Source organism: Euphorbia lathyris, chromosome 1 (genome assembly GCF_963576675.1).
Source record: "Euphorbia lathyris chromosome 1, ddEupLath1.1, whole genome shotgun sequence".
NCBI classification, from domain to species: Eukaryota; Viridiplantae; Streptophyta; class Magnoliopsida; order Malpighiales; family Euphorbiaceae; genus Euphorbia; species Euphorbia lathyris.
In genome coordinates this window covers 575,283-647,371 of record NC_088910.1, presented here as the reverse complement: position 1 = coordinate 647,371, position 72,089 = coordinate 575,283, and the positions used below count along the sequence as shown (strand labels likewise).

Sequence of the window (72,089 nt, the reverse complement as noted above, 5' to 3'; positions counted from 1 at the left end):
AACCGAAAAGGAGACATTCTAATCGGTGTTTTATAAGCGGTACGATATGCCCAAAGAGCATCATCAAGCTTGTTTGCCCAATCCTTTCGAGAGTTGCCAACGGTTTTCTCTAAGATTCGTTTTATCTCCCTATTGGAGATCTCCACCTGTCCACTGGTTTGTGGATGGTAAGGTGTGGCAACCCTGTGTGAGACTCCAAGTTTTCCCATTAATTTTTCAAATTTCGCATTACAGAAGTGGGTCCCTTGATCACTAATGATCGCTCGCGGGACCCCGAATCTAGCGAACAGTCTTTTCAGAAATTTGACTACCACGCGGGCGTCATTGGTGGGACTTGCTAGTGCTTCGACCCATTTGCTCACATAATCTACCGCCACTAGGATGTATTTATTCCTTTAGGAAGTTGGGAATGGTCCTATAAAATCTATGCCCCATATGTCAAAAATTTCGCACACAACTATGTTGTTTAGAGGCATTGCATTTCGAGCGGAAATGTTTCCCGTTCGTTGGCACTCATTACAAGTTCCAACGAATGTATTAGCATCCTTAAAAAGAGTGGGCCAAAAAAAACCTGATTGGAGAACCTTTGCCGCGGTACGGCTTGCACTATGGTGTCCTCCTGCTTCGCGGTTATGACAGTGGCTGAGAACATCCTGTCCCTCTTCTTGCGATATGCATCTTCGAATGATTTGGTCCGCGCACAACCTGAAAAGGTAAGGGTCATCCCAAAAATAATACTTGATTTCAGAGAAAAACTTCCTTTTCTGATTTGTGGATAGGTTGTGTGGTTTGAGCGAATTTGCAAGGTAATTGGCTATATCGGCGAACCATGGCGCAGACTGCGCCGCATACAGATGCTCGTCAGGAAACCTTTCCACGATTTCTATTTGTTCAACTCTGCCCTTGTGATCAATCCTTGACAAATGATCTGCAGCAACATTCTCCGTTCCCTTTTGATCCTTAATTTCCAAATCGAACTCCTGAAGTAATAGCAACCATCGGATCAACCTTGGCTTAGCATCTTGTTTCGCGAACAAGGAACGCAACGCTGCGTGATCTGTGTGAACAATCACCCTGGATAAAACCAAGTAGGGCCTGAACTTGTCGAAAGCATACACAACCGCCAGAAGTTCCTTCTCGGTAGTAGTATAGTTTTGCTGGGCCACGTTCAATGTTTTGCTGGCATAGTAGATAGGTCGAAACCTCTTCTTAATCCTCTGTCCAAGAACAGCTCCCACACAAGTATCGCTTGCGTCGCACATTATTTCAAAAGGTTGCTCCCAATCTGGTCCTGCTAGTATAGGTGAGTTGATCAGCTTAGTCTTTAAGAGCTCAAAGGCCTTCAAACAGTCTGCATTGAAAGAGAACTCGGCCTCCTTATGGAGTAGGGCGGACAATGGGAGTGCTATCTTTGAAAAATCTTTTATAAACCGGCGATAAAACCCTGCGTGCCCCAAAAAACTTCTCACATCTTTGACGTTTGTAGGCACAGCCAGCTTCTCGATTACTTCCACTTTTGCCTTGTCCACTTCCATCCCCTTTTCAGAAATTTTATGTCCTAGGACAATTCCGCCATTCACCATGAAGTGGCACTTTTCCCAGTTTAAGACTAAATTAGTCTCCTTGCACCGCGCGAGCACCGCTTCAAGATTGCTTAGACAGCTATCGAATGAACTTCCATAGACCGAGAAGTCATCCATAAAAATTTCCACAGTCCGCTCCACCATGTCATGAAAAATTGACATCATACATCTCTGAAAAGTGGCAGGAGCGTTGCACAGTCCGAACGGCATCCTTCTGTAAGCATAAGTCCCATATGGACATGTGAACGTGGTTTTCTCTTGGTCATCGCAATGAATTGCGATTTGGTTGTATCCTGAATACCCATCAAGAAAACAATAGAATGCATACCCCGTTAGTCGTTCTAACATCTGGTCAATGAAGGGTAAGGGGAAATGGTCCTTCCTTGTGGCTTCATTAAGCTTCCTGTAGTCGACGCAAACTCTCCACCCTGTTATTGTTCTTGTGGGAACTAGCTCGTCCTTTTCATTTAGGACTACGGTTGTTCCGCCTTTCTTAGGCACAATGTGGACAGGGCTTGTCCACACACTATCAGATATTGGGTAGATAATGCCAGCATCGAGAAGTTTGATCACCTCCTTTCTCACAACCTCCTTCATGTGGGGATTTAGCCTACGTTGCGACTGAACAGTTGGTCGGTGGTCTTTTTCCATCAAGATTTTATGAACACAGACTGCCGGGCTAATTCCTTTTATGTCATCAATTTTCCATGCTATTGCCGCCTTGTTTCTTCACAAGACCGCCATCAGTTGCGCCTTCTGATCAGGAGTTAATTTTGATGATATTATGACAGGACTTCCGCTTGGTGGTTCCAGGAAAGCATACTCGAGATGTTCAGGCAACGGCTTCAATTCTGGCTTAGACACAGGCACAGTGGGTACCTCTGGCGGTTCTTGATGAGTTGGAATAGCAGGGTCTAACGGAGGTGTCGGAAAGTTACTTTCAATGGAACACCCTGTTCCTTCGCATATGTTTATCTCACTCCCCAATAAGGTTTCTAATGTGTCTTGTTCCTGCTTCGTAGTAAGACTCTGAAAATCATCTAAGAAACAGCAAGTGTCATCATTATTATTCGCGCGCCTCATTGCTTCATTCATTTTAAATATCACTTCCTCACCATTTATCCTTAAGAATAACTTTCCCTCTCCTTCATCTATCAATGCTTTTCCTGTTGCTAGAAATGGTCTTCCTAGGATAATAGGGACATGCAAATCTTCGTCAATGTCCATTATAATGAAATCAATAGGCAAAATGAATTTTCCTACTAGGACTAACACGTCTTCTACTATTCCCCTAGGATAGCATACAAAACGATCAGCTAATTGAATAGACATATGAGTGGGTTGTGGTTCTCCTAACCCGAGTTGTGCATACACAGAATAAGGCATTAGGTTTATGCTAGCTCCTAGGTCACAAAGTGCATTTTCAATAGTCAGCTTCCCAATTGAACAAGGAATCGAAAAACTCCCTGGATCTTTTAGCTTCTTTGGAAGCTGCTGCTTGTTTTAGAGTATGGACGAACAGTCTCTGTTGAGTTGTATCATGGAAATGTTCTCCAGTTTCTTCTTGTTCGATAAGATATCTTTGAGGAATTTTGCGTATGTCGGCATCTGTGCTAGTGCTTCCACAAAAGGTATGTTGATGTGCAATTTCCTCAAAGTGTCCAACACTTTAGAATTCTGCTCCTCCAACTTCTTGTTGATCAGCCGTGTTGGATATGGCACTGGTGGGACATACGGCTGTGGTGGTTTATAAACCCTTTCCTCCTCTTGATCACCAGGAACAGCTTGTTCTAGTTCCCCTTCAGCCTCTTTGGATGTTTCTGCACGCTCAGCGTCTTTGTTAGATAAAACAACTGGTTGAGTTTCCTTACCAGACCTCAAGGTGATTGCCATGACGTCGCCTTTAGGATTTGGCTCAGTATTGCTCGGCATTATTCCTTTTCCTTTTGATGTTGACGCGGCGATCTGGTGGACTTGTGTTTCCAGATTCTTGATCGATGCCTGCGTCTGTTTCATGAACTACATCATCATTGTTTTCATATCTGGTTCGACTTCTTCCTTTTGTGGCACAGGTTGCTTATAATGCTGCTGAGGTTGTCTTTGGTAATGTCCTCCTTGCTGTTGTTGGCTGCTCCTGATACTGTCCTTGCTGGTCCGGTTGGCCTGTCCATCCAAAATTTGGATGGTTCCTCGTTTCCGAGTTGTAAGTGTTGGAGTAACGGTTTGGTTGATTCCTCTGATTGTATCCTGCGTAGTCGCATTCAGCCCGTGTGCCTTTTCCTTGCTTTACTCCAGGACAGTTGATATTGAAATGAGCTCCTCCGCAAAAACCACAACTTTCGGTGAATGGTGGTTCACTAAATGGCGGTTCATTGTGAATAGATGAGACATTTATCTTTCCCATCTGTCGGGTAAGCTGTTCTACTTAGCTTGTTAGTTTTGAAACGACATCCTCGTTTCCTGTCCTTTTTCCTTCACTTCGTGACGAATGCCAGTTGTAACTCGTGCTGACCACTTTCTCTATTAGGTCATATAAAGCTTGTGGCTCTAGATCTTTCGGGTTACCATTTGCGATAGATTCGATCTGGATTTTGTAAACGTTGGTCGCTCCATTGTAAAAATTTTGCATTTGCATCCACATGGGGATACCATGATTTGGCACCCTTCTGAGCAGCTCCTTGTATCTTTCCCATGCTTCTGCCAACGACTCATCTTCATCTTGTATAAAGCGTGACACTTCATTTCGTAGCTTAATGGCTTGTCGAGGTGGAAAATACTTCATCAGAAAAGCTCGTGCCATTTCTTCCCAACTCGTGATCGTTCCAGGCTGTAAATTCCGCAGCCATGTTTTTGCTTTATCCCTTAGTGAAAAAGGGAACAGCTTTAATCTGATCACATCATCAGAGACACCTCTGTTCGACCTGAATGTGTTGCATAAGGTAATGAATTCTTGAAGATGCCCATTAGGATCTTCAGATTGAAACCCATTAAATTGCACCGAGGCTTGAATCATTTGTATCATGGACCCTTTTACTTCGAACATGTTGTTTCCCTCGTTGGGCAATACGATACACGATGAGTGTCCCTCGGTAGTTGGCCGAGAGTAGTCTCTGATTCTCATCACAGGAGGGTTATTATTTTCTCCCTCCTCTTCTTGGTTTGGTGGAACTTGTTGTTCTGGTCCTTCCCTTACAGCCATTCTTCTCTCTCTTTGCCTTTCTCTTTGTCTAGCACGTCGAGCTCTCGCTCTGTTTCGTCTACACGTTCTCTCTAATTCGAGATCGATAGGAAAAACAGGAGGTGCAGCTCTACGCATAAACGAAAAATGACCCTTTTTGTTCCTGCACGCCTTAACACACAGATTAAAAACACCCTGTTTTACAGAAATTTCAGCTATAAACTTATTGCTCTCAATCCCCGGCAACGGCGCCAAAAACTTGTTGTCCTATAAACAGACTCTAGCAAGTGTTAGATACAAGTAATAAAGTGATAAGTGAGTATCGTCTCCACAGGGATTGTGATACAAATAAATAAGAGAAATTGTTGCTAAACAGTGTGTGTTATAAAAAAATGCCTTCCTTTATGGTTGTTTCTTTGATATTGGTTGATTAGTGACTAGCAAATTACTCAATCAGGGAAATAGGGTTACTTTTCAACGATTAAAGGAAGAGAACAGGCTTTACATGACCGAACACGGTGTGCTATATCCTACAACATTCGATGAATAAAAGATAATGCCAACGAAGCCAAAGTATCAGTTTTCAAGTGAGTTTGAGTCAACTGTCGTGTGTTCTCAAACTCCTAGGATTTACTAACATCTTTAGCGTCCTAAAGATACGTTCTTTCTAGCATTAAGAACAAAACTGCATTTCTAGATGAGAAAACCCTCGACACAACCTTCTAACTTGTCAGCTTCGAAGATGGGAGATCAATAGAGATATCGGTGAAGATGAAAGCAGTGTCCTAACATTCGTCTAACACATACATACATGCTTACGCAAGAAAGTTAAATCCTCATTGATCACAACATTGGCAAAATACTAGATATTCTTAGAAGCGTTGTAAAACTTACATCACCGGGTCGGCCATGCCGAGCCCGTTTAAAAGGTCTACTCACTCATATCGAGCAGTGAGCAGAGGAATATTGTTGTTACCGCTTGAGACTCCATGAGAGCTCTCTTCTCCTTCTATTCTATTTGATACACAGAACTAAAGCTAAAAAAGAAAATAAAATCTGATCCCTAAACCTTCTCTGCTTTTCCTATTTAAAGGGGAAAAGACCGAGACTGTCCAAAATCTGGTACAACTTCGTACCCTTCTTACACACAAAGTCAACTACTTACTACAATTAACAAACTAACGAAATGATTAACTTTTAGATTAACCCTTGAACACTCAAGGGGGTGAGACTTCAAATCATCATACTACTTTGGGCAATCCCGTCGCCACACACTTTCACCTGCTCCTCCTGCCGCTTTCCTTTCACTGCCACCAACGATCTGTCGCTGTCTGTCATTGGATAATCCGGTGTTTAACCGCTGGACACAAGTAAGGCTCCACTCCTTATTGGCATTTAGCGAAACAAGCTGTTTCCAGCGAGTTTAGCATTTTTCTTTGCTTATCTGCACAAGGACATTAATCAGCCCTTATTCCTTGCAAAATGATATAAAAATACCCGAACTTTTAATGCAAACATTTTACAATGGACTCTTTTAACCGCAAGAGTCATTAAAGAGTTAACATCTTTTTCTCAAAATGATAATGAAACTCTTTATGAGGCTTGGGAACGTTTTAAAGAACTTCAACGTTTATGCCCACACCACCAATTGCCCGCCGAACTTTTAATGCAAACATTTTACAATGGACTAAATCCTACAACTAGAGGTTCATTGGATGCTATGTCTGGAGGGTTATTCATGAAGAAAACATCTGCCCAAGCAAGAGAACTTTTGGAGGAAATGGCAATCAACAGCTGTATGTGGCCCGCGGAACATGGACACGTACCATTAGCGAAACCATCATCCTCAACAACATCATCAGTTAAAGGTATAGTGAATCTTGATCCAGTAGCGATGTTGCAAGCCCAATTTTCTGCCTTATCGCACAAAATTGATAGGTTTATGGCACCGTGTGATTCTAATGGTAAGCCAATCCAAACAGATGTGGATTACGAAGGTATGAGTGAAATTGATCAGGTAAATTTTGTCCAAGGGCAAAACCAAACTAATAACCCTTATTCCAATACATATAATCCTGGATGGAGAAATCATCCTAACTTTAACTGGAGAGATAATAATAATGCTAATGCTAATCAAAATCATACTACTAATTATCAAAATCAATCAAGAGATACAATTAGCACTTTATCTTCTAAAATCGACAAATTTATTGATGCTATGAGCGGAAAAATAAGTAATCACGACGATGGTTTTAAACGGATCGAGAATAAATTCGATCAGCTTATTAAAAACCAATCATCTAGCATCCATAATTTGGAGATTCAAATTGGACAACTCGCTAAATCAATTCCATCCCGCAAAGAGGGAAGTCTTCCAAGCCATACGGAAGAAAATCCGAAAGAGCATGTTAAGGCTATCACTCTTCGTTAAGGGAAAAATTACTCAGGCCCGGAAATTCAACTTTACCTGGAACTGATTTATCGAAGCCTAAAGAAGATACATTAAAACAAAAAGATGCACCAATTGACTCTAGTACAAAAACTTTTGTACCCAAACCACCTTTTTCACACAAAGTCCGCAATAAGAACTATGATAAACAACTTTTAACATTTTTAGGCAAACTTAAGAATTTGATTATATTAATTTAACGTTTATGGATGCGATTACGCAAATTCCCAATTATGGTAAATTCCTCAAAGATTTAATTTCAAAGAAAATCAGTTGGGAAGGAATTTCATCCATTTCACTAACTGAAGATTGTAGTTCAATTGTGTCAAGTAATTTGCCCACAAAACTCAAGGATCCCGGATGTTTTACTATTCCGTGTAAATTGGGAGATATTGAATTTCCCAGTTGTCTCTGTGATTTAGGAGCAAGCATTAACTTAATGCCATTATCTATTTTTAATAAGTTAGACTTAGAAGAAGACATCAAACGTACCAATATGGTTTTGCAATTAGCGGATCAAACCACTAAAAGACCATACGGTATAATTGAGGATGTTTTAGTTAAAGTTGACAAATTTATTTTTCCTACCGATTTCGTTATTTTAGATTTTGCTTATGACGTAAATTGTCCGCTAATCTTTGGTAGACCGTTCATGAACACGGGACGTGCTCTAGTTGATGTGTCGGAAGGAAAAGTAGTTTTAAGAATAGGCGATGATAAGATTGAGTTTGATATGAATCAAGCGATGAAATATCCTATGGAGGATTTCGCTTGTATGAAACTTGATTTAATTGAAGAATGTGTAAATGACATTGTTCAAAAAGAAGAAATAATAGAACCTATAATGAGTGAGGAACTAGAAGATAAGGACCCAGAACCTTTGATTCGAGAAGATGGACCAGTTTCGCCTTCAATTATAGTTCCACCTAAATTAGAACTTAAAGAATTACCAAGTCATTTGAGGTACGCTTTCTTAGGCGAAGGCGATTCTCTACCTATTATTATCTCTAACAAATTAACACAAGTCCAAGAAGAGAAATTGAAAGAAGTTGTTAGAAATAGGATAGGAAGTATGGGTTGGCAAATTTCAGACTTAAAAGGTATTAATCCGAGCATTGTAATGCACATAATTCACTTAGAAGAAGATAAGCCACCTAAAGCGGATAGGCAAAGACGCCTAAATCCGAATATGAAAGAAGTAGTAAAAAATGAGATTACTAAACTTCTGGACAATGGAATCATCTACCCTATCTCGGATAGTGAATGGGTTAGTCCAATCCATTGTGTACCTAAAAAGGGAGGCATAACTGTTGTAAGGAATGAAGAAGGTGAATTAATACCTACACGAACCACCACTGGTTGGAGGGTTTGTATAGATTATAGAAATTTAAATAAAGCAACTAGGAAAGATCATTTTCCTCTTCCTTTCATTGATCAAATGATCGAAAGGATAGCTGGTCACGCTTTCTACTGTTTTCTAGATGGTTACTCCGGATTCTTTCAAATATACATTTACCCGGATGACCAAGATAAAACAACCTTCACATGTCCTTACGGAACATTTGTATATAGGAGAATGCCCTTTGGTCTATGTAACGCACCTGCAACATTTCAACGTTGTATGACTGCAATTTTTAATGATTTCATTGAAGATATCATGGAAGTTTTTATGGACGATTTTTCAGTTTATGGAGATTCTTTTGATTCGTGCCTAGAAAACTTGGATAAAGTTTTGTCTAGGTGTGAAGAAACAAATTTGGTATTAAACTGGGAAAAATGTCATTTCATGGTTGACGAAGGAATTGTTTTAGGTCACAAAATATCTGAAAAAGGATTAGAAGTAGATAGAGCAAAAACCTCAGTAATAGAGAAACTACCCCCTCCAACTACTGTTAAGGGAGTAAGATCATTTTTAGGACATGCCGGTTTTTACAGAAGATTTATTAAGAATTTTTCTGTGATTTCCAAACCACTCACTAATCTACTCATGAAAGATTCCACATTCGATTTTAATGAAGATTGCGTTAAAGCTTTCGAAACATTAAAAACAGCTTTAGTCAGTGCACCTATTATTGCTAAACCCGATTGGGATTTACCATTTGAAATTATGTGTGATGCAAGTGACTTAGCTGTCGGATGTGTTTTAGGACAAAGGAAGGATAAGAAACTTCATGTCATTTATTATGCAAGTCACACACTTTCCGGTGCACAATTAAACTACACCACCACTGAGAAAGAAATGTTAGCTGTAGTTTTTGCATGTGATAAGTTTAGGTCATACTTGTTAGGTTCGAAAGTTATTATTTATACTGATCATGCAGCATTAAGATATTTATTTGCTAAAAAGGATGCAAAACCACGTCTAATTAGATGGGTTTTATTGTTACAAGAATTTGATATAGAAATAAAAGACAAAAAGGGAGTAGAAAACCTTATCGCCGATCATCTCTCAAGACTTGAAGATGAGAACGGTCCTATAGGTGAAACTAACGGTATACGAGATGATTTCCCTGATGAACATCTCTATCAAATGAAAACCGTCATGTCACCATGGTATGCAGATATTGCTAATTATCTTGCAGCCAATATTGTTCCGGAAGGATTAAATTTCCACCAAAAGAAGAAATTTTTCTTTGACATTAATCAGTACTTTTGGGAAGATCCTTTTTTGTTCAAGATCTGTGGTGACGGGATAATTAGGAGATGCGTTGGTGAAAATGAATATGAATCCATAATGTCGGAATGCCATTCTAGCTCTTATGGAGGACATAATGGAGCTACCAAAACAGCAGCTAGAATATTTGAATGTGGTTTCTTTTGGCCTACGATGTTTAAAGACGTCCGTTCATTTATTACTCGTTGTGATAAGTGCCAAAGAACAGGAAATCTAGGAATGAAAGATGAGATGCCCCTCACAACCATATTAGAAGTTGAAGTTTTCGATATGTGGGGAATAGATTTCATGGGACCTTTTCCCCCTTCTTTTGGTAAAACTTACATATTAGTTGCCGTTGATTATGTTTCAAAGTGGGTTGAAGCAATTGCAACCCCGACGAGCGATTCTAAAGTTGTCGTTAATTTTCTTGACGATATATTTTGTAGATTTGGTTGTCCAAGAGTCATCGTTAGTGATGGTGGTGCTCATTTTATAAACCGAAGTTTTAAAACGCTTATGAAAAAATATGGAGTACGCCACCGCGTATCAACGCCATACCATCCTCAGTCAAATGGTCAGGCGGAGATATCAAATAGAGAACTCAAATGGATTCTAGAGAAAACAGTTTCATCCTCAAGAAAAGATTGGTCTTGTAAACTAAATAATGCGTTATGGGCATACCGTACTGCATTTAAAACACTAATAGGAATGACTTCATACCGCTTAGTGTATGGAAAGGCATGTCATTTACCTGTCGAATTAGAACATAAAGCCTATTGGGCTATTAGGGAACTTAACTTTGATTTACGACAAGCAGGTAAGAAACGGTTGCTCGACTTAAATGAGTTAGATGAGTTACGCCATCTATCTTACGAAAATGCAAAGATTTATAAAGAAAAAGTGAAAAAATGGCACGATGCCAAAATTAAAGTCAAACACTTTAATATTGGGGATAAAGTGCTGTTATTTAATTCATGACTTCGTTTATTTCCAGGAAAACTTAAGTCCAGATGGATAGGACCATATTTAGTCGTCAAAACATTCGATTATGGTTCTTTAGAACTGGAAGGTCCTAACGGAATTCATTTCAAAGTTAATGGTAATCGATGTAAAATCTATTACGAAAATATTTCACAAATAGAAATTCCGTTCGTAACAAGATTTTCTGACGTATAAATCACTCAGTTTTTCGATCACAGTTTATTTTGTTTTCTTTTTATATTTTTGTTTATTTTATTTTATTTTTAATTTATTTTATTTTATTTTATTCTTCCACATGCCATTTTTGTGATTAGATGCCTTTATGTTATGATTTATATACATAAATATGTTTATTTCATGATTTTAGAATTAATTTTAGGAAATTAGAATGAAATTGAAGTTTCAGGCAATTCTCTGCCGAGAATTCTATTTTTCAGATTTGTCCAAACAGGTTAGATTTTCTCTGAACTTACCGAGAATAATAAATTCTCTACCGTGAATCAGGACATGGCTTACGACGCCTGATTTCCGCAAAATTAGCGTGTCGCGACCGTGAATTCGGAATTCTCGGTCGCGACACGCGTAATTCCTGCACATTCAGGTCTGAACCAACCTAAACCTTTCGACAAACCTTTTGATAAACGAAACCTTAAGTTTTTTCATTTCTAAAAGGTGTAATTTTATACCTTTTTATGATTAAAACAACACCTCCTTTCATCTAAAACTCTTATAAATTAATCCTAGAGGATTCAAGTTCTGTTACAATTCTTTTCATCTTTATCAGAACTCTGATTTCTTCAAAACACCATTTTTTTTAGTACAAGAAACTTTGTTTCCTTCAAACCAACACCATGCCTACCAAATACAAAACTTCAAGGCACAAGGCTGCCTCAAGCAATAAACGCCCAGACGTATCCAAGCGATATGGGGCTCCTTTTCCTATCTTCAATCACGATGAAGGTAGGCGTTATTGGAATCACCGTTACAAATTCTTCACCGGAATGTTGTATATGGATGAATTTCTTAACAGCCAATTAGGCATTACTGATGATATGAGCCGCTATATGGAACGCTTAGGGTGGACAAAATTCGCCCAAATGTGATTTCCAATAATAGGCGACTGGATACTCGAATTCTTCTGTACCGTGCGTTTCACTAATAAACGGCGAGTACGTCTCAGTTTTCGTCGGGAAGGCGAAATCTTTACTTTCGGTTATCCTGAGTTGCATGCTTGGTTTGGTTTTCCCCCGAGGGATACAATCAAACGTCATCCTGGACGAGACATGACATCCTCGGACATTTGGAGAATGCTCACTGGATTCTGGCGATTCAATTCCAAACTCGCCTATAATCACTCTTTTCGCTCCAACTCCATGTTGTATCTGCACAAATTCCTGTGTCACAGTTTATTTGGTCGCACATTCAGTAGTGTGGTCCGTGACACGGATCTTTATGTCCTTGGAGATATATTCCAGGGAAATGCAGTAGATTCTCCAAAGATTCTGATGGAGGGTCTTGTCGCCGCTTCTCGATCCAAGGATAAGAAGATTGGGTTCGGCAATATAATCTGTGGAATAATTCTTGGTATAAAGGGTACCATTGATGTTCCCTAGAGTGATGATGAATTCTTCCCGACAATTGATTATGAATTTCTCGAGCACGAAGGACTTGTAAAACGTGTCTTTCGAGCAGGGCCTCACTTTCTGTCTACACCGGAACGTAAAACTTTCGTGCAGTTTCAAATTGATCATATTAAGGCCAGAAATATCCCACTTGATAGGGATGAGTATATAGAATAGTTTAGGTTTATAATTTTTCTTTTTGTAAATATTTGTGTGTTTTTGTATTATTTAGTTTCATTCTTTGTTTTTATAATTTTTGTTTTATTCAATAAAGTTCTATTTCATTTTAGTTCATTTATTAATTTTACAAAAGTTAGATATATGTTTAATTACATTTAGGAGGAGGAATACCTGATCTCCGCGCCGCACGCTCCTGCCTTGTCTTCGATTTTTGCTTTGTCTGTCCCGTCCTTGCCTTTGAATCGGGGGTCAGCGGACGCTTCTCCTGGGGACCCTAGTCTAAGTCGACCGCAGGTAAATGGCTCTTTCTAGCAACCCTAGTCGTTGACCACGGGTAAAATGGCTCTCTCTAGCAATCTCGGACATCGACCGTAGGTAAAATGGCTCTCTCTAACAACCTCGGTCATCGACCGTAGGTAAAACAGCTCTCAATAGCAACCCTGGTCACCGACTGCGGGTAAAATGGCTCTCTATAGCAACCTCGGTCATCGACCGTAGGTAAAATGGCTCTCAATAGCAACCTCGATCATCGACCGTGGTAAAATGGCTCTCAATAGCAACCTCGGTCATCGACCGTGGTAAAATGGCTCTCAATAGCAACCTCGGTCATCGACCGTGGTAAAAATGGCTCTCAATAGCAACCTCGGTCATCGACCGTAGGTAAAATGGCTCTCTATAGCAACCTCGGTCATCGACCGTGGTAAAATGGCTCTCAATAGCAACCTCGGTCATCGACCATGGTAAAAATGGCTCTCAATAGCAACCTCGGTCATCGACCGTAGGTAAAATGGCTCTCTATAGCAACCTCGGTCATTGACCGTAGGTAAAATGGCTCTCAATAGCAACCTCGGTCATCGAACGTAGGTCAAATGGCTCTCTATAGCAACCCCGGTCATCGACCCCGGGTAAAATGGCTCTCAATAGCAACCTCGGTCATCGATCGTGGTAAAATGGCTCTCAATAGCAACATTGGTCATCGACCGTGGTAAAATGGCTCTCTATAGCAACCTCGGTCATCGATCGTGGTAAAATGGCTCTCTATAGCAACCTCGGTCATTGACCGTAGGTCAAATGGCTCTCAATAGCAACCTCGGTCATCGACCGTAGGTAAAATGGATCTCTATAGCAACCTCGGTCATCGACCGTAGGTAAAATGGCTCTCTCTAGCAATTCTGAATTTCAAGACATTGACGTCTGCATTTTTGACTGGAGCTACTGTCTCGTGTATTTGAGTTGTTAGTAGGAAGGTCCTTATCCTTTCGTCTGGAACTTTTTAGATTAAAAATTATTTTTCTGTTGACTGTTGTCTGTATTTTGACTGGCGCCACTGTCTTATAAATTTTGGCTGTCGTTTGGAGTCACTTCCTTGGGGTATTGGCCACCGACTCCGTGGGATTATCCGATTATTTTCAAGAGCGGCTCAACCTGCGTTGCGCCAGCCACCTGGTAAGTATTCTTATTTTGTTATAGTGTAGTGAAATGTATGCATGTGATGCGCCTATGTATGTATAACTTCTGTTGTTGTCTATTTTGGTGTTTTTTTTCTTTTTTTTTATTTGCAGAGCGATCTTCATGCTAATGATCAGCGGTTCAGCAAGTCGCAGCGGGATGCCGATGCTAGGGTCGAACGCGTCTACCGAGAGAGAGATGCTTATTGGGCGGAGATGATGCGAGTGGAGACCGAGGGGCGTCTTGCCGCTGAGAAGGGTCGTCGGGTTGCCGAGGAGGCCTTAGCCGCGGAGCGGGCTTCGCATCTGAGGGACTTCGAGGACTTCTGGGATTTTCCTCCTTGATAGGCCCATTATTCGTAGTTTTCTCATTAATATTACCCTGATGTATAGCTTGTATATAGGGAGAGGGGTGGATAGGATGTAGGCTTTTTATGTGAAAGAGGTAGGAAATGTATAACTCATGATTCATAATACAATGCATTCAGTAGATTATAATGATTCCAATCATCCTCTTCAAATATATTCATGCCTTTATTTATTTACAAACAACAGAAATACTTAGCCGCTTATACATTCTTTTTATAATTGCTCAAGATATAACTACTGTTACCAGGACCCACCTTTTTTCGGTTTTCAGATCCCATCGATTTTTCAATTCTCCTTTTATTATCCCGGAATTTTCAAATGATTGCCCTTTCGGGTTTTCATCCATTGGGATGTCCCTTATTGTTGCATAGGTCGCCCTTTGCGGGTTTTCAACCTATCGGGAATTTTTATTTCTTTCTTTTTTTTCTTATTTACGAAAAGTATTTCTTAAGCCTATCCAGATTGGTAGGTTCGGAGAACTCCATGCCATCCATAGTAGTTAGCTTCACCGCCCCTTTGCTTAGGATCTTCTTCACGAAAAATGGTCCTTCCCAGTTTGGCCTAAACTTGCCCCTAGGGTCGGTGTGCATCATTCGGATCTGTTTCAGCACCATATCCCCTTCTTTGATAGGATTAACCTTAACCTTTTTATTGAAGGCTCGGGCCATCCTGCTCTGATACAGCTGCACATGGTAAAGGGCCTCCATTCTTTTCTCGTCGACCAATGCCAACTGTTCATACCGCTTCTTCACCCATTCCGCTTCGGGAATTTCTGCTTCTACCGCGATTCTCAACGATCGCTTTTCAATCTCAATCGGCAGGACTGCTTCTTCCCCCATACACTAAGGAGAACGGCGTTGCCCCAGTAGATGTTCTAACGGTCGTGCGATAGGCCCACAAAGCAAGCGGAAGCTGTTCGTGCCAATTCCGGTGTAACTCCACTGTCTTAACGAGAATCCTCTTAAGGTTCTTATTAGCCGCCTCCACTGCACCATTAGCTTGCGGGCGATATGGAGAGGATCTATGATGCTCAATACCGTATTCCTGGAAGAAACTTTTCACTTCTCCTTGAAACTGAACCCCGTTGTCCATGATCATATGGTGAGGCACCCCAAACCTGGTGATTAGGTGTTTTTCGATAAACTTCCTCATTTGCTTAGATCCCAACTTGCCAAACGATTCTGCCTCTACCCACTTGGTGAAGTAATCAATGGCGACTGCAATGAATTTGTGTCCATTTGACGCATTAGGCCTCACCTCACCGATGATATCAATGCCCCAAGCTACAAACGGCCAAATGGGTGCCAACACGTGCAGTTCCATAGCTGGCAAGTGAATATAATCTCCGTGGATTTGACAATCATGGCATTTCTTCGCATATTCACTGCAATCTCTTTCCATGGTGAGCCAATAGAAGCCTTGCCTTATAATTTTCTTTGCCAACACTGTTCCTCCCATATGGGCTCCACAAATTCCCGAGTGTACTGACTCCATCGCTTCACGAGCTTCTCCCTCGTCTAAACATCTCAATTGTAACCCATCGGTGTGCCTTTTATAAAGCAGATCGTTGTGGATGACAAATTGCTGAGCTAACCTTCTGATCACAACCTGATCCCTAAGTTCTGATTCTGCCGGGTACATCCCACTTTTCATGAAGTTCATGATATCGAAATACCAAGGCTTTTCATCCGCTCCCAACAACATTACGTCTTCATAGCACGGTTTGTGGGACCTCCTCAACACCAAAGGCTTCGAGGCAAGGTTTCGAGGATTATCCCATACTGACACTAATGTGGCCAAAGCATCCGCCGCTTGGTTCTGTGCTCGAGGAATATGATAAAAGCGACACTCACTGAACCTCTGTGCTAACGCCCCTAGCTGATCTAGGTACGGGCGCAATCTCTCTTCTCTTACTTCCTAATTTCCTTGGGCTTGCTCGATAATTAACTTTGAGTCACCCCAGACTTCAACATATGACGCTCCTAGTGCCGCTAGTGACTCTAACCCATAGATGCATGCTTCGTACTCGGCCATATTATTAGTTAGAGGGAACGACAACTTCTTCGCCATTGGAATCCTTTCCCCTTCTGGTGAGATAAGTAGCACTCCTACCCCGGCCCCATTCGAGTTAACCACTCCGTCAAAGAACATTTTCCATGGTATAACTTCTATTGCGTTCAAGTGCTCATCGGGGAAATCATAGTTTATCTCCTCCTTTTCCGCATTTAGAGGCTGATTGGCCAGAAATTCTGCTACGGCTCTCCCTTTGATAACCTTTTTCGTCACATATTCGATGTCGAATTCTGATAATAACAACAACCATCGGGCTAGCTTCCCTATCAGGGACGGAGTTCGGTACAGATACTTCACGGGATCCATCCTGGAAATAATGATCACTTTGTAAGACTGAAAATAGTGCCGCAGCTTCTTTGTTAACCACACTACGGCCACGCATGTTTTTTCGATCATATTATACTTGAGCTCGTATTCTAGGAACTTCTTACTCAGATAATACACCGCATGCTCCACACCGGTGTCCCCTTCTTGGGCCAGCATTGCTCCAATTGATCGCTCCTCGATCGCTACGTATAGGAGAAGCGGTTTTCCAAGTTTAGGCGGTCTCAAAACTGGTGGATTAGTCAAATAGTTCCGGACACTCTCCAATGCTTGCTGGCACTTATCATTCCAAACTGTGGGTTGATCTTTCCATAGCAGCTTAAAGATCGGCTCGCAGATCGTGGTGAGTCGTGCTATGAACCGACTGATATACTGAACCTGCCCCAAGAATCCTCTTACTTCTTTCTCATTCTTTGGTGTTGGCATTTCCTGTATTGCCTTCACTTTATCGGGATCCACCTCAATCCCCTTGTTACTGATTATGTAGCCTAAGATTTTTCCCGATGAAACACCAAAGAAGCACTTCTTCGGGTTCAATCTCAACTTGAATTCTGCAATTCGGGCCAAAAACTTCTCAAGTGCGGCGAAATGCCCCCCTCTCGTCTCTGATTTGACCATCATGTCGTCCACATAGACTTCCACCTCTTTGTGTATCATGTCGTGGAACAGTGTCGTAGCCATCCGTTGATAAGTTGCCCCAACATTTTTCAAACCAAATGGCATTACTCTATAGCAGTACGTCCCCCACTCAGTTGTGAACGAGGTCTTTGCTTTGTGCTTCTCGGCCATCTGAACTTGCATGTAGCCCATAAAACCATCCACGTTTGTGTGTAAGACACTGGATGCTGCACTATCAATCAATACATCGATGTGAGGCAACGCAAACTCATCTTTGGGGCAAGCCTTGTTGAGATCTCTATAATCGACGCACATTCTCACTTTACCGTCTTTCTTCGCGATTGGCACGACATTGGCGACCCACGGAGGGTAGTCGATTACTTCGATAAAACCTGCCTCTAACTGTTTCTTTACTTCTTCTCTGATCTTATCTGCCCATTCCGACCTCATGCGTTGGAGTTTCTGTTTCACGGGTCTAGCATCGGGGTATGTTGGAATACGGTGAGTCACGATTGATTGATCGATTCCTGGCATATCTTCGTATGTCCAAGCAAACACTATTTCGTATTTTTTAATTATTCTCTCAAATTCTTTCCTCTCTTCAGTAGTTAATTCTTGAGCAATTTGTATAAGTTTAGGATTTTCATCCATGCCAAGATTGAAAGTTGACATTTCTATTGTATTGTTTTCAAATGTAGGCATGTTATATGAATGAGAATGCATGGAATGATCAGAATCAACATCAAGCAAGTAAGCAAAAATCAAAATTCATTTCATTGATAGTATTGGCGAGTACATCATCAGATTCAAATAAAGCAGTAATACAATTGTCATCAACAGGGTTCTCGAGTTCCTCATAGGCCTTGGAGGTACCGGGCTCGTCCACCGCTCCCATAGTTGTCTCCATAGTGACGACCTGCTCCTAGGCATTCAGATCCAACATCATGATTTCCTCGACGAAGTAGCTTGCCTCTCCTTTGCCCCAGCTGGTGACATCGTTGAAGATCTCAAAGCCTGGCAGAATCTTTCCTTCGGTGCTAGTCCACGACTCGGGAGTTCCAGAATAAACCTTCCCGTGGCCCTCATTCACAAAATACTTCTTTAGGCCCACTTTTCCCTCACTGCCTGTGTTGGACGGACCTCCCAGCTCATATCCCAAACCCCTCCGGGTTTTCTGACTCTTGAAGTCCGGAGATTCTGGCAACCCTTGATGGTGTGCTCCCAAGCCCATACCGGGGATGAAACCCCCTTTCATCATCTTTATCACGTCGGTGGTCATGATGGACTCGTAGAAAAGCTGAGGCTCAATTCCCAATGCAGCCACCGAACTCAGTTTCTCGGCTCGGATAGTCACTATCTCCTCCCCGTAGGGGAACTTGATCATTTGATGGAGCATGGAGGGTACACCTCCCAAATTGTGGAACCATGGACGTCCCAACAATACAGCAAAAGTTACCGGTATATCCAACATGGTGAATTCAGTTTCCTCCTCATGCGATCCCACTTTCAGCTTAGCCTTGAAAACTCCCTCGATGTGGCGACGACTATCATCGTAAGCTCGAATTATAGTCTCCTAGGCCATCAAATCTCCCTTCTCTATCCCCAACTTGGATAGCAGCTTCAACGGACACACGTTAATGGCCGATCCATCATCAACCATCACACAGCTCGTCCTCTTCCCATTTATCTCAACTCGGATGCACAAAGGCTTGTTGTGAGCCTTCCCTTCTTCTTGGGGGATCTTCATCGGTGAAGGTGATTTCAGTTCTCTTCCGGGCCATGATTGCCCCTACTAATGCCGCGGGCTCAGTATCGGTAGAAATGACCAAATTCTGCAACTCTTTCATCAAATTCTCACGGTGGTACTTAGAATGGCACAAGACTTCCCACACTGTAGACTTAGCTTGTGTTTTCTTCAACTGCTCGAGGACTTGATCATCCGGCTTGGGAGCCGACCCTTCTCCCACCTCAGTTTCCACCATCGGCGCCTTTCCCTCGGCCACTCGACCTGATCTTGTCATAACAGCAATCTCCGGCTCATCATCAGATTCATCCCAAATATTGATAGGAATTTTTTGATCGGTATCCTCCTCATCCGAGGAACTTTCCCAAATGTCCACGACCATCAGATCCATTATGTGAGGGACGTTCGGATTCAAATAAAAGGGATCTACCGATCCATACATAGCCCAGCCAACCAATTCGTCATAATTTCTGAGAAATACTCTATTCATCCTTCTTGCCGCTATCGGAGTAGCGCCTCTCTGTATGCACATGAGCTGCACCTTATCACTCATCATTTCTTGACACTTCTTGTAGTGGTACCTCCACCTCCTAGCGTAATCCACAAATGGTTCCTCGGGGAATTGCCTGATCCTATCCAGATCTTCTAGGGATCCCGTCCACGGAATGTAAATTTCATATCTCGACACAAACGCATCCCGAAGAGGTATCCAATGACCCCTTTCTTCTTCTGATAGCCCTTGGTGCCACAACAAGGCTTCCCCTATGAGAGTTTCCGGGAAGTGTTCGTGTAACTCACTTTGAAGGAATCCGGCGTCATACATATGATTGCGGAATAACTTCGCGTGCTTAGCGGGATCCCGATATCCACCATACTTGGGCATTGCTAACACCGCTTCAGGCGTCTCATAAGAGGGCGAGTCTGGTGTTTTGTTCGCAAGCATCCATACCGTATATTCCTTAATGAACCTCTTGGTCATCGCGGCCCAATCGCACTTGATACGCATCGGAAGAGACATATACCACATCAGCGGCTCCCCCATTAGTGAATTGCAAAACAGACTGGTGATCTCTTCTTCATTAAAACCCAAAGGCCCCATGGCCGACAAGTAGAAGTGAAGGTGTTCCATTGGATCCTTGTTGCCGTTATACTTACTGACAGCTGGCAACATACGTTTAATAGGTCCAATTTGCAGCGCAAAGCGCTCCGCGGTCCTATCCTTAGCTTTCTTGTACTTCTATAGGAATAGATCAGACAATTGTTCCCAATCATGCTTGCAGGAGTCGGGCAATGAGTGGAACCACCTCAAAGGCTCGCCTATCAACGAATGGTGGAACCACTGAGCAACCTCATCCACCCCAAAAGATTCAACAAACATATCATGCATATACTCGCGCAAGTGCACATCGGGATTCTCCACCCCACTGAATAAACTCAACTCTGGCACGATAGTTCGAGACGATCCTTCCCTAGTCTCTTCGGCACTATCTTCATCATACGGTGCTCCGCCGTCTAGTCCTTCATCCATTGGTTTGTCCGCCTGCTCCTTGCCAAGAAAGGACATATATAAACCATTTCCCACATTACTCTTCTCATTGGAGTCCAACAACTCCTCTTCGTTTTCCCCAAAGGATTCGATAACCAAACTCTCTTCAAGCCCAGACCCGATCATGCTCACCCTATGGTTAGGCAATGGATTATGCCTAGTGGAAGGGTTCGCTGACGAAGGATCAGCTATCTTCTTCTCCTCAATCAAATCTTGGATCTCGTGTTTCAATCTCTCACAGTTCTCGATATTGTGCCCATAATTACTGTGGAACTCGCAGTTCCCCTAGCTTGTATCTGCGGGGTAGGTTGTGCCTTGTTATAAGGAGTAAGAGCTTTCAACAATCCTTTTTTCTGCAATCGCTCAAAAACTTTTGCGTAGGTCTGATCAAACTTGGAAAACTGCCTTTTCTCGATAGCGTTGAGTTCAAGCATTTTCACTGCGGCAGGTTCTGTATTTGCGCTCGGCCCTCCGGCACTATACCCAGACTTCGTCCACTTAGTATAAGCTTTCTTCAGCTCACCGTCCCCCTCAACTGTCAATGCGCAACTATACATCTGATTCAAATCAGAAAAAGGCATATACCGCAGCTCATTCTTAATATACGGCAAGGTGTTGTCAATTACCATTCGGATCTGGTCCTGCTCAAGCGGCTTCTGCTTCATAACTGCCGCCTTGGCTCTCCATCTCCTTACAAAATTGGACAAAGACTCCCCAGCTTGCTGCTTAGTGCTCTCTAGCTCTTTCAACGTAACCTCAAGCATAGTGTTGAAACTATACTGAGCGATAAATGACTTTGCCAGCTCTTTCCAATCTCTCTTTATTACCAACGGCAACGCATGAAACCACACGAGAGCGGCCCCCTCCAGATAAGTATTGAATAATCCAAGAACTTGTTCCTCAGTCAGGATCGTGTGTTTCATCACTGCGATATACTGGTTCATGTGAGCCGTGGGATCCCCAGTTCCATCAAACTTCTTCATGTCAGGCAGCCGGAACTTCAAAGGCAAAGCAGTTGCCGACAAACAATTCTTTAAATTATAAAAGTCCTGACTTCCGGAGCTTCCCCCACGCAGATCCTATACCTCCTGAGTAATGTGCTGCTTCCATTCCTCCTCCTTAGCCTTCTCCTTCTCAAGCTGTTTCTGGATATAGTCCTGATAGTCATCCTCATTCCCGAAGCGGGGACCAGTGTTCACTTCATTCTCAGCACGCTTACTACCGCTCTTGTTATCCTTCAGGGCCAACTCAGCTAGCTGGGCCAGGATTGCGGCCAACTGATCGTTAATGTTGTTCACAGAATTCTCCAATTCGGCCACCTTTTCGTTGGTCATAGACATACTGACCGAAGACTGAGTAGACTCGGACGAAGATGATTCGGAAGCCACAACTGCTGACTGCAATGGTTTGGAACTGATGATCTGTAACTGGTCGAACTGTCTGACTAGCCGACTACTCTCACGGAACCACAACCGCTTAATGATGACGTCTGCGTGAGCGATACCCATTAGTATGTATGCATGATTTTATATGCATGAGTTGTGGTGTGTGCATTTATTATTTACGGATATATAAGATAAGAAGAACAAACGTCAGTCTAATTACACGTATCATAACATCTCTCTTCCACCCTTATTCCTCCACACACTCGATGGTCCAAGTCTCTTTCTTAGCATTTTGGTTCGGGGCTCACATTGCGGTCCAGGGGACGCGTGATGTCTTCGATTATTGCAGAAAAATAAATCATCCATCGGACAATACAATTCGTTTTGACGTATCGACGTTTAGTGACTAAGATATCGACCAAATGGATTGTCCTTTTGAATAACTCGTCTCCCGTTATTTCGCGAGACGGATTAGTTCAGGTTTTGACACCCTTTGAGCGCATCTCAGATTTAGACGTGGTACGAGTTATTCTTTTGGTTCAATCGTTCGTTATTATCAATGATTCGTCCCCTTTTATTCGCGTGGGTTCGTGTCTCGATTTTTGGATTACAACGGGATCTTTTGGATCTATCGAGAGACGGATTTTATCTTAGGGAACGGACCCATTGCGTAACGTGTTTGATTTTAGCGTCAAGAATCCGTTTGCTCGTTTTGGCTACGTGAAAAAGACGGCGAGTCTTATTCGAGCGCACAATAATCTTTCGGCTAATAACAACTCTTTATTTCTTCCAATTTACGGGATATAACATCCTAGCGTGGTTATAGAAAATCAGCATTTCATTTAATCGCATGCTTATTCGAAGCGAGGATATTACCGTTCTTTTCATCTAGGCACGAGTTAAGAAAACATGCAGATCGGGCCATATTTCTTGTAGTTTTGGTAATGGTCGAAATGATCGAGCCATTTAGTCAAACCCATAGTCTCGTCCATATGGCGCGATTATGCGGTTTAGCTTAATTCGGCTTCATGATTTTAAGCGGCGTAGATACTCGTTCGAGGCACGTATTCAACGGAATTGGTTTATTTTCTTTAACTACTCTCGGGATTGACATATATCGTAGATATGGAATGATTTTGGTCGTTTTTTTTTTCTTTTTTTTCTTTTATTTTCTTAGTCACTTTTGCGGATACGTCCATTTCTCTTTAGAACAACGCAAGGTATAACATAAGAGCCCATTTTTATTCGGAAGGGACAGGTCACGTTTGCGAAACTCTTTACGTTACAACAGGGTCGTTCAAAACAGAAATGTTCTTCGTCTTCATTTTGTCATAATATCGCTTTATCCCAACGTATTTAAAGAATGTGAATAACGACTATCGTTAATATAGTCCTTTGAATCGAGGTATAACTATCCTTAATACCAAACCGATTCGTGCTAATACGTGCTTATGTCACAACGTGTTTCCTGAACGTGTGCCTTCTTTAGGGACACGGAAAGGGACCAAGCGGGTCGCACAAGTTCATTCACACGAGATGACTAAGTCGTCTTTAGTTCGAATTGTTTCGATGCTTTGGGGTAGTTTATATATCGGTTTAAGAGTATATATTAACGCATCATTTCATTTCCTTTAGATATTTTAGGATTAGACACGTATTATGGCAATTTGAAAACACGAATTGATTCATTTATCACATAAAAAATAGTAACGGGTAATCCTATGGCAACTTCTAAGGCTACTATATGCTGACACGGCTGATCGCGGGACCTCACAGGACCGCACAAATTCGCCCCTAACGAATGGATGGGGACCTTTTGGCGCCTTACTACAAGGGGGAACTTACACTAGCCTCTTTCGAGCGACGAATGGACTCTCGCTAGAGGTTTCGCGGAAATTACCCAAAAGGTTTGCAATAATGCTTATGAATGCATATGAAAAGAAATAATACGATCCGTCCCCGTTAATGGCTTAATACACGCCTTCCGGAATCAAATTTCTCGCTTCCCCAGCAGAGTCGCCACTTGTATTGCCGCGGCCTCGCCCGAGCGGATCGGGGGGTGGACACCGTTGACGACAGATGCTGTGATTGGCGCCGAAAGCAACCAATCGTGGAATCAAGCTGCTCGGCAGGGCCGGAGCTCGGAGTATGGAAGAGTCGCCACCCACGAATGGGAAAATGAACACCGATCCCTTGCGGGAGACCGGTGTGGGTTCGGAAAACTTAGGTACGAGCCGAGAAGGCTAGCTCCTTTCCGGAGAAAGGCTACTAGGCACCCCGACATCGCCCGGTTATGAACCACCGGCCTCCTACTTAGCGTGTTAGGCGATAACGGACTAATCACATATTTCTTTAAGTTTAAAATTCATTTGAAACCTTTTCTTTCTCGCTTCGAAAACCGTTTTGAGCATGTTATTTGAAAGCCATTTTAGTAAAGAATCACCCATTTTGCATAAATTTAAAGTATATAGGAGAGAGAGGGAGAAGAAAGAATTGATTTATTCATAGTGTGACTTATGCTTCGTATTATACATTAAATCTACACTAATCTCACTCCCAAAAAACGAGTTTATTTACATGGTTCGTACCTCAATCGTCGTTGGAACGATTTAAGTATGTTTCAAAACCCCGTTAATTTACATGATGTTCACTCGAATCGCTGTTGGAACGACTCGAGCGTTTGAAAACGTTGAGCAAAAAGTTTTAACAACAAAAAGCGTGATTAAGCATACAAGTCCATTTATTTTTGTACAAAACCTTTTGATTGAGAAAACGATTCAAAACTCCATTATTTATAAAAAAAAACAATTTTAATTACAAGGTTCGCTTAATCCGTCGTTGGAACGAATTAAGGTTTTAAAACATTACATTTGAGTTAGAAAGAAACTTTTTAATTACATTAGGAACCTCTAGAAACCATTAGCTTGAATAATTAAGTTAAAATCTCTTTTTGTGGTTTATTTTCCCATTTTTCACTCAATTTACTCCTCACTTAAACATAATCACAATAATGAACCAATTAAACCAAAATTCACCAAGTAAAACCCATTTAAAATATATACCCATAAATGTCAAAAGAATAAGAAATAGAATATATACATATATATATATATATTTTTAACTAAAAATAATGATATATCTATAGATTTAAAGAAAAACAAATAAAAGATACTATATTACAGTATATGTATAATAATGAAAATAGGAAATACTAAATATAATACCTTCTTTATCCTAGTTAAAGCTATGTAAAAATAATGGGCAAAACTCCAAAATAAGAGAATATCATTTATCCCAAAATGGTTTCACCTAATAATAGCTAATATAACCCAAATAACCCAAAAACTATATATATATATATATACATTTATTATTTTATAAAATTAAATCCAAACGAATTAAATTTCAACATGAAATAAATAGCTATATAATACATAATTAATAGTTATAGGACCCAAAAATAATTTTCATAAATATTACATAATTATATACTTATATATACAAGAATCAAATGCCAAAAAGTTGAGAAAATGGGTTTAAAAGGATAATTTTCGGATTCCAGCAGATTACCGACGGAAAATCCGTCGCTAATCTGCTGTTAGTGACAGAAAAGGCAGAATATCCACAGCAGTCCCTATACTTTTCAGATTTATTCAAACACTTTAGATTAGATCTATTCTATCGTTTTGGACCTCCGAACTACCCAAATTGGATCATAGTCTATAACGGAGACTCCTAAAACGATGTTTTATTTCAAAACGTTATTTGGAAATATCTTTAAAATTTATAATTACAACGTTTTGATCCCGAACTACCCTCAAATCGGGTCACGGTTCGTGTTGGGATGTCAAAACGAGGGTTTTTTATTCAAAACAAAAACATTTGCTTAATACAAGACGGGAATTAAATAAGCGCGGAAAAGTAAATAAATGTGATAAATAAATAACTAAATAAACAAATAAAACTATACCCTAAAAATAAATAAATGAATCGAATAAATAAAATAAATAAATAAAAACGAGTCTAGTCCTCGGATAATACCTCAAGATCGGTATTGACAGCTGGTGTCGGTTGATTTCACGAATTATGATTTTTCGGTGTTTTTGATATTTTGGTAAAATATTTAACTTTTAGGAAATTCGGATTTTTTAGGAAAAAAAATATTTTTCCAAAAAAATTACTTTCTCTCTCTAAAAAATGTTTTAGAGTGAGAGAGTCCCAAAAATCCCTCCCCTTCATGCATGGGGATCCGTGCCTTTTATAGGCATGGATCCCAAAACGGTTTGGGCGACGCCCGACGGGAATTGGGCGACGCCCAAACCACATTGGGCGTACGCCCAAAATAGTTGGGTGCGCGCCCAACAGCCGTTGGGCGTTCGCCCGACGTTGTTGGGCGTCCGTCCAATCGAGCGTTGGGCGTCCGCCGACGCCGTGGGGCATCCACCCATCGAACGTCGGGCGACGTCGACGTGCCTTGGGCTGCGTCCGACGCTCGACGAGCGATGCCCGTCGTCCGACGGGCGACGTTCGACACCCGGCCCGTCGGGCGGGCATTCGACGCGTCGCGCGCCGTTATTTACGTAACGACGATTATCGCCAGGAGCGACACTAGTCACTCGTTGACTAACGTCCGACTTTCGGGGCCCTCTCATACATCGACACGACGATGAACATGCCCGACCTCACTCAAGAGACGCTGAATTTGTTAGCGGGGCTATCACATGTCGGCTCTCCGAGTTTTCCTTTGATTTTTAAATTTCCTAACTAATGGAATCAACCGCTTTAGCCGTTTGTCGTGGGATTTCGTCACAGGTCCTCCGACTCGGTGTCTACAGGGGGCTTATTATGAGATGTAACAATCAGGGTGATCTTTATCTTGTCACACCCAGTTCTGCTTCTGATTTATCTTATCCTTCTACTTTTTCTGCTTTATCTCCTGCCATTTGGCATAATCGTTTGGGACATCTAGGGGCTAATGTTTTAAGCACCCTTCAGAATAATAATTTTATTTCTTGTACTAAGAATTTGGATGCTTCAGTTTGTTCTTCTTGTGTTTATGGGAAACAAATAAAATTGTCATTCGCCAAGTCTAATAGTTATACATTCATGCCTTTTGATATTGTTCATAGTGATGTTTGGACGTCACCCATTTTAAGCTCTAGTGGTCATCGCTATTATGTCATTTTTCTTGATAATTATACAAATTTCTTGTGGACATTCCCCTTAGGGCTTGATTGTATGAGGGGGGGGGGGGGGGGGGTTAAGGGTTAATAAGGGAAGGGTTAGTAAGGGTTGATAAAAACCCTTGTTTGGGAGGGAGAAGGGTTAGTAAGGGTTTTTACAAACCCATGTTTGGAACACAAAAAAAAAATTAGAAGGGTAGGGCAATGAAGGAGTTTTGAAGGGTTTTTTTTAAGAAATTCCATCCAATTTTCAACCCACCAATTTGGTGGGTTTTGAATGGTTAGAAATTACCCTTCCTTCCCCTTCTTTACCTTTCCCTACCTTTTTCTACCATTCTCTACCCTTCCTTTATTTACCTTTCCCTACCCTTCATCCAATCAAGCCGTTAGCAAATAAATCTCAAGTATATTCTACTTTCGTACTTTTGTTCGCACACAATTTGAATGAGACATCAAAACCTTTCAATATGATAATGGTGGCGAATATAATAAAATTCAATTTCATCAATTTTGTCAAACTAATGGCATAAAATTTCGCTTCTCTTGTCATCGTACCTCTTCTCAAAATGGAAAATCGGAACGATCCATTCATACTATTAATAATGTTATTCGCATTATTCTAAATCATGCGTCCATTCTCTTCTCTTTTTGGACTCATGCACTCGAACATGTTACGTATCTTCTCAATATCTACCCTCATAAAATTGTAGGTTTCCAATCACCCACCAAAATTCTATACCAATGTGACCCTAGCTTTTCCCATTTACGCATTTTTTGTTGTTTGTGCTTTCCCCTTATCCCATCTACATCCCGAACTAAATTGCAAGCCCGATCTTCTCCATGTGTATTCTTAGGATACCTGTCAAACCATCGGGGTTACAAATGTTTTGATCTGACAAACAATAAAATTATTATCTCAAGGCATGCCACATTTGATGAAAAAGTATTCTTATTTGCTACCCTTCAAAAACTAACGCCTACTTCTTCTCACATGCCTCAGGTCTACTCTCTCCCTCTATTTATTATTCTTCACCACCCATGCATACAAACAATATCACCCTGCCACCTTCCTATAACATTCCAGCTACACCCTCTTCCCATTTACCACCTGCTACTCCCATACCGCCCCACACCTCACCCATACTATCTCCTTCCAACTCGTCAGTTCACTCGCCTCACCCCTCACCCAACTTGCCCTCTTCTATATTAAATAACTCACCATATACTCCCGCCAACACCACTGATCCAACACCACATACTCCCCCTACCGCCCCAACTATTCCCCTTGTCGCCCCCTCTCATCCTATAACTACCCAAGCCCAACATAGTATCTTTAAACCTCGTCATTTCCTAAACCTTCACACAACCACTCCTAAACCTATTTCTCCCATACCCAAAAATTCCTCCCTTTCATTACGTGACTCGAATTGGAAATTTGCTATGACCGACGAATATGAGGCTCTTATTAAAAATAAGACGTGGGTACTTATACCACGTCCTAAAGATACTAATGTTATTCATAGTTGATGGATTTTCAGGCACAAAACTAATGCATATGGGTCATTCGAGAGGTATAAGGCTCGCTTAGTTAGCAATGGGGTGAGTCAGTTGGTTGGTGTGGATTGTGGTGAGACATTTAGCCCGGTTGTTAAGCCGGCTACCATTCGGACTGTTCTCAATATTGCCCTCTCCAAAAACTGGTATTTACATCAATTTGATGTGAAAAACGCCTTTCTTCATGGTGATTTTAAAGAGAATGTTTATATGCATCAACCTTTAGGTTTTCGAGACCCTATATATCCGGACTATGTTTGCTTACTCCAGAAATCTCTTTATGGTCTCAAACAGGCTCCTCAGGCTTGCTATCAGCGATTTGCTACTTATATCTCCACTTTGGGCTTTTCTCATAGTACTTCTGACCACTCTTTATTTGTTTATCACCATGGTCAAAATGCATCCTACTTATTACTTTATGTTGATGATATTGTTCTTGCCACTTCTTCTGATACACTTCGGGAATCTATTATGTCCAAGTTAAGCTCCAAATTTGCTATGAAGGACTTAGGTCCTGTACATTATTTTTTGGGCATCTTTGTGCTCTTTCTCTCTCCCAACGCAAATATGCTTTGGAAATCATTGACAAGGCCAGACTCTCTACTTGTAATTTCACAGTCACTCCTATTGATACTAAACAGAAACTTAGTATTTCTTCTGGCACGTCTTATCATGATCCAACTGAATATAGGAGCCTAACTGGTGCTCTTCAGTATCCGACTCTCACAAGACCTGGCATTTCCTATGATGTTCAGCAAAGCTGTCTATTTATGCATGCTCCGATAACTCAACGTATGATTGCTTTGAAACAAATTCTTCGATACCACAAAGGGACTTTTGATTTTGTTCTCACTCTATCTTCTTCATGTATTGGAAATTTGGTCTCTTATACTGATGCTGACTGGGGTGGTTGTTCGGATACTCGTCATTCCACCTCTGGATATTGTGTTTTTCTTGGGGACAATTTGATCTCTTGGTCAGCTAAGCATCAGCCAACCTTGTCTAGATCCAGCACTGAAGCTGAGTACCGAGGAGTTTCTAATGTCGTCTTCGAAACATGCTAGATACGAAATCTTCTTCTTGAGATCAATTGTCTCATTCAAAAATCTACTCTTGTATATTGTGACAATGTGAGTGGTGTTTATCTTTCTAGCAATCCTGTGCAACATCAACGCACGAAACATATTGAAATGGACATTCATTTCGTGCATGAAAAGGTTGCCAAGGGCGAAGTTCGTGTCTTACATGTGCCTTCTCGCTATCAACTAGCCGACGTCTTTGCCAAAGGACTTCCGCTGCCCCTCTTTGAAGATTTTCGGTATAGTCTCAACATTCGGCCTCCTCCCGTTTCGACTACGGGGGGTGTGTTAGATATATATTGTATTTATGGTAATTATCCTATATTTATGCTAATTGATAATCTTGACTTAATTATAGGACAATTGCCTATAATATAATTTAGGCTTAATTAAAGGCAAATCATATTAATTGACTATATGAGCTAATCTAGGCTTAATTATAGGCTAACCCAGTCATGCTACTCATGTGTCAAGGTTACTGCAACTTGGATTGTGTTTGCAAATATTGCAAAGGCTTATGATTTGAGTGCACTATAACCTCTTTTCCTAGTAAGTAGCATCCCTAGTGTTTCACATATTGATGTAAAGAAAATAACTCCTTATCATAGGTGGGATAATTTCTCACTGCATCATTAAATGTCTTAGAATAATATTCAACGGGTTTTCCATCTTGTTTCAAGATTCCACTTAAGGCATAATTGCTAGCATCAGTTTCTACCCAAATGATCTTTGAAGATTTGGTAAAGCTAGAATTGGAGCTTCTGAGATTTTCCTTTTAAGAAATATGAAGGTGTCTTCATGTTTGTCCGACTATTCAAATTTTCTACCAGCCCTAGTTAATTCAAACAATGGTTTAGAAATTTGGGAGAAATGACATATAAACTTATGAAGATACATAAAGCTGCGCACTTCAGTTATTGAATGGGGCCTAGGCCAATCTGTGATAACATGTACATTGGAGACATCAACTTTCAACTTCCCTTCTCTAACTATAAAACTTATATACACTAAAGAGTTCTTCCCAAACTTGCATTTCTTCAAATTTAGGCCCTGTTTGATAACAATAAAAATCACTTAAATTAATAGATTAAACATTTTTTTAGTTTAAGTGTGTTTGATAATGGTTTTTTTATTAACCACTTAAATTATTCAATTAAGCTACATATCACTTATTCTGTTAAGTCAAAATATTTAACTTAAAATTTTAAATTAAACATTATCAACTAATATTTTAATATTCAACATTTATTTTTAATATTTATCAAACACTTATATCATTTAATAATTTCAGCACTTATAATATTTAACACTTAAAATTCAATATTTATTTTTTCAGTACATAATTTTCAGTTTTATCAAACGACACCTTAGTTTCAGTTAGAATTCCCTCAATGTACTTAACACCTTTTCAACATGGACCATATGTTCTTCCCACGTAGGACTGAACACTAAGATATCATCCAAGTAAACAATGACAAATCATATATGTATGGATGAAGTACCTCATTCATGAGCTGCATAAATGTGGATGGGGCATTACATAAACCAAAAGACATCACTACGAACTCAAAGAGTCATTGCTTGGTCTTGAATGCAGTTTTCCATGCAGGGACGAATCTACAGTGGGGGCAATGGGGGCACTTGCCCCCACTGAGATTTTGAGAAAGAACAACCCCTGTGTATTAATTTTTGATTTTTAAAGGTTGCCCCCAAAGACTCCATTGAAGACCACCTGAAAAAGCTTACCTTTACGTGTAGACAGGAAAGATATAAGTTAGGTCTAATTATGTTGTCTGCTTTAACCACAGTGGAACGGCGTCGTTTTGTGTATAACTAATCAGAAATTAAATATAAAAGCTTAAATCTATCATCAAGTTCCAGCAGCCAAGAGTCCTCTCTAAATTCTAATCCCTAATTTCTTTCTAAATCTCTGCCTCTCCTCTCTCAAATACGAATTCCTCTAATCATAACTCTAACCCCAAATCTGCTTATTCTCTTCTCTCTCACTCTCTCTCCGTCGTGACGCCGTCGTCCCTCACCAGCATACCAAAAGAACGAAGGTTGCTGCTGTTTTTGTGGTTGCTTAATCTGTCTGGTTCTTCTCTCTCAATTCGAATTCGAACTAGAAGAAAGAAGGTTGATGTTTTTGTTAATTTAACCATTAATTCTTAATTCTTAATTGCTTGTTAAGTTATTATTATGATTCATGAAATGAAATATGTGTATGGTTTGGTTTTTTTTATTCTGCTATTGTTTGTCTCTGTTTGTTTCCTCTCAGTACTTTTTATTTGATGTTTGATATTTTATTATGTATTCATAATCTTTTGTCGTTATTTTTAATTTAGCTATGTAGCATTTCTAAATTCTAATTTAGCATTTGCAATTTAGCAACTTTGATTTCCAATTTAACATCTACACAGTTTGATTTGCAATAAAATTTCAAAGTGTCCCGATAGCTCCTTCAACTTATATAAAATGTTTAGTTAGTCCTCTGAATTTGCGTAAAATATAATCAATTGATCACTCGGTTGCAAAAAAGTAAGTTAAATGTGAAAAATATATTCTATGCATCTTAAAAAAAGTAAAACGACCAAGATCGGGTATGTGGTTCTAATATTAGAACAATTGATTAATATTTGAACTTTTTTACAACTGAGTGATCAATTGGTTATATTTTACGCAAGTTCAATGGACTAACTAAACATTTTATGCAAGTTGAGGAGGCTATCGGGATATTTTAAAAGTTCAGATAGCCAATCAAGTTTTTTAGACAAGTTAAAGGGGTAAATGATGTATTAAGCCATTTATTTATGTTATTGATTTTTTTATATAATTTTATTACATATATAGTTTGCCCCACTACCTACAAATCCTAGATTCGTCCCTGTTTCCATGTGTAAATTTATTTTATAAGTCATCTTCACTATTCGGTTGTTAAATTTGATAATTCATTTTAAGAAAATTAAAATAATTATACCAAATTAGGGTTCTAATAATATACATTTCGTAATTATTATTTCTGATAAAAAATTAGTCGTTCCTCTTAATAATTTAACATTAAATGTTTCAAAAGAAAATTAAAACAATAGACTTTTAAAATCGTTGATAAATACGAGGTAAAGTTGTCAATTTATAGACTTTTAACAGTAGAGCCCGTTTATTTATAAAAAAATATTGCTTTATTTTTTTTATAATTTATTCTGTTTTTTTAATCTAGTGTTCTTTTTATTACATCCATTATCCTTGATTTATTTGTTTAAAATAAATATATGTTTTTTAAGTTTAATTTTTTTATACAATATCCTTAATTATAAGATTAGTGCGAGTCAAACTAGATAAAACATTAACTATCTAAATTAAATGCTTAATTGGTATTTTTTTAATATCATTACTCTAAAAATTAAAGCTATACATATTATAATAAAAATTTTTGGTGAACATTTGACGTTCAAACCCTTCTGACCTCTAAATCCTTCGTAAGAATAGAAATGATTTGAATATAAATTTTATTTTATAATAATTAAATTTTACGGTGACCATTTAGCTTTCAAATCCTTCTGATCAATCGTAAAAACCTTTTGATCGATCATGAAAATAAAAATAATGTAAATAATAAATTATTTTATAAGTCACCTTCACTATTCGAATGTTAATCTGATAGTTCATTTTAAGAAAATTAAAATAAACACATCAAATTAGGGTTATAATAATATACATTTTGTAGTTATTATTTTTGGTAAAAAATTAGTCGTTCCTCTTAATAATTAAATTTCAAAGAAAAATTAAAATAGTGGACTTTTAAAATCGTTGATAAATACGAGATTAAAGTTGTAATTTTATAGACTTTTAACAATAGAGCCCGTTTATTTACCAAAAAATATTGCTTTATTTTTTTTTGTAATATATTGTGTTTTTTTAATATAGTGTTCTTTTTATTACATCCATTATCCTTGATTTATTTGTTTGAAATTAATATATGTTTTTTTAGGATTAATTTTTTTTTTATACAATATCCTTAATTATAAGGCTAATGCGAGTCAAACTAGACAAAACATTAACTATCTAAATTAAATGTTTTTTTAAGGAAAACAACAACTTCATTAACTAACAACAAGTAAATCCTGAGAAATTACGGAACAAAGCAAGTTAGGCATTAAATGTAAAGAAAAATGATTAGCGTTGAAAAGGGCTTGTCGTGCTATTAAATGAGCGGCGCCATTCGCTAATCGTGGGACAAAAGAGACAGAGAAGTCTCGATTAGAGTAAATAAGCCTACAATCAGAGAGAATCGATCCGAATATGGAGAAATCAGGATGGAGTGAATGTATTCCATCGACCACGAGCTTCGCATCTAATGCGAATTCAACCTTGGAGAAATTCAACCTGAAAACCCATAAAAGGCTGTTGCAGAGAGCCATAGCTTTCATGAATTTGGGATCTGTGAGCCCGTCAAACACCGAACTATAAATGTGATTTTGTATAAATGTTTACTTGACATTTTTTGAATACCGTTATTCTAAAAGTTAATGCTATACACATTATAATGAATTTTTTGGGTGAACATTTGACGTTCAAACCCTTTTGACCTCTAAATCCATAGTAAGAATAGAAATAATGTGAATATAAATTTTATTTTATAAGTCCATTTTTACTATATAAGTGTTTTTTTTAATAAACACTATATAAGTGTTAGATTTGATGATTTATCAAAAAAAAAAAAAAGTAAAATAGTAATGTTTTCCATGCCAAATTAGGATTCTAATGATATAATTTCTTTTTGGGTAAAAAAATTAGCCTTTCCTAAACTTTTAAAGAGAAAATTTAAAACAGTAGACTTTTAAAATCGTTGATAAATACAGGGGCAAAGTTGTCATTTCACAGCTTTGATCAATCGTACGATCACGATTAACAGCCCCAAATCCGTTCTCTTATCTTCCCCGTTCATTTTTATGAAATTAAATAAAAATTAAAATTTCTGCATTTTTATTTATTTATTTTTTGCTTTTGACGATTTGACGAAATTAATCCCCAAATTGAACCCCAGGAACGAAGAAGAACCCCTAAAAAGGAAAAAATAAAAATAAAATTCAATACTCTCATCGTTCTTCCGTATGGTCTTATGTCGAGATATCGATTCGATTGTCAATATCTGCTGTAGTTCATCTTCTTCGTCGTCATCGTCATCGTTAATTGTCAATCTGTGCTTTTTTACAAGGCGGTAACTGCGAACGTGTCAATTCGCACGTGCGATTGGGACGGACGGCGACGATCATCATCATCGACTTTGCAATTCCTACTGTTTTACTTGCTCAATTGAAGGCTTCGATCGTTGTTATTCTTTTCCAATTGCAACTTTCAGGTTTATTAGGGTTTCCTCTTCCGTACCTTGTTTATTTGATTCGTTTCCGTTTTCTAACCTAATTTAGGGCTACTTACTGTAATTAGTGTATTCATTCAAATTAATTTTTATTAACACTCAATTACGTCGTATTCAAGCTTCACTAGACGATCCACTTTTCTAATTGCTTCGAAACTTCAATTTAGGTTTTACTTAATTGATATTTTCAATTTATTCATGTCACTAATTCCTTAGCTCTTTCGCAGTTGCTTCTACAATGCATTTTTTGTGGTTTTGTGTGGTGGAATTAGTTAATCATCCTAATGCTAAATTCACTGCAATGTCAGTGCTCATATACATTTTTTGCTCTTTTCAGTTTCTATTAAGATGATATCTAAGTTATTCCTTTGATTGTCAGTAAATAGAACTTGCTTTCTCCCGGTATGCTCATTTTTGTAATAACTGTCCCTACGAGAAAAAACACTGAAGTAAAAATGGGTTGACATTGGTTGTATTCAAATGTTGATTATTTGTTCTATTTACACTTTTCAGTTGGACTTGTTCTTGAAGCTGGGAGTTTGTTCCTTGCGCTTGGAGGTCAAGCAACATGTATAAGTTATAGATAAGGTGCAAAGAAGATGAATGTGCAGGCACATATGTCTGGACAGATATCGGGGCAGGTTCCTAATCAGTTGCCCCAACAAAATGGGAACCCACTTCCATCTTCCCAGCTGCAGAATTTAACTTCTGCTGGCAGTGGAGGTGGTGCTCCTCCTAGCATGTTCATGGACCCTGAGCTTCATAGAGCTCGTATATTTATGCGAGAGAAAATGTAAGCCTACCTTTTTTTTTCCAGCTTAGGTGTATATCTTTTCTTTTTACTTGACTGAACTGAAAATATAAGCCTTCCATTCCAGTAAACTATTCCATCTTAGTATCTTTATTTCTACATGACTGGTGAATTTTTAACTCATTCTTCGTTGCAGCTGAAGCTAGAAAAAGTTCCAGCTTGGGTAGCCATTTGCTATTACATTAGGTTATCTATAGGCTTCTAATTTTTATGTAGGCACCCTCAGTTCACAATCTTTTTTAAGTTCTGTAGTTTATCACTGTATGACCTATTAGGGCCTAGTTCAGGCTTTCCGTGGAGCTTTTAGGGTTTATATATCACATATACTACAACGCGTATATGCATGCAGCATCTTTACTTTTTTTTTTTGTTGGGTTGTTCGAAGCTTGATCATCTGTTTTTTGTAGGCCACAAAAGTTCTAGTGTTATGTTGGTTATAAATGTTTTCATGTTTTATATACTTCAATTTATCCTGTTATGAACTATGTAATCATGAACCTTTGCTTCATGTGAAAATATGCAAGCTGTACCTTGAATTTGAGATAATTGGACCTTAATGTTGGCTTACATCTTCTTTAGGTTATCTTTGGTTGTCTCATGCCACTTATAAATCCTTCTTTCTCAACTTTTAGTCGATAGATTTTCTTCATTATTTAAATTTTCTTCACATTTATTTGAGGGCAAGCCTTGGCGCAACGGTAAACGTGTTGTTGTGTGACCGAGAGGTCACGGGTTCGAGTCTTAGGAGCGGCCTCTTGCCAAAAAAAAATTGGCAGGGGAAGGCTTGCCCCAGTACACCCTTGTGGTGGGACCCCTCCCCGGACCCTCGCTTAGCGGGGATGCGTAGTGCACGGGCCGCCTTTTTTTTTAATGCTATACCAATTTTGAACTTCAAACTGTGATTCATTGGTTATGTATGCTGACTCTTATTTGCCTTTCTAGTTTTTCAATTATAGTGCAGCGGCAGGCTCAGCCAGTCAGTGATCAACAGAAGCAAAAGTTTAAGGATATTTCGAAACGGTTAGAGGAGGGTCTTTTCAAAGCTGCTCAGTCGAAGGTCTACTACTATTTAATTTAATATCTATAAGAATGTGCCTTCCTTGTCTCTTTGGTTCTAAGAGTAAACTATAAGATGGTATTTGTCTCTTGGAAAATTTGTTCAATTTCATGGTTCTTTGTTTTTTGGTCAAGTTACAGCTATGCTTTTGTTTCTTTTATTTATTTTTTTGTTTTGTTTTTTCATCGCAAAAATTTACACAGAACTAAATTTTTCTGTAGGAGGACTATATGAACCTAAGTACACTAGAGAATCGACTTAGTATACTGATCAAGCGGACACCAGTGAATAGCCAAAACCAACGACACGTGCAACTTGTCAGTCCTTCCTCTTCTATTGGTACTATGATTCCAACACCTGGTATGTCACATGGTGGGAATTCCAATTTGATGGGATCTTCTGTGGATACTGTGATGATTGCATCTAGTGGATGTGATAGTATAGCAGCTGCAACTGTGAATGCGGGCAACCTGTTGCCCACTAGTGGTATACATGGTGGTTCTTTTACTAGAGATGGTTTGTTTTTAAGCCATTTTATTGTGATTGTAAATGTCCATTTGTTCCATTTCTTGTATCAGCTTTGTGAAAATCTGTATTTGCAGGAGTTCTGGCTAATGGACATCAGCACTCACCAGCCAATTTTTCTATTAGTTCTGGTGGAAATATGTCATCTATGGGTGTACAAAGAATGACAAGCCAGATGATTCCAACACCTGGATATAATAATAGCAATAATAATAGCAATAACAATAGCAACAATCAATCATACATGAATGTGGAGTCTTCTAATAATGTTGGTGGTTATTCAGCTGTTGAATCTACGATGGTGTCCCAGCCACAGCAGCAAAAACAGTATATTGGTGCTCAAAATAGTCGCATACTGCAGAATCTTGGCAGTCAAGTGAATAGCAATATCAGATCTGGCTTGCAGCAGAAATCATATGGTTTCTCAAATGGAGCGCTAAATGGTGGAATGGGAATGATTGGCAACAATTTACATCTTGTAAATGAACCTTGTACATCTGAGGGATATATGGCCACTACATCTTACACTAGTTCGCCCAAGCCATTGCAGCAGCACTTTGATCAACCGCAGCGACAGTTAATGCAGGGTAACATCTTCCTCCCCTTCTTCTCCTTCTTTCTCTCCTTTTTTTGTTGATGCATAAGTATGACTTAACTTGAGATGCTTCTACTTTATTTTGGGATCGAGCAACATTTAATGGCATAAATTTTACTATCAGGCGATGGATATGGAATAAATACTGCTGATTCTTTTGGTTCTGGAAGCTTTTATGGCTCTGTAACATCTGTTGGATCGATGATGAATGCTCAGAATATGACTTCTGTGAACTTGCAGCCTATGTCCAAAGCTAATTCTTCGGTAAATAATCAGTCGAACTTACATGGCATGCAACATACTGCGCATATAAAATCTCAATCTGTTGACCAATCTGAAAAGATGAATTTCCAGACTCCATTACCTTCAAGAGACTCTGTCCTTCAACCTCATCAATCACAGCAGTTTCAGCAACATCATCAGTTTCCACAGCAGCAGTTTGTTCAACCAGGTTTACCAAAGCAGCAAAGCCTGCAACATCAACACCTTCTACATGATGCTTTTGATCAGTCTCAGCTAGCATCTGATCCTGGTAGCCAGGTGAAGTGTGAGCCTGGAGTGGAACATCACAATGAAGTTCTTCACTCACACTCCAATCAACATTTCCAAATGTCTGATTTGCAAAACCAATTCCAGCAGAATGTTGTTGATGATCGTTCCAGGGTGTCACAAAATCTTTCTATGCCATCTGGACACAATGACATATGTTTACCCGTGACCCAAAATTCACAGCAAATGCAACAGATGTTTCCTTCACATCAAATGGTTTCAGATACCCAAACTGATTTTAGTTCCCTTCCTGTTGGAACAACTTCAGATCCAGCATTGCAGGGCCAATGGCATCCTCATTCACAAGACAGAACAGGCATGCCTAGGAGTATGTTGCACGACCAAAATGTTCACGATGATTTCCGCCAGCGAATATCTGTTCAAGACGAAGCTCAGCGTAATAATTTAGCTTGTGAAGGGCCAAACATTGTTCAAAATGCTCCAAGAAGCACATCAGATACCCAAAATTCCAATAGAGTTGTCTGTAGATCTGGAAATGCAAATCGTGACCGGCAATTCATAAATCAACAAAGGTGGCTTTTGTTCTTACGGCATGCTCGCCGGTGTTCAGCCCCTGAAGGCAAATGTCATGATTCTAATTGCATTACTGTGCAAGATTTGTGGAAACATATGGACAGATGCAGTTCATCTCCATGCACATATCCCCGATGCCACCATACCAGGATATTAATTCATCACAATAAGCACTGCCGGGATACTGGTTGCCCTGTTTGTATTCCTGTGAAAAATTATATAGAGGGACACATGAGGGCACGTATACGTCAAGGCTTAGGTTCTGGATTGCCAAGCAAGCCCAATGGTGCTGCTGACAATTCAGCTAAGTTCATTGCTAAAAATCCACCAGTTGCTGAAACCTCTGAAGAATTGCATCCTTCTTTGAAGCGCATGAGGATAGAACAGTCTGCCAAATGTCTTAAACCAGAGACTGAAAATTCTGGTGTATCTCCTATTATCAGTGATTCTCATAGGTCTCAAGTTACCCAGCACCAAGATTACAAACAGATTGAAACCTGTTTGCCAATCAAGTCTGAGTACATGGAAGTCAAACTGGAGGTTCCTACAAGTTCTGGACAAAGAAGTCCAACTAATAATGAGAAGAAAAAGGATCCTTTGGATGATACGAACAGCCAAAGACCTGATGGGGAATATGCTGTGAGAGACGAGTCGATCACACAAGAAGAAAACATCAAACCTGAGAAGGAGGCTGACCTAGTCAAGCAAGAGAGTGGTGCACAATCTGCTGACGGTGCAGCTGGGAAGTCTGGAAAGCCAAAAATAAAAGGTGTATCGTTGACTGAGTTATTCACTCCTGAACAAGTTAGAGAGCATATTATCGGTCTCAGGCAATGGGTTGGTCAGGTAATTCACATTTCATCCTTATTTTGCACTCCTTTTGATTTTGCAGCTGCCCATTTGTTTTCTTGTGTTATTTGTGTGTTTGTCTGTAAAAGTATACTTGATGTGTTTTATATGAAATTAGTGTGTTGTTGAATTCAGGAACATGACAATGTCATTGGTATAAGATATGGATTATATTTTTGGGGTTACAGTTAAACTGAAGTGATTATTGGTCTTGCAGGTTAAGTTTGCCTTGCATAGCAAATTCTTTTAAGAGTTTGATTTAAGTCTTAAACAAAAACTATGGGCACACCATCTGAAGCGCAGTCTTTTGCATATATGATCATTATATCTATTGATCTTGGGACCCTTTTTGTTCCTTGAACTGTAGTTGGACAAGCTTAATGGGAGTGCAACCTTGTCTTTTAGACTTTTTTTGTTTACGGACAATGTACCATCTAAAATTATGGATATGAAATGTGTCCGTCTGTATCCATAAATGTCCTCTTTTTAAGGCCTCTGTTCAGTTTCCCAATAGAATCTTTCTATATGTGCTGGGTGTGTTAAAATGAAAAGATTTATTTTTGTGGAATCTGCTTGCAAGACTCTTTCCTTTTTTGTTTTTCCATCCTGATAAATAACTTCCAGCAACGTTACTCATTTACGTTGCTCATTTCCTACCTTTATATTACATTTTCAGAAGATCGCTTTACAACTCTAAACATGTAGAATAGTGGTGTTTGTCTTTCAAAAAAATTGCATTATATTGTTCTACGTTGTTTGAGTGTACACCTCATGAAGCAATTTATGAAGTATTAACCAACATGCAAGTGTAAGAATATGTTGTTTTATTCAATGATTCTCATCCGTTGTACAATGGGAATTTCATAAAGCACTTCCTGAAGTATTAATAAATATGCAAGTGATTGAGAGTTGCTTCTGTTCTTTTTCACTTGCTTTTTCTTTGTGCATCTTTTCTCATTATTGTCTTTATTTTTATTGTTATTGTTATTGCATTTATTATGTTTTACTTCTCCATTGTGCAGAGCAAGGCAAAGGCAGAAAAAAACCAAGCAATGGAACATGCAATGAGTGAGAACTCTTGTCAGTTGTGTGCTGTCGAAAAGCTTACCTTCGAGCCACCACCAATATATTGCACACCATGTGGTGCTCGCATTAAGCGAAATGCAATGTATTATACTATGGGAGCTGGTGATACACGGCACTGCTTTTGCATTCCATGCTATCACGAGGCTCGCGGTGACTCGATTTTGGTTGATGGGACTGCTATCCCAAAGGGAAGGCTTGAGAAAAAGAAAAATGATGAGGAGACTGAAGAATGGGTGCGTTTATGTGTTGCCTGACTACCACCCTATTGCATCGTGGATCATAAATAAGTACACTTACAATTTTATTCTTTGATATTTCTGCAGTGGGTTCAATGTGACAAGTGTGAAGCTTGGCAACATCAAATCTGTGCGTTGTTTAATGGTAGGAGAAATGATGGTGGCCAAGCTGAATATACTTGCCCAAATTGCTATATAACAGAGGTTGAAAGAGGAGAGCGTAAGCCTTTACCCCAGAGTGCAGTTCTTGGAGCCAAAGATCTACCAAGAACAATACTCAGTGATCACATAGAGCAACGGTTATTCAGGAGATTAAAGCAGGAAAGATCGGACAGGGCTAGATTTCATGGAAAAAGTTATGATGAGGTGATTTGGTTATCATTTTTATTTTTGGGACTGGTTAAACATTTGCAATATATGATTGCAACATACAGTGCAAGATGGCTGAATAAGAGTGAAAGCTAAGATGCTTATTTTATTGGTAAGCCATCAGGTCAATCCAGACTAAAAAGTGTGTTAAGTCTGGGTTACCTTTGAGGGGATCAACCTGTCATGGAACCGATTAAACTAAAAGCTCGAACTCATAGTTAAAGGTCCACTTCATATTAATAGCTTACACACACCCACACGCGAAAGCACACTTGGGCTTGAAGCGTGACAACACAGGCCCATATTACCATGTCCTGCAAATAACTCAACAAATGGGGCTGCCAGGAATCGAACCCAGGACCACTTGGTCACACTGGCTCTGATACCATGTCATGAAACCGTTTTAGCTAAAAGCTCAAGCTGATAGTTAAAGGTCCACTTCATATTAATAGCTGACACACCTCCACACGTGAAAGCACACTTGGGCTTGAAGCGTGACAACACTGGCCCATATTACCATGTCCTGCAAATAACTCAACAAATGGGGCTGCCAGGAATCGAACCCAGGACCACTTGGTCACACTGGCTCTGATACCATGTCATGGAACCGATTGAACTAAAAGATCGAACTGATAGTTAAGGCCCAATCATATATCTTATATTAATCTCTGACACACCCCACACGCAAATGCCCATTAGGCTTGCAGCGTGCACAACACAGGCCCATCCCGCCATGTGTTTTAATTCCACAAATTAGTGAGGTTGTCAGGACTCGAACCCTCGACCTGATACCATGTCATGGAACCGATTGAACTAAAAGCTCGAACTCATAGTTAAAGGTCCACTTCATATTAATAGCTGACACAACCAAATAGCCTTTTGTGATATTACAACATTTTCTAATGTAGCCACGTCTTTCCATTTTCCACGGTTATTTTTTTCGAATGGATACGGGTTCTGTCTGCTGAGTGCTGTCGCTGATGGCATATGGTCTTCAAGTTTTTCCCTTCCAAAGTGAAGTAGTTTGATTCTTGAATTTTATGAATGTCATCAGTTTAGTCCTTTATAAGCTAAAACGTTGTCTGAAGTTTTTTTTTTTGTTAAAACAATTATTAGGCCAACTCTGTCATTTTCTTGTAAATTTTCTCTTATTGTATTCCATTCTGAGAATCTTTACGGTTGCCACAATGGAATATGTATTAAGAATGGCTTTCTCTACTTTCTCTTCGAGTCCATGCAATTTGTTTTCTCTATTTATGGTTGGTGTAATCTAGTTTCTATAAATACCTGCATTGATAGGTTCCTGGAGCAGAATCACTTGTTGTTCGAGTTGTTTCATCTGTGGACAAAAAGTTGGAAGTGAAGCAGCGGTTTCTTGAAATTTTTCGGGAAGACAATTACCCGACTGAGTTCCCTTATAAGTCTAAGGTAGGCAGAATGTAAATCGAGTCTGTTATACTATCTTTTATCACACTGTAAGTATTAAAGAGACAAAGAATTGCAGATACTGATATAGATATGGAGGAGAGATAACTTTGAGATTATTGACATAATTTTTCTTCCAGGTGGTTTTGTTGTTCCAGAAGATTGAAGGTGTAGAGGTTTGCCTATTTGGCATGTATGTCCAAGAATTTGGATCAGAAGCTCTTTATCCAAATCAGCGCCGCGTATATCTGTCATATCTGGATTCTGTGAAGTATTTTAGACCTGAGATTAAAGCTGTAACAGGAGAGGCTCTGCGAACATTTGTATATCATGAAATATTGGTTCGTTTGAAGCACCTATTGGTCTCACTTGCATTTGGTATATTGATGCTTAATTTGGAACTTTCATTACTCTTATTGGCCTTCATATCATTTTCTGTTTGCAGATTGGATACCTTGAATACTGCAAGAGAAGAGGTTTTACAAGCTGTTATATATGGGCTTGTCCTCCATTAAAAGGTGAAGACTATATATTGTATTGTCATCCAGAGATTCAGAAAACACCAAAATCTGATAAACTCCGGGAATGGTAAGCCTGGCTACTTAAGTAGATATCAATGTATTGTTTCACGCTTTTGAATTTCTGTCTATTACCGTTTTATATGGCTTCATTGGTTACTGTGTCTTTTCTCAGGTATTTGGCAATGCTGAGAAAAGCTGCAAAGGAAAATGTTGTGGTTGACCTAACTAATTTATATGATCATTTCTTTGTAACGTCTGGTGAGTGTAAGGCAAAGGTAACAGCTTCCAGGTTGCCATACTTTGATGGTGACTATTGGCCTGGCGCTGCGGAGGATTTGATTTACCAGCTTAATCAAGAAGAAGATGGTAGAAAACAGAACAAAAAGGGAAATACCAAAAAGACCATAACAAAAAGGGCTCTAAAAGCATCTGGTCAGTCAGATCTCTCTGGTAACGTGTCGAAGGATCTGCTACTAATGCATAAAGTAATCCTTGCCTCCTTTAACTTGTGTCTATTTTGTTCTAGGAGGACCTTTGTGTATTTACATTGGTCTGATAATTCAATCCTACGAATTACCTTTTTTTCCAGCTTGGCGAGACAATTAGCCCGATGAAGGAGGATTTTATTATGGTTCATTTACAGCATTGCTGCACACATTGTTGTAATTTAATGGTTTCTGGGAACCGTTGGGTTTGCAACCCATGCAAATTTCAGATCTGTGATAAGTAAGAATTCTGCAATTTTTACCTCCCTGTTGTTTAGTAAAGATGTCCTAGCACTATTGGTTGGAAAAAATTAGACAAATGTTTGTGTTATATTGTTGCTGTTCCAAGGAATGATTTCATTCATATTGGTTGCCTTGTTCTCAGGAGATGTTAAAGACTGAATCGATGCTTATCAATCTATGTTTCTTTCTTTATATTCCTTCTACTTTAGTCTCTGCTTTCTTCATCGGTTCCATTTTCAAGATCTGTGAATTGCCATCATCATGAATCCAGTTCCCCTAATTTTTTTTTTTTTTTTTTTGACATTCAACTTTCTATGCCATGTCATGAGGCGTTCTGGTCAAATTCTGTCACTTGATGGTCTTGTATAACATGTTATTCTCTTTTGCACAAACTACGGAATGAGACTGTTATGTGATGCCAGAAACTGTCACAATTAATTGAGCCTAGGCATCGAATTTCCATTTTCTTTGTTGTTTCTGGTCATTACCTAATCTGCTAAAACTTTTAATTTTAAACCGCACGAGCACCTATGTTTTTCAATGAGAGCTGTATGGTTAGGTTCTATGATGCTGTTCATTCTTTTTACTAATTCAAATGCATAGATTGTCATTCTTGTTTTCTTCTATTTTCTATTTTCTTAAGCTACTCTTTTTTGTTCACTCTTGATGTTTGTTGTCTCTGCTTTTATTTTGTAGGTGTTACGAGGTTGAACAAAAACGTGAAGAGAGGGAGCGACATCCTGCCAACCATAGGGAGAAACATTCACTATATCCAGTAAGTTGCTCAACCGAGGATTATTGTATTGTATCCAAGATTGCTCCCCAGAACCAACTGTTTGATAACTGACTTGATTGTGCAGGTTGAAATTACCGAGGTACCTATTGATACGAAAGATAGAGATGAAATCCTCGAGAGTGAATTCTTCGACACAAGACAAGCATTTCTGAGTCTTTGTCAAGGAAATCATTATCAGTATGATACTCTACGCCGGGCCAAGCATTCTTCAATGATGGTCCTCTACCATCTCCATAATCCAACTGCTCCAGCTTTTGTGACAACGTGCAACGTATGCCATCTTGATATTGAAACAGGCCAAGGTTGGCGCTGTGAAGTTTGTCCAGAATATGATGTTTGCAATGGTTGTTATCAAAAGGACGGGGCTATTGATCATCCTCATAAGTTAACAAATAATCCATCCACTGCGGATCGTGATGCGCAGAATAAAGAAGCAAGGCAGCAAAGGGTTGTGCAGGTAATCATGTACTCATTGTACAATGTAGGGGGAGATACGGTCCACTGGTTCAGTCCCAGGACTCCACCTTTCACTGGAAGGTCACTGTCCGAGTGGTTTCCTTATCCTCGTTCTTTGTGCAATAACAATGAGCAATTTTTTTAATACCCCCCAAGGTGGGGATTACCAAATGACTGGCATTTCCGTAAAATCAACCATTCAGAAACAAGTTCGATTAAGGATCTTCAGTTTGAGTGTGAATACACTGCGGACATGATTGTGTGTAGCTAAAAACACTTGGCATGTCATTACTTGGTGGGAGAGCTTTGCCTCCCGAGAGGGACCTACCTGGCTCAAATATGGATTAGTAATAGTATAGGCTGTCGCCCTAGGATACCATATAGTTTTTTTTATTTTGTTGAGGATTGTAGTGTCTAATGGTGATGCCTATTCTTATTTGCAGCTTCGGAAAATGCTTGATCTTCTAGTGCATGCAGCTAAATGCCGTTCTCCACACTGCCAATATCCAAATTGTCGTAAGGTGAAGGGTCTTTTCCGGCACGGGATAAATTGCAAGACACGTGCATCTGGTGGTTGTGTTCTATGCAAGAAAATGTGGTATCTCCTGCAACTTCATGCTCGAGCATGCAAGGAATCCGAATGCCACGTTCCCCGTTGCAGGTACAATTATCTAGCTATGTTTTCCTTATCTATCAATATTATAAATTACTAAACACAAATAAACTTTAATAATCTCAGAGATCTGAAAGAACATTTGAGAAGGCTACAACAGCAGTCCGATTCACGGCGTAGAGCTGCCGTGATGGAGATGATGAGACAAAGAGCTGCCGAGGTTGCTGGTAATTCCGGGTAACCTATTCTGTACATAAATATTATTATATGGTCATCGTTTCCGGAAAGAGAGGGAGGTAAAGTAGACAGACAACACAACACAACACACCTCAACTCGGTTTTTTGCACTGCTTGAAATGATATGCCATAAGTACAGCATATTATTGGTTTTTAGGGAACAATTTTTTCATTCATGTCTCCACACGACACGTCTGACTTTTCCCGACAAAACCCGACAAACAAGGCAAGTCCGAAATCAGCAGCAGCAGCAGCTAACTATTTCTTCCCCTCGAAAAGTATAGGATTTACTGATTGTGTGCTTATTATTAGCTAAGTTAAGTTAAGTAAGTCAGGGGCTCCTCAATTTGGTGATTCTTTGATTTTGTATCTGTTGATGACTGGGAAAGTGTACTATAATTGTTCTTCTAATCTGTGTCTAAGGGAGGGAGGGAGGGAGGTGGTTTAGTTTTAATTTAATCCCTCTTTTTTTTTTTTTTTTTTTTTACCTCGATTATTCACCCACCCTTTTTGTAGAATGTATTGCTGTTTAAAGTTGGAAGAAATAAGTTATATATATTTTAGAACTACACCATATTGGATTGTTACTCCTCTCTCATACTCCGTTTTTACGTTGTTTTAATTAATTTGTTCGTTTTTATATGTCGTTTTGTATTACCAATGTACTTTTAATAATGCTTTCTCTAGTAAGAGAGGTATAACTATTAAGCCTTGGGAAGAGAAGTATCAAGGGTAAATTTGTCATTTTAATAGTCTCATTAATATTGCATTGATGAAAAACCTTAAACGACGAAGAGTATATTTTTATTTTTAGGCAAAAAATGCAATGATGTCCCTAATCTTTTATCTTTTGTTGCATTAAGTTGTCTTTTATTTTGACATATTAAGTTCTTGAATTTTTTTATCACATTAAAATCGAGCCATAAAAGTTAGTTTTAAATATAAAGCTCAATTTGTAGAGCGTTACTTATTTTATCTACGTTAGAAATTTTTATTTTTAACAGTTCGAACAGTTTTTAATGTGTAATATGATTATAGTATGTCGGGGCTCTCGAAATTGATTCTTTGATTATATATATATCTTTGTATCTGTTGATGACTGAGAAAGTGTACTGTATAATTGTTCTAATCTGCATCTAAAATGTTTAATTAGTGGAGGGAGGTTTAGTTTTAATTTAATTCCTCTTTTTTTTTTTTTTTTGACCTCAATTATTCACCCATCCTTTTTGTAGAATGTATTGCTGTTTAAAGTCGGAAGAAATAAGTTATATATATTTTAGAACTACACCATATTGGATTGTTACTCCTCTCTCTCATACTCCGTTTTTACGTTGTTTTAATTAATATGTTCGTTTTGTATTACCAATGTATTTTTAATAATGCTTTCTCTAATAGCAAGAGAGGTATAGCTATTAAGCCTTGGGAACAGAAGTATCAATGGTAAATTTGTCATTTTAATAGTCTCATTAATATTGCATTGATGACAAACCTTAAACGACGAAGAGTATATTTTTATTTTTAGGCAAAAAATGCAATGATGTCCCTAACCTTTTATCTTTTGGTGCATTAAGTTGTCTTTTATTTTGACATATTAAGTTCTTGAATTTTTTTATCACATTAAAATCGAGTCATAAAAGCTAGTTTTAAATATAAAGCTCAATTTGTAGAGCGTTACTTATTTTATCTTCTTTTGGTGCATTAAGTTGTCTTTTATTTTGACATATTAAGTTCTTGAATTTTTTTTATCACATTAAAATCGAGCCATAAAAGTTAGTTTTAAATATAAAGCTCAATTTGTAGAGCGTTACTTATTTTATCTACGTTAGAAATTTTAATTTTTAACAGTTCGAACAGTTTTTAATGTGTAATATGATTATAGTATGTCGGGGCTCTCCAAATTGATTCTTTGATTATATATATCTTTGTATCTGTTGATGACTGAGAAAGTGTACTGTATAATTGTTCTAATCTGTATCTAAAATGTTTAATTAGTGGAGGGAGGTTTAGTTTTAATTTAATCCCTCTTTTTTTTTTTTTAACCTCAGTTATTCACCCACCCTTTTTGTAGAATGTATTGCTGTTAAAAGTTGGAAGAAATATGTTATGTATATATATTTTAGAACTACACCATATTGGATTGTTACCTCTCTCATATATTTTTATTTTTACTCTCATGGATTGAATTGTATATGTTTTTTTTATTTGATTTTAGGCTTAATACACCAGTTTTCTGGACTTGTTCCAAAAGCTTGATTGCCCTTCCAAACCCCCTAAATTTATATGACGTTTCATTACCCTCTTAACTTGCTTCAAGTATTATGATTAAGTCTCTAAATCTATAAAAACGTTATAAAGATGTACAAAACAGAAAATTAATTTGTTTTAAAGACTTAGAATAACGAATTAGGTTTTTATTTTTTAAGTTTTGATTTTTTTTTTTACAGATTTAGGCAAATTTAAACCCTATGATGTTTTGAATCTTCATCCTAGGATTTTTATAGATCTAGATTAATGGACCACTCTAAGCAAGTTTAGAAGGTAATGGATTACTCTAAACAAGTTCAGGGGCTAATAGATCATTTTAATAAATTCAGGTGTCCAATAAGTTATTTTAAGCAAATTGAGGAATTGATAAGACACATGTAAGTTTAAGACGGCAATCAAACTTTTTGGATATGATCAGAGTTGATATATTAAGCCTTGGTCTTATTTTTCTTTATGTTAAATTTAGCATGTTAAATATCCATTTTTACTATTATTAACTTCAAGTGTTCTTTTTTCAAAATTAGATCAATATAATTAATTTTTACATAAAAGCAATTTGTTTGTTTGGAGGATAAAGAAATTCAGTCCTCAAATTAAGTGCATTTTTAGTGGAGGTGGTAAAAGTACATACGATTTGATTACACGATATGAAATTGATACATAGTTTTAGTGTTTAGGTTTAGTTTAGTAGGAAATGTGTGATTTTTGGACGAAATTGACACATAAATTACTGCAAATAAGTTTAATTAAGCCTTAAAAATTAAAAAGAGATAGAAAGTATAGATTTACAAGAGAAGTATTAAGAGTAAATTAGTCATTTTAATAATCTCATTAATATTGTATTGGTTTGGATGAAAAACTTTAAATGACATAAAAATATGAAGGCAGTATATTTTTATTTTTGGGCAAAAAAACACTACGAGGCCTCTTACCTTTTATCTTTTGGTACATTAAGTTGTCAATTATTTTGACATATTAAATTTTTATTTTTTTTGTCACATTGAAATAGAATCATAAAAGATATTTTTAATAAAACTCATTAGTAGAGTGTTACTCATTTTATTTAGCAATTTTTGTTTTTAACAGTTCGAACAGTTTTTAATGTGTAATATGATTATAGTGAGTCAGGATTCTCAACCAGGGCCGACCCCAGGTCTAGGTCAGGAGTGCAGCCTAGAGCCCATGGTTGTAAGGGGGTCTAATTTTTTTTAATTACATGTATATATATTTATGCTGTAAAAAAATTATATTAAAACTAATAAGTATTTTAGTGGTTAAAATCACAATCTCCATCGAAATGGGTCTAGGTTTGACACCCTTTGACTGCAAAAAATTTTTCACAAAAAGAATATATTCAAATACATGGCTTTCTCTCTCTCTATATATATATATATTAAGAAATTCGTATAGAGATTCACTTTTTTGAACTTATTTACAACTTTGTGGTGAAGATTTATTATCCTACTCACACATCTCAAAGGAAAAATAGGAACAAGCATTGTCATCGAAGTTTATTGTGAAGTTCTTCAAGGAGAGAAAATTACAGACAATCCAAACATTAGAATATGGAGATTGCAAGAGTTGGTTAAGGAGAAACTGAAACTTTATACGGGGAAAACAGTTTGCAGGAGAACTAAGTTCAAGGTCATACAACAATTCATGGGGGACTACAGAGAAGAATTTAGGAGGCTATATGATTATAGAGATGAAATATTAAGGTCCAATCTGGGGTCTACTTGTATGGTTCATGTGGATATCAAGGACATTCCTGCAAGACATATATTCAAAGGTTTTTATGTGTGTTTTAATGTGATGAAGCAGGGTTTCAAGCAAGGCTGCAGGAAAACCATTGGCATGGATGTGTGTTTTTTAAAGGGCATATGCAAGGGACAATTATTGTCTTGTATTGCCAAAGATGGGAACTCACAAATGGTTCCTATCGCATGTGCAGTAGTTGACAGTGAAACAAAGGACACATGAAAATGATTTATACAGTTGGTGCAAGAAGATTTGGGCATGGGTGAAGGAGCAAACTTCACAGTTGTAAGTGATATGCAAAAGGTATGTATCACTTTACAATTCTAAACTAATAATGTGTTGGTTTAATGTGTGTTGGTGCCATGTGTTTGTGTTGATTTCGTGTACTGTTTTGATATACAAGTTGGTATATTAAGTTTGTTTCATGTAATAATTTCATGTAATGTTGGTTTGATATACAATTTGTACTGGTTTGATATATAATTTCGTGTACTGGTTTGATATATAATTTTGTGTAATGTTGGTTTGATAGACATGTTGGTTTGATATACAAGTTGTACTGGTTTGATATATAATTTCGTGTACTAGTTTGATAGACATGTTGGTATAATGTGGTTTAACTAGGGGATGATTCCTGCAATTCAATAAGTGTTGCTAGAGGCCAGACATAGTATACGTGCTTTTGTCAATTTGGGCTAAAGATGGGAGGGGGGTTGAGAGAAGGCAGTGTTTTTGGAGGGTTTGTAAATTAAATTTTGAGGCTGGATTAAAGGATAATTTAGATGAGTTGAGCAAACTATGTGTTGTCCTGAAATGTGAACACTAGCAAGTGCACTAGGTACAAGTAATATAATGATAAGTAAGATATCGTCTCCACGAGGATAGAACAAGTGAATATAATTACTTAACAAGTTGAGCATAGTCAAGTTTAAAGAGTAATCAATCACTTAAATTGAGTTGGAGTTTGATTTGACAAAATAAAATGATAAAACAAGTTGAAAAGAAAGTTGATTTCAGATTTGGGAAGAACTTGCATACAACATGCACAAAAAATGATAGTGAACGAGCACTTCACTCATTATGTAGAAACGACTTGGCTTAAGGTACCTTTCACGAAAATCGGTTGAGTGGGTGTCCCTTGTTCCCAACGTTTTTAAAAACAATTAAAATAAGTCACCTTGAGATTAATATATCTATAAGATTTAAGAACAAGAAAGCATTTAATTGAACAATTAAAACCCTTAATAGATAATCAATCACGTCTTTGTGTCATGATCATATGTGTCTAGTGAAAGTTCATTTTCACAAAGAGAGTCTCCTTGTAATTGCTCCACTAAGAAATAGGTTAACTACTCCTATTTAACGTCAATTACTTACTGAACAACCAAGCTAAATGTATGTAACGAATTTAGCGGGAAGTAAACTTGCCTTTTTACCTATCTCTGCACAGCTGCATACCTGTTAATTAAATTACTCACTCATGATTGAATGAGGTAAGACAAAATAATAATGAAGAAAACAACAATGCATTCAAAATCTGAATAGCCCGAAAATCTGAATGATTAAAAAACAAAATGAGTGCACCTTAAATAGCCCGAAAATGTATTGCAAATAATTGTTCAAGATAAAATAAAATATGGAAGATATGGTCTGGCAGACTGTTCTGACAGTCAGGAACAGTCTGCCACACAACAGACAGCCCATGTCGTATCATTTCTTCAGGGAGGAGTGGTTGTTCTGCCTCAACATTTAATTTCTTTAGGAAAGGTGTTCAACAATTCTTGGCTTATGAGTGATTACAAAATTTTGGGTACATGATGCACCCAACTAGAGTTTCTCGTTCTCGCCATTGTTCTTCTTCTTCAGCTCTCCTTTCCTGCTTGCTCACTGTGTGGATTCTACTACCGAACAGGCAGTGACTGTTTTACGAGCAATCTATACAAAAAGTGCATATTATTAGAACGATATGTTGCATTATTGTTCTTTTTTATGCACAAACTTGCCGAAAATAATATACATATTTTGTAGGGGGCAAGAAAATCATTACGGATTTACTCAATTATGATAAGGAGAAATTTTGCAGGGTTTATTTTCCGATGGGCAACAGTTGTGATGTTGTGGACAATGACATGTCAAAAACTTTTAACAGTTGGATCCTAGCTGCTAGGCATAAGACAATAATCACAATATTAGAAGAGATTAGAATTTAGTGTATGCATAGGCACATTGATATGAGAGATTTTTTTATTGAGCGGTGGATATGTGACATTTCTCCTATGGCATTAGAAACTTTGACTAAAAATACAAGTTCTTCAATGAGATGTAAAATTGAATGGAATGGTGATGCTGGTTATGAGGTAGTTGATGGAGAGTATATGCATGTTGTTGATATTAGGAAGGAGACATGTACCTACCCTCATGCCATTGTTTCTCTACACAAGCAGGATTTAGATCCTATTAAGTATGTTAGCAATTGGTACAGAAAAGACACCTACACTAAGACATATTGCCACTATATTCAACCAGTACTCAATATGAAGATGTGGTCTTCAAGCACACATCCTTCAATAGAGCCTCCAGTGATAAAAGTCATGCCTGGGAGACCGAAGAAAAACAAAAGAAGAGATAAAAATGAAGTGAAGAAGATTGGTAAGTATACCATGAAGGGGGCAATCATGACATGTTCACATTGCAAACAACAATGTCATAACAAAAAAGGTTGTGCACAACTGAAATATGTTGCAAATCAGGTTAGTATGGACAGAAAACTTGCTGTTATTGCATACAATTTCTCATTGCATATAGCTATGAACTTCTAACATGTCTACATATATGCAGGCTGGTACCAACACTCCCATGAGCATGAGCAGGACAAGCACAAGCTGAGTACTCAGGCAATGAGACAATTGGTTCAATGTTTAGGGTAACATGTTTTTAAGCTGAATATGCATAATGTATAGGAAAAAACATGTTTATCAAATGAGTGTATCTCAACAAGCATTTAAAAAGCCACGGTTCGCAGGAGCTGGAGTTTTCATCAGTGAGTGGACTGGTTGGACATGTGCTCAGGTAAAAATCCCAACTTATCTTAGTAGCTATTATTGTTATATTATCCAGTTGAGAATGTCTTGTTGTTTTCATGTTTAGAACCTCATGGGTGGAAGAATAGTGATTTCTAATGGGTCACATAAGTTGAAGAATTCAGCAGATGTTACAGGGGACATAGGATTTGAACCTAGTAAGCTAATGTGGAAAGGGAAAGAAGCAATGACTTCAACACAATTGCAGCAACAGAAAGTGAATAAGGGCATGCAAGTCAGGGCTAGAACATCAGCAGCAGGAGCAGCAGTAGCAAGTCAGTCACAAACTGCAGTAAGCCAAGCATAAACTCAAGCAAGTCGGTGACATACTGCGGCAAGCAAGGCTCAAAAACTTCAACCAGTAAGAAGATCACCAAGGAGGCATCCTACAAGCACACAAGTTGCATCCTATTCCAATTCTCAGGCTACTATAGTTAGGTGGATGCCATAGATTTTGATTTAGGTTTTATGCACCTTTTCTGGACAATTTTGTGGCAATTGACAGTTCATGACAATTACTTTGGTACATGGTACCGTTCTGTATATTCTTGTTTGTTTTTTGACAATGGTTTAGGCCAATGTACTGTTTCTGAAATGTTGGTATTTTGGTTTGTTTTGGCCAATTGATTTTGAGCATTGTTCTAAGGTGCATATTTTGGTACTTGTTGTAAGGTGCATATTTTTTGGTTAATCAATGACATTCAGGTTATTTGCCTTCAAATTCAAGCTCTAGTCTTGTGTTGTTACAACATTCTATATCATTTATCCAATCACTGCAAATGAGATATGTGAATACAAACTCGTAACTATTCCATTAAAGTAAACGATATCAAAGTACATCACCGATTATAAACACCTAATATAACCCTAGATACAACCCAAAATCTAACCACAAATGAAACAGGTACATTAACTACTCATACACACAACAGAAAACCGGCAGAATCAACAGAAGTGTTTCAATTGTATAGACCCATCACTGGGTGCGTCCGCTGGAAAACGCACTGAAGCTGGATGTTGATGCGGCCTCATTTCCTAATCTCACCTCTACGGGCTGCAGATTTATGCTGAGGGACGGTAGGGGGTTGGTGTAGGGATGCTGCTCGACTGTGATACCAGGGCTCGATGACGCTGCAATTGCAGAAGGGATGAGTCAGAAGGAGGCCCTGCTGTGGATCTAGTCCCATAATGTCCAGGGGGTACTCATTGAGATGGATGTACTGGTGGTTGTTGTTGAGCGATTTCCGCAAGTGCACGACTTTCGCTTGTAGTAATAAAAAGATATCGAACCAACATGGAAAACTTATTTATTTTGATTATAGGTTAATAGAAAAATCGTTTATTGGTTTAGGATAGATTAAATGGTTATGGATTCTGAATCCAATTCTGTCAATAGTTTAGATTACAATTGCAGAAATTGTGTTTAGGAACAAGTAAAATTCAAGACTTGTATACATAAAGCAAGAAAACAACTTATAACTTTGATTAGATTATCAGAGTGTAACAACTTATCGATTAATTCAATTACTAGGCTTTGAATTGCAGACAATCTTTCCACGGCCGGTCTAAGATTGCATACCTTAATCAAATTGGTGTTTTATATTTGATAAATCGTGGTCTCGCATATACCAAATATAAATCATAATTTGCTTAAGTGATCAACAAAGTTTTCATAGAAATATGATTTGTGTAAAAAAGGTTTTTATGAAAACACCAAGTATATTACTACTTTTAAGAATATCGCTAGATCAGACTTAAAAATAACAACAGTAGAAATGAATTGTATTGAAAAGATAATTTATTAATTTGTTATGAATAGTCATAAGTTAACAGAAAAGAAGAAGCTTGGATAGCATTTAACTAATTGAGTTTCGGGTTGTCAATCCTTTCATCAACTTCGTAGGCTTGTCAGACCCTGGGCGCCTCCTGCACTAGTTTTTCTCGCTGAATCCTCGAAATAGAAACTCGTCCGTCTTCTACAGAGTGTAAACTTGACTTAGAACAATACTCGAACTTTAAACGACAATATCTGTGTTTGTATTTAACTAAATGAACAACATGTGTATAACAAGTATGCTTTACAAAATTGCAAACTAGAATCTCTAACTATCTAACTCTCTTGAATGCTGAAATGAATCCTATATTTATAGTTGATGAAGAGTCTTGTTGAAGTGTCATGTCCGCTGGTGAAGAGTCGTTTCTATCCGGATGAATAGACATGTCGTTTTGAATTGAAAACATGTAAAATGTGTTCTGTAATCTTGTTGTTTCTGTCGAGATTATGAAAATCTCGGCCGCATCTTTGGATTGAGGGAGTTTAAGCATGAATTCGCATTTCTTCCACAGGAAAACGCGTGTCGCGACCGAGATATTGGAAATCTCGATCGCGACAGAGACTTTTGTCTCTGTTCCAACCCTTCACCGCGACCTCTGAATCGTACGCGTCTTTTAACATATAAATGTGATTTCTCTCTCGTTTTTGCTTCTATTTGGATTTTTCCAAATAATTTAGTTTTTTATAATTTAATAATAGAATTGGAAAACAATATTCATAAATTCGGTGAATTTTTTGAATTTTTTTTTGTCCATTTTGTACAAAAGACATTATTTATTTATTTATCTTTTTTTTTTCACATCCCAACATATGTTTGTGATTTGTTACTGATCAAATGACGCACATGTGAAGTGTAGATGGCAAGATTAATGACTGAGAAGATAGTTTGATGAATTATTTCTCAAATTGACCAAATTTATCAACGTTAGGGTTAAAAGTACTATTGGCTTCCAATTTTAGGGGATAAATTTGCACTATTTTAGACGTTAGGAGTAAAATTGCTCCTGATCCAAAACATTAGGAGTATTTTTGCATTAAGAATTCGGTTTTACTTTTAGATCTTATTCAGTATTCAATTATTTTGGTTCGGTTCGGTATTTAAACCGAACCTACCGATAAACACCCCTAATCAAAATGTCAAAACCTCCAATTTTACTAACCTCTAAAATTCAATTTCAGTTTGAATTCTGATTCTGAAACATCCTCGTAATTGCTATTATTTCGATATCGATTCGATTTGCCAATATCTGCTCTAGTTCATACTTTCGTTTCTTCTTCCTCCTTGTCATCGTTAATCTTCAATCTGTGCTTTTCTATAAGCCGTTAACGGCGAACGTGTCAATTCGCACGTGTGATTGGGAAGGCCGTCGGCGGTCATCATCGACTTCTCAATTCCTATTCGATTACTTGCTGAATCGCTGTTATTCTGTTTCAATTGCAACTTTCTGGTTTATTAGGGTTTCATCTCCCGTCCTTTCTCGATTTGATTCCTTTCCGTTTTCTAACCTAATTTACGGCTACTTACTGTAATTACTGGTTAGGGTGCGGGATATATGTTGCGGAGATCATTAACAACCAGCAAACAATTAGAATGAAAATACCCTTACGCGAATAGCGTCAAATTTGATATGGAAACAAAAATATTGATTAGGGAAACATTCACTGATATAGGAGATGAGAGCTCAGAAACATATGTATAAGAAAAGATAATGAGTAGGCTGTCATTCAGACCAAGGCCACTAGACATACACAAGAAACTCCCAATTCTCAAGTCAGTGAAGGATTTTGAAGATGATGAAACTCCTACTTCTACCCGCAACTCTCAACTCCTTCGCGTTGCTGCTGCTGAGGTTGATAATGAGGTGAGTAGCTTTCTCATTGTGATTTCCTTAACAAGTGTTAGTCTCTTAAAGCTTTCTATCTGAATAACTAGCTCTGGAATTATGCTTGTCAATGAGTATGCCTATTTTGATTCAATTGGAAGTTTTTATGGTTTTAGGTACAGCATGTTCCTAGCAAGAGACTAGCTTCTGAAATACCCACCCCACAGTTTGTTGATGTTGATACTTATGAAAGAGATTATGCCTGTACTTTCAGTCAACCTACATCCTATTTACGTGCCAGGGGAGGTATGTGGTTTACAGGGTAATGTAATCACTTGACCACTTATGTATCCTTATAAAATGTTCATACTGTATTGAATTATTTGTAGCTCGAGCGGAGCTTGGAGAGTTTGTTGAGTATGATCTAGACAATGAAGATGAGGATTGGCTTCAAGAATTCAACAAAGAAAGGAAGAGTCTTGCGCCTGAAAGGTAATTGGTATACTATCAATTATCATTTGTATGCTGCTCTTCTCTTTCGCTATCTCCATTATGGCTGTGTTGATTTTGCTAGCTTCTCTTTTTGAATAATTCTTTTTGTTTAATTTTAAGATAAGTAGTTTCAGCACACTTTGTGCCATAGTTATTAAAGGCGCGCCTCGGCTAAGGCTCCAGCCTTTCAGTCAGGCGTGCGCCTTAAGCCAGGCACTAGGCGCTCGCCCTGGCGTGCCTCAGCTACCTTAGGGTAATTTAGGGTAGGTTTTAGGGTTTTGAGGGTATTTTAGGGTTAGGGTATTTAGGGTTTCTTAAGTTTAGAAAATAAAAGAAAAGCAAAGATAGACAAAGATCGACAGGTTTTACTCCACATATTGCAGCAGACATTTTGCTCTCTTCCCTCCATCAACGGTGCTTCCAACTATCAGGGTTGATGATGATTATGGTTCCGATGAAGATTAGGAAGGAAGACTAGGAAGTTAAAGATTAGTTGTTTTCTAGAGTCAAGACTATTAGTGTTTTCTTTAGTTTTAACTTTTAAGTCGGAATTATGAGTTTATGATCATGCCTTAGTAGTTAACTAGAACTTAACACATGCATTTTATGGTTTTATTGTTGGTATTTTACTATTTGTGATTATTTGTGACTAGTATTATGAATTTATGATTTTTTAATTTTTTTTTGTGCGCCTCGAGTCGCTCGGGCGCGCTCCTTAAGTTGCGTCTTGCGCTAAGGCTCCAGGACCCCCCTTGCGCCTTAGTGCGCTTTGCGCCTTTAATAACTATACTTTGTGCTCTTACCTGTGCTTTTATTGTTTGTTTGATTTTTTTAGTTATACTTTTTCCTGAAGAAAATTAAGATTTGTTTCGGAGTGGATAAAATAAAAACTGAGGAGCACCACAAAGAATCAAAGATTGAAGAAACTAGATAAATATTAATTACTTTCCTACTCCTTTGTTGCATCCATCTTTCGAGGATTTTATGTTATTGGACCTAGCCACTGCTCTGAAAAGCCAAAGAATCACAATATGTATAGTAATATATTGGCCATGATTTAATATTAGGAAACTCCTTGCTAGCCAATTTGAAGCTGAAGAAATGAGTATCAAGTAGCTATATCTAAGCATGGCCATTTATACAAATACAATATCTGTTTTAGGGGATTGCAAAAATGGAGGAAAATTAGTTGTCAATGTGGAATTAGGTAACTGTACAATCTATAAATTTATGGGGTCCGAATTGAGATTTGACTTCCATACATACAGTTGTCAAAACTTTTTTCCTCTTATCCAAATTTTGTTTCTGCTTCATTATATTGTTATTTATTTGTAGCTTTTTGTCTTCCTGTATTCTAATCATGAAGGTCATCTTATTATCATAGGTTTGAAACTTTTCTTTTTAAGCTGGAAGTGTTGGATCATAAAGCACGAGAAAGAGCTGGGGTCATAACTCCAACTCTTGGTTCACCAATCCCTGTACTCCTACAATTTGAAAATGCAATTGAGGTGAATTGTTGTTTCTCTTGATGCTGCTGATTTTGTCGCACTCTTAATCTTATGCATTCACAACAAGTACGACACCTTTCTGGGCTTGTTTATGTAAATATGGAAAATAGGAAATGCATTTCTGGTTTAGGAAACCGTTTCCACCGGCAATTTCAATTTCCCGGTGTGAGATATCACATTGTTCGAGGAACCCTAGATGCTGTCGGAGTAAAGGATCGTCTTTTTTTTTTATTATTTTTTTTTTCTTTTTCCCTCTCTTTTCTTTTTTTATTTCTTTTTTTATTCCCTTCCGTTGTGAGCAAGCTTATGAGAATGATTTTTTTTTTGATGAACCAAGTAATCGCCCCGAAGTGAAATTCCAATTCCGAATAGAATTCTACAATTGAAATTCCGTCTTTAGCTCAAACTTCTTGATTGATGATGATTCTTCTTCCACAATTATAGTTATGGAGCTGATAAATTCTTCTCTTTCATTGCGTTATCGATAATTATATTATATATTTTTTTTTATTGTAGTCATGTTTATGATAAGAGATGTTTTTTACATATTTATAATAACTGGTAGTGATAGTACGCACTGCATAATTTTTTTTTTTTTGTTTTAAATATAATGTTAAAATATTTCAAATGTATTATTATGTTTTTAATATTTATAAATATGCCCCTATAATTTTTAATATTTACATGTTCTCCCATCTAGAGGGCGAGCCTTGGCGCAACGGTAAAACGTTGTTGCCGTGTGACCTGAGGTCACGGGTTCGAGTCTTAGGAGCGGCCTCTTGCCAATTAAATTGGCAAGGGAAGGCTTGCCCCCAATACACCCTTGTGGTGGGACCCCTCCCCGGACCCTCGCTCAGCGGGGACGCGTAATGCGACCGGGCCGCCCTTTTACATGTTCTCCCATCTTTCCATGTCCTATGTTCTTAGAAATAAATTTTTCCGGTGTCTGTTTCCATTTTCTTTTCCGTTTCCGTGCAACATAGTTCACCACATATATGGTAAATTTGTTGATTCCTTTTGATTGTGTTGATTTCATTGGCGTCTTAACCAAAATTTGGCAGCAAAGTAAATAGGAATTTGATTTTCCCTAGTTTTTGGCTTTTTAAATGGGAATTTGTGGTTGAAGATTCTATAGTCTTGAAATTCTCAAGGAAAATTGTACGTTCCTTGAATTTACTTAGGGGAAGTTGACGCAACTCAGAGAATGAATGCATAGTGATAGTTGTGATGAGCTTGATTGGTATAGAACGAATACTGTAAAAAAATTCAAATTAATGTACTACTTGGCACTTAGCATGTTTGAAGTGCTTGAAATCCATATGGGTTCCAGAATTTGTAATTCTTTCAAATTGGTTTGTCATGTCCCTTGCTGATTTTTGAAGCATGGCAACGGATATACTGAGTTAATCAAGCAAACATAGCAAGACAAGGCTGTTTTTTCTCTTCAATATTTAATAACATGATATGTGCATTGCATTAGGTACCACATATCATATCATGTGCAAAAGTATGGTTGTTAAGTGTCCCATTGAGAAAAGTTTTATATGTTCTGTAATGGTAGTTTTCTTAAGTTGCCCACTTGATTTTAGGAATGCATCTGAAAATGCAAGGCATGTGAGTGTAGATTCTCATGATGCCTTTGTCATTTTTGTTAGTATAGCTTTCTTTTGTATGAACTTGGTAACCTAGTGAAACTTGTATTGTTTGATTGCATTCAGTATTTACTAATTTTCCCCCCTGTAATATTAGGCCATGCAAGCTCAAGTTCAGTCCATCCGATATCAAGTTTTCCAGTCTGTATATAGTTACTGGAAGGAGAAGGTATGTGTTACGTGCCATAGGAACAAACTTTGTGACATAATTTGAGGTTCAATATGAAATTCTGTGTTCTGCCATGAATTAATTTTCTTGTGTAGATAAGTTATTGACTCTTGGAATCTTAGTTGGAAACAAAATTCTTTGAGATTTAGACCATGTTGGATGGGACTTAGAAATGTATATGTTTGAGAAGGAGAGTGTACAATTTTGAAAATGGTTGGTCGTATAGCATGCAATTAACTTTTACTGGGCTGTTATTGTTGGGGGAAATAAATAACATGGAATGAGGTTCTTTGTGTTTAAGGTGACTATTTGCAATACCGTATGCTAGTATAACAAATCCTAAGCAGATACTCCCTTTGTTTCATTTTAATTGACGTTTAAGGTTTCTACACAAATATTAAGAAACCTATTAGTTGGCCTAAAAAGTAGTTAAACCTTACCATATTATCCTTTTGCAATTAATACTTAAGATTTCTCTATGAACTTCATTCCTTTTATCATATCAGGACAAAGTTGGAAAAAAACACATTTAATGCTTATTGAAAAGTGGAAAACGTCAAATAATTTGAAACAAAATTCTTTCCGTAAAATGTCAATTATAATGAAACAGAGGGAAGGGAGTATTTGCCTAGTCTCTCAATAGTCTATGAAATGTTGTCCTAAGTAACTCCTGCCATATAATGTGGAAGCAAAAGCATACTGTGATGCACTGATATGTTAATTGTCTTTTTAAGCCCGAAAACAAAGCAATACATTGTTTTATGAAAACTTCTAATGACTCTTTTTGACTAGTTGAGCAAACCTTGATTTGTGGTGTGACATATTATGAGCATGTCTCATCCTCCATAAGCATGCAAATAGTTATTATATTTCTAATAATGTTGTTTGCACCTTGTTCTGTAAAACATGTCTAGGACTTTGATTTATTCATTTGTTCTCTGTGTGTGTCTCGATTCTTTTTAAACATTGAAGTTCTGTGCATTCCTTGTTCTGATTATTGAAAAGAATAAATGAATGTTTATGGGTGCCTTTTTTTTACTATTTTGGCCAGCGTGAAAGATGGCAAAAGCCTATTCTGCGGCGCTTGCAGGTTAGTCTCATAACTTTGCTATGTAAAAAGAATTGTTGCTATACATTTCAATGTTGGAATGTTATTGGAAATTTGTTGTTGATACAAGTATTTAAGGAACAGTCTATTAAGATGCAAGAATTATATGCTCGGAATTAATTGAAAATATAATTAGATTTTTCTTTTATTTCTTTTTTCTCTATAATTTGTGTTTTTGATATCGTGTACTGCACTCCTCACAACCCCTAAAAAGACTGTTTTCTTTCTAATGCTTCCCTTAAGAAATTTGTCTGTTTGATGGGCAATGTTCTATGAGAAAATGAAATAGTTCTGTTGTACGATTGTAACATTAAAATCAACTAAAAATCATATTCTACATTTCACGTTTTTAAAAGGAAAAACTAATTTTGGGCTAATTAACCAAATAATCACAAACTCTAGCATTTTTTCCCAATTTTAGCATAAAGAAATGTTTCTACCATAGAAAGCTATTTACTTTGTCATCCACTTCCATTTTAACACAAACAAATCCTTTTATCATGAATAGCACCAACTGATAGATTTTCAATTTCAACACAGAAAAGATTCTATTTCAATTTTAGTATCCAGTCATTAAATAAAAAATAGAATAAACAAGCATTGGCTAACTCGGTGCCAGCAGCCGCGGTAATACAGAGTTTGAGTCCAAGTCGTCCTTTCTCTCTATGTGGTGCGGTCGTGAACTTCTTTTCCTGGAGAAGAAGCAATGATGGTATCTGGGGAATATGCATCGGCTAACTCTGTGCCAGCAGCTGCGGTAATAGAGAGGATGCAAGTGTTATATGATTGGCCGTAAACACCAAAAATTTCAGAAGCTTGTATATATCAAATGAAAATAGAGCCTGAATTTCTTCATCACTTATATAGAACATTATCATGCTTTTACATGAGTAAGAATTGTTGAAATTTCAATTTGGGCCCTGTTTGGCCTGGGCATTCATTCTAGTTTTCAGATGTTACATATTTGAAACACTTAGATATGTACCCTTGCCAAATGCTTGCATCCACGGCTAAGGAGAATCTTGACATGTACGAAGCATTCTTACAAGTTTTTGCTAATAATTTTAGGATTTCCATTAAATAGCATAGTTAAAATGATTGGATGTACCATGTTGTTCGACTTCTAGTTGATTTATTATTATTGCATAAAGCAAATCACTTTCCTCTTTTTGGTCATAGCCTCCTCCACCAGTCAATGATACCAATCCATACAATGTCTTCAGGCCAAGGGAGAAAGCTCACAGACTCCATACAAGAAGGGTAGGTGCATTTGACTTTTCAAAATCCATAGTTCAATTTTGACTAATTTATGTTGTTCATTATGTGAATCTTGCAAAAGTTTGTCTCGATGTTTCTTAAGTCGTAGTTGCTATCTTGCCAGATGCAAAGGAGGGAAAATAATGTGCAGTCATTTGAAAAGCTTCGTCAGGTCTGTGCTAATATTGCTTTTTCATTATTGTTCTAGATTTACAACATGCACATAGATACCTAATTGTCAACCAGATCGAATTTACTATCTCCTTTGGTACTTAGTGTTGAGTTCTACCAATGTTCTTCTCACATTTTCTTAAAACAAATGTTGAGATTTTAAGACCGCATTGCGAAAGATGGATAAAAAATTTACGGAATGAAGTCCTCCACATTTAGACACCTCTTCAGAAGCCCCTGAAGCAGAAACATCTGTTACAACTCATGTGAAAGATCAATGGTTTTTCTTTAAATTTACTGGTTTTCTGCTGAAACATTTTGTTTGTGCAGTTTGGCTACTTTATATTTGGAAATCAGAGACATAAGTGCAATATGCTGGTGTAAATTATGTCAAATGACGAAATCACCTTGCTTTCTGCACTAAAGATTTTTTTTTTTTCAAAATATGCATAAGATTTTTAGTTATTAAGCCGAGGGCATACTTGAGGCTTTAGTGGTAGTAGTATTAAAGATAACTCAGAGATGCAGAGTTCAGGCTAAAGATGGCTAGATTAGTTGATGCAGCCAATATTAGTAGTATTGATCTGTGCTCGTTAAGTAGGAAATCTAGTCTATTTAGTCTTATAGAGGTATTGTAATTTAAGTTATATCCTTGTGTCATATGAAGACATAATTTCTTATAGGATCACTGTTGTTAGAATCTTATGATTCACGATTCAAATCGTACTATTCGATTTGATTCAGCTCTATTTCGAACCGAATCTATAGGGTGACTCTAAATTGTTACAGAATCTTATGATTCGCTATTCGAATCAGCTCTATTTCGAGTCGGATCTTCATCACTATTCATCAAAAACTTAAACAACACTGACTACTAAATCCACTATCCTCTACTCCGATTGTTACTTTTCAAGTTATCAACTCAAACTAGTTTCATTCCATCATTATCAAGTTGACAACAAGATAAAAAAAAGAGTCAGAAGCTCAAACTCTCCATCTCCACTAAGTTATTAAACATAGTCCGATTTTTGAATTAGTTTTATTAGGATTGCATTTGCATTAGATTTGGATTGTAAGTACTTGGTTGATATAATTGCGCCTATGGCGCATGGCGCACCAGGCGCAGGCCTTGGCGCCATGGCAGCCCCATGGCGAGGCGCAATCGCCATGGCGCGCGCCTGGTGCGCCATTTTGCGCCAAAGGCAGTCGCCAAAGGCGCACCAAGGCGCGCCTTGGCAATTAGAGGCAGTTATGGGCAGTTTTTTGGTAGTTACTTTATATATCTGGAATGGAACACATGTTATATTAACAAAAAGTGTTAAAAAGGAGAGAGATTATAGGTTTTAAACTAAGTAGAAGACGAAGAGACTCTTTGAAGAGGAAGAGACAGAGTCATTAAAAGAGGAAGAAGTTTAGTAGAAAGAAAACACATCAAACGGATTCAAACAACAGAAACAAAGAAGCTAAAGGGAATTCAACTTCAACAGTTTGATGATCAATAGTTTGATGATGCCTTAGACGAGGAGTGTGATAGTGATGATGAGGAGTGATGGATTTGGAGAGTTTTGATTAGGAGTAGAACTTAGAAATTAGTATTCAACTTTAAAGTTTTTCTACTATGGGGTTTATTTTGCATTTTAAAATTTATTTATGCTTAAAATATTTTCATGATTTAGTTTTATGTTAGTTTTATATTTTTTATTTTTTTAAGTGCGCCTTGTCTCGCTATGGCGCGCGCCATCGCCATGCGCCATGGCTCCAGGACCCCTTGCGCCTTAGTGCGCCATGCGCCTTTAATAACTATGTTTCTTCTTTTACATTAAAATTGCATTTTTAGACTAATATTTGATAATATTATGAATTTGAACTGAATCTTACGATTCGTATCACGAGTCACGATTCACAATATGTGGATTTCGATTCACGAGTCGAATCTGGATTTGACAACTATGGTTAGGATTTTTTGAGTCTAAGGTCTTGGAAGCAATATAGGTCTATGAAAACCCATGCTTAAAATAAGTTTGATTGACAATCAATTAATAGAAGTGCCAGCGGTTATGCTACTACAAGTTGTGGATTGTAGTCGACTGTTAATGATACATATCCAAATACATAGTTAATTTAGAATATTAGTAATATTTGTTACTAAAATGTGTATACTAATATTATTTGGAACTTATATTTTCAGGTTAGGCGCAACCTTGATCAAGCAAAAACAATTCTTCAAGCTCTGATTAAGGTGCTTTTCTGGTTTCAATTAAATGAATATATATGAGTTTTGAATGATTTATAATCTGTTATACAGGAAACCGGGAAACTGAAACAGGACGATATTTGTAAAAAAACGTACAAAATCAAAATGTGGGAGGAAACATGTAAATAATAAAATTATATGGATATATCTATAGAAGTTATAAATTGTAAGAAGAATGTATGTTTAATATATATATATATATATGGCTCCCTGTACTTGTCTAAAAAATTCAATTGCCCCCTTATACATTGAAAAAGTTCTATTTACCCCCATGAACTTGCTTACAGTGACCCGTTGACTTTCTAAAAGGTACCTATAGCTCCTTGAACTTTCTTAAAGTGATCTATAGGTCCCTAAACTTGCTTAAAGTGTACGCATTTCAACTTTTCTAAAATCTCTCCTTACTCCGCCACGTGGATTTTAGGGGGTTTATAGGTCACTTTAAACAAGTTGAAGGGGGTAAATAGGACATTTTAAAAGTATAGGGGTGAAGTTGATTTTTTGTACAAGTATAGGGGGCTAGGGATGTATTAGGCCTATATATATATACATACTTCAAAAAAATTTACATGCAAGTCAATAATAGATGGAAAAAAGAGTTTTTTTTTTCATTTTGAAAGCTTGTAGAAGATCTAGAAAATATTATTGAAATTATTAGCATTGACTTCTGAAAACACATTACCTCCTAGGAAATGAGTTTCCAATTTTTTTTAAATATAGAAATGTGGCTAGAGGTCACGGGTTCGAGTCTTTAGGAGCGGCCTCTTGCCAATTAAATTGGCAAGGGAAGGCTTGCCCCCAATACACCCTTGTGGTGGGACCCCTCCCCGGACCCTCGCTCAGCGGGGACGCGTAATGCGACCGGGCCGCCCTTTTTTTTTTTTTTATAGAAATGTGGCTAGAGAGGGCGAGCCTTGGCGCAAGGGTAAACGTTGTTGTCGAAAGGCTTGCCCCAGTACACCCTTGTGGTGGGACCCTCCCCGGACCCTCGCTTAGCGGTGACGCGTAGTGTGTCGTGTGACCGAGAGGTTACGGGTTACAGTCTTAGGAGTGGCCTCTTGCCAAAAAATTGGCAGGGGAATGCTTGCCCCTAATACACCCTTGTAGTGGGACCCTTCCCCGGACCCTCGATTAGCAGGGACGCATAGTGCACCCGGCCGCCCTTTATAGAAATGTGATCAGAAACGTTTCAGACAAGTTTCCAAGAGTTGTGGTTTCCGGAATGGTTACGGAAATGTGAAACACTTTAAAATCAAAGTTTCTGTGAAAACGTGGTTTAAAGTTAATAGAAGCTTTCATTTTCTGCTCACACACATATATATGAGTGCAGCGAGAAGAAAAGAAAAGGGAAGCAATGGAGAATGAAGTGAGCCTCCAGAGGATCCAAATGAAGTACAAGGTATCTCCTTTTTATTTATTTATTTTCCATCTGCATCATCTTTAATTCTCTAGCTTTTCTAGGTTCTCTTTACTTTTCTTAGATCATGCTATGGTCTCGTAATTCTTTTAATGTGGTTTTATTTATGTAAGGAGATTATTTGTTTGGGAGTTGGGAGGTTAATGGAGGTGAGAGATAGGGGAGGTAATGGAAGGAGATGGAAATGAAGGTTAAATTTAACCTTGTTTGGGAGTTTATCACTCATTAGCATAGTTGTTAAAGGCGCGCCTCGAAATTGAGGCCCTGTTCAAAAGGCTCTGCCTTGTGCGCCTCACTCGCGCCTGGCAGTTTTACTTAGGGTTCTTTTACAATTTTTTATTCTTACAGTTTTTTTTTTTAAAGTAACTTCTTTACTTTTTTTTGAAATACTGCTTTTTTAAAATAACTGCGTTACAATGAATGGTTATTAGTTTAGTAGCATTAGTTATAGTTAGGTACTTTAGGTTAAGACGTTAAGTATATGTTAGTGTCTTATGAATTATGAACTTAATTTGGTGTTTTTGACATTTATGATTTAGTATTATGTTTTTATTTGTTGAGTATATATTTTATTTTACTTTATGCGCCTCGTTTTTCTAATGCGCGCGCCTAGAGCCTAGGCTCCAGGACCCCTTAGCGCCTTAGTGCGCCTTTAACAAATATGCTCATTAGTAACAGGTCAACCATTTGAGTAGACGTGAATTTTTTTTTTTAAATAAAAAAATTATACAGTATTTTGTAAGAGTTGAACAAAAAAATCCAAATATTGCGGCGAATTTGAAAATGTTAAATCTCCAATTCTATTATTAAATCACAAAAAATGTTATATCTTTTTTTTAGATCCAACTGATTGGCAACTGGTGCTAAGTAAGTAGTAAAGTATCTATGTTTTATAATGAATTCCGAAATTGATCAAACTTACCAACGTTAGGGATAAAATTGCTCATGGCGGCCAATGTTAAGGGTAAAATTGCACCATTTTAGACTTTGAGGGTAAAAGTGCTCCTGACCGTCAATGTTATGGGTATTTTTGCATACAAACCTAGTACTGATAGTACGCAGTAGAGACATTGTGGAAACAATCAAATATCAATACTCAATTCTGTTTGCACACGGGCATAATAATTGAGTGCAAACACAATTCTATTTGTACAAACTACAGTGGACTAAATCAAATATCTATTTAGAATCATAGCACAGAGCTCTAGAACTAAACAGTAAACTGAAGCAGAAGTTTATTAGATCATTGTGTTGTCAGTTGTGCGGCTCTGACTCTTACTCTTCCAATTCAAACATGTATCTTTTGTTTCTTTCTTTGTTTATTTTGGACCCTTAGATGTGTCTAACCAAGGGTGAACATAAACCTACAATAAAACACTTTAAAAAACCCTAAATGCATACATATGCCACCGAGGCACGCCTCTGATTTCTGTGCATTGGCGCACAAAGGCTAAGGGGATTGCGCCAGCCATGGAGGGTGGTGAGGCCCTAGGCCTGGAGCCTTGTGCACCATGCATCTGAGGCGTGTCATTATTAACTATGTACTGAACGGCATGATGTATATTGAAAGAAAGTGCAACTTCTGGAACTGCTGATAGACCTCTTCCCTACGCCAGTAACACTAGGTAGGGCCTGGTCGCCTTTGGTACAAGTACCTGACAGCTGGTTCTATCTAGACCTGTCCACGGGCCCGGGTACCTGCCCAGGCCGGTGTCCCTTGGGCTGGGTTTGGACGATGGAAATTGATCATAGGCCTGGCCCGCTAAAGCCCATCTATTTTTTGGGCGGGCTTGGGATTGATAAAAATAGCACCGCCAGGCTCGGCCCGGCCCGGCCCGTCTATTAATATGAATTATTAATTTATATATTAAATATTTAATTTTAATTGTAAATTTTATTTTTTATAATTAAAAAGTATGTATATATTTTTAGGTAGGTTTAAATGGCTTGGGATTTGATTTTTAAACCCGAGCCTAGCCTGACCAGCCCGCCTAAATTAATAGTGGGTTGGGCTGGCTGAGACTGAACATTTTTACATGAAAGCCCGGTAGACCCGGCCCGAGCCCAGCCCATGGACAGGTCTAGTTCTATCGGTGCATTCCCCAAGTAAAAACAGTGAAATAAATGACTAGTCACTTTCTGCTCAAGGCATGGGCATATGTTCCATGTTCGAACCCCAAATTATGTAGTGATTATTCTTGACATCATGACCGAATTGAGGTTAGGCAGGGGAAATTAATGATGGCTATGGATTTCCGTTTGTGTCTGTTATTTTCTCTTTGGAATTTATCTGTTACTGGTTTGGAATCTGTTAAATTTGTTAGCAACTTATCATGTTACTTCTTGTCAGCATGAAACCGAGCTCCTCGAAGACAGCTTGGCTCTTCCCGGGTTCCCGCCTATCTCTTCCAAGTTTGTTTCAAGCGAAGATGAATATGTAGATTCAGATGATCTTTCAAATAGCTGTCCGCGTATCCGGCCTTCTGCAAATCAAAATCCTTCTTTTACCGACTCCATCCTTACAGTGCCTTCAGGAAGCATGAAACAAGAGTTTAACCGGAGACGTCCGCCATTTGGATGGCTTAACAAAATGGTAAGCGTTTACCTTTTCTATCATTTAGATTGTAATGTAATTGAATTTTAACATTGGGGTTAATCCAGGATCCTCTCGAGCCAGTCCTCCTGTTTACGAAACCTCTGGTTCCAGAAAAGTTAGCCGTTGCAGGCATTTTACCTCCAGTAGATTCATCATCTAACAATGGTGCGTCCAACCCTCAAAGATTTCGTGGAAGAATTGGTCGAGGTGGACGGATTATATTTGATAGATGGAACCCTTTTCTGCAAACTCCAATAGATCTTGGTAACTCTTTTTACATGCCACCAAGACCGCGGCATTCAGCATATAATTAATACAATTACATGCTTTGCTTCTCATATGGATATCCGGCGGTGCTCCGAAGTAGATTCAGATGATATTTATTGTAATTCTGCACATCATATATATTTCCGCAGTGTATATCAAGTAACATTTGCAGGTATTGTAACAGTCCGCGGGGTAAGTTTAGGTTGCGGCAACAAACCATGCCTCATCTTTTATCTCTCCGCGTATATTCTTTCAAGTAATTGTTAAAACATCAAGATAGTTGTGGACCGATTGAGTCACACACCGATGCTTAATGTTTTGGGATGCGAAGTATTTTTTGGAATTCTCGGATATCATGTACCATTTTGATGTTGAACTTTTTTTTTTTTTCATATAGTTAGAGTAACCAGGCATGGAGCTGAATAATATTGCTACACTTGCTATATAAACATAACGTTTTCGGTGAAGTGAGATTTAGTCTTAATGTACTAAATGTTTCAAATTTAACTCTTAACGTTTCCAAGATAGGTTAATTTTGAAAAAGCTGGTTTCACAGTTTTACACAAATAAGTGTATTAAACAGTTTGACAAATTTTTTTTATTAACTTATATTTGACATATTTTGGTTAGCAACTTAACAAGTTTTTTACAACCGCGTTAGTAACACATTAAATATATTTAATGTAATTGATATCACAGTTGTTTAAACCGTGTTTTTTAAACCACAGTTGTTTTTATGTAGAAATAATTAATTTAATCAAAAAAATAGAAAAGTAAAAAACAAATTCTAAATTAAAATCTATCAAATCAAGTGTTAAAATATCGTTACTTGTAAACGAGATAACGATTTCGTTAAGTTTTAATCTAATTTGGGTGAAATTTTATCAATTTAGATAGAGCATGAGTCAAATGTGACTAAATAATAGGTCCAACGCCAAATGATAAAACTTTAGATAGGTTAGAGGCTAAATAGTGCTTTACGTCTTGTATTCAGTAACCTTTTATTTTTTAATAGAATTGTTGGATGAAGAAAATTGGATACGTGTCAATTTACTCGTGGCAAAAAGAAAATGCCAAATAAATAAATAATTGAGTATTTTTGAAAGTTTACGGGATAGTAGAAGTTGTTGGGTTATTGAATCCAATTGAACAAGAATATGAATTATTGAATATAACTGAATAGTAATGAGAGTCGTTCCACCATCTCGGAAAAGTAATTCTTTGGGACAAAATTAGTTTTAGGGAAAATCCGAAAAAAAACCCAATATACTTTTATGTTTTGTTAAAATGGTATCTGCAATTTTTTTTTTTGTTTAAATGGGTGCTAATTTTAACTCTTTTTACATGCCACCAAGACCAAACGGGGTGCTGAGAATTCCGAAAAATACGGTGCATCCCAAAACATTAAGCGAATGCCTCATCCGTGTGTGGCTCAATCCGTGCACAATAATCTTAATGTTTTAACAACTGCTTGAAATAATATACGCGGAGAGATAAAATATGAGGCATGGTTTGTTGCCGCAACCTAAACTTACCTTTCGAATTGTTAGAGTACCTGCAAAAGTTACTTGATATACACTTGTGCAGAATTACAATAAATATCATTTGAATCTACTTCGGAGCACCGCCGGATATCCATATGAGAAGCAAAGCATGTAATTGTATTAATTATATGCTGAATGCCGCGGTCTTGATTTAAATG

The 72,089-nt window shown here is 37.9% G+C and overlaps 2 protein-coding genes and 1 non-coding gene across 3 annotated transcripts; 2 read left to right on the top strand and 1 right to left on the bottom strand.

Annotated features, from left to right (window-relative positions):
- Window positions 1-6,304: 6,304 nt before the first annotated feature.
- On the bottom strand, window positions 6,305-6,411 carry LOC136215954 (small nucleolar RNA R71). The gene has a single exon (XR_010682956.1). It is a non-coding gene; the product is annotated as a small nucleolar RNA R71 (small nucleolar RNA).
- A 28,587-nt stretch (window positions 6,412-34,998) lies between these two features.
- On the top strand, window positions 34,999-47,165 carry LOC136219938 (histone acetyltransferase HAC1). The gene is made up of 17 exons (XM_066007543.1): window positions 34,999-35,331; window positions 35,863-36,142; window positions 37,103-37,217; window positions 37,439-37,733; window positions 37,820-38,329; window positions 38,462-40,266; window positions 41,292-41,588; window positions 41,679-41,957; window positions 43,260-43,388; window positions 43,526-43,726; window positions 43,831-43,973; window positions 44,079-44,391; window positions 44,496-44,632; window positions 45,331-45,409; window positions 45,495-45,887; window positions 46,330-46,547; window positions 46,626-47,165. Exons 2-17 carry the CDS (start codon window positions 35,949-35,951, stop codon window positions 46,738-46,740), a joined length of 5,223 nt encoding a protein of 1,740 aa, XP_065863615.1. The 5' UTR covers window positions 34,999-35,331; window positions 35,863-35,948; the 3' UTR covers window positions 46,741-47,165.
- A 9,656-nt stretch (window positions 47,166-56,821) lies between these two features.
- LOC136219930 (uncharacterized) lies at window positions 56,822-70,734 on the top strand. Its single transcript, XM_066007531.1, has 12 exons — window positions 56,822-57,535; window positions 57,673-57,802; window positions 57,886-57,988; window positions 59,373-59,496; window positions 61,246-61,317; window positions 62,369-62,407; window positions 63,605-63,685; window positions 63,807-63,854; window positions 66,042-66,092; window positions 67,438-67,506; window positions 69,875-70,117; window positions 70,186-70,734. The coding sequence occupies exons 1-12, from the start codon at window positions 57,383-57,385 to the stop codon at window positions 70,432-70,434; spliced, it is 1,362 nt and encodes a 453-aa protein (XP_065863603.1). The 5' UTR covers window positions 56,822-57,382; the 3' UTR covers window positions 70,435-70,734.
- The last annotated feature ends 1,355 nt before the right edge of the window (window positions 70,735-72,089 follow it).

What these genes read in the sequence shown, in the direction of transcription:
- LOC136219938 (XM_066007543.1), top strand. Translation starts at nt 35,949, where the DNA reads ATGAATGTGCAGGCACATATGTCTGGACAGATATCGGGGCAGGTTCCT. An exon ending in TGGTTCTTTTACTAGAGATG is followed by an intron (nt 37,734 to 37,819) that starts GTTTGTTTTTAA and finishes CTGTATTTGCAG; the next exon opens with GAGTTCTGGCTAATGGACAT. An exon ending in TGCCACGTTCCCCGTTGCAG is followed by an intron (nt 46,548 to 46,625) that starts GTACAATTATCT and finishes TAATAATCTCAG; the next exon opens with AGATCTGAAAGAACATTTGA.
- LOC136219930 (XM_066007531.1), top strand. Translation starts at nt 57,383, where the DNA reads ATGAGTAGGCTGTCATTCAGACCAAGGCCACTAGACATACACAAGAAA. An exon ending in AATTTGAAAATGCAATTGAG is followed by an intron (nt 59,497 to 61,245) that starts GTGAATTGTTGT and finishes CTGTAATATTAG; the next exon opens with GCCATGCAAGCTCAAGTTCA. An exon ending in ACAGACTCCATACAAGAAGG is followed by an intron (nt 63,686 to 63,806) that starts GTAGGTGCATTT and finishes CTATCTTGCCAG; the next exon opens with ATGCAAAGGAGGGAAAATAA.